The following is a 72,089-nucleotide window of genomic DNA, read 5'->3' as shown; positions in this document are numbered from 1 at the left end:
TTGAAAACCGTTTTGAGCATATATTATTGAAAAGCCACTTTGGTAAAGAATCACCCATTTACATCAGTTCAAAATACATAGGAGAGAGAGGGGGGAGAAGAAAGAATTGATTTCTTTACAATGTGATTTATGCTTCGTATTACACACTAACTCTAAACCAAACTTACTTCCCAAAAATGAGTTTATTTACATGGTTCGTACTTTAATCGTCGTTGGAACGATTTAGGTACGTTTCAAAACCCTGTTAATGACGTTCACTCGAATCGCCGTTGGAACAACTCAAGCGTTTGAAGACGTGGAATAAAGAATTTTAACCCGAAAACATGGTTAGGCATACAAGTCAATTTATTTTGTACAAATCATTTAAGAAAACAATTCAAAACTCTATTATTCACAATGAAAACGATTTTAATTACAAGATTCGCTTAATCCGTCGTTGGAACGGATTAAGGTTTTAAAACGTGATGATTTTAAGAAATGATTTAAAGAGGTCAAGAAAACATTATTTACACTTTTAAGAATATCTAGAAAACTTTAAATTTAAATAAACAAATTAAACTCTCTTTTTGTGATTTTATTTTTCCCTTTTTACTCAATTAACCCTTAACATTATCATAATCACAACAATAAACCAACTAAACCAAAATTTACCCAATCAAATGCATTTGAAAGAATATACATATAAGTAGGAAAATATAGAAATATATATAAATATATATGAATACCAAAATAAGTAATAATATCCATTAAAATACAATAGAGAAAATATTATACAAAAATAAGCAAAAATGGTGATGTAAATGTTAATAGGTATAATGAATTCTTATTCTAATAAAAAACATAAAAAAAATGGATAAGGTTTATAGATAAGAAATCAGTATTTAGTCCCCCCCCAAAATGATATATGATGAATAGATATAAAAAATAATGCCAAAGATTCCCCAAAACACTCAAATATGTCTAGTTTAAGTGAAATGAAAAAGAAAAATCTATATATATATACATATACTTTATTAAGTCCAAATAATGAAAAATAATTTATAAACACATTAAATAACAATATGTACCAAGTATTTAAAAATAACTTGAAAGTAAGTATTACATAAATATACATATATATATAAAGGATCAAAAGCTTAAAAGTTGAGAAAGAGGGACCAAAACAGCATTTTTTACATTCCGCAGATTTACCGACAGAAAATCCGTCGGTAAACAGCAATCAGTGACAGAAAAAGGAAAATTACAGAACTGCTCCATCTGTTTCCAGATTTATTCAAAAGCTTTAAATTAAGTCTAATTCAATCGTTTTGGATTTCCGAACTACCCAAAAATGGATCATAGTCAATAACGGAAATTCCTAAAACGACGTTTTTATTTTAAAACGTTATTCGGAAATATCTTTTCAAAAATTTATAATTACAACGTTTTTAATACCCGAACTACCTTTTAATCGGATCACGGTTCGTATTGGGATATCAAAACGAGGTTTTTTTTATTTTAAAACAAAACCGAATTTTACTTAACACGAGATAAAAAAAATAAATAAAGACGAGAAATTAAATAAAACGTGATAAATAAATAAAATTAGGACATAAAAATAAATAAACCAAAGAAATAAATTAAATAAAATAAAACGAGTCTAGTCCTCGGATAATACCTCAAGTTCGGTATTGACGGTTGAAGTCGGTTGATTCCACGAATCGTGCTTTTCCGGTGTTTTTGTGTTTTTGGTAAAATTTTAACTTTTAGGAAATTTGGAATTTTTAGGAAAAAAAATGTTTTTTCCCAAAAAAAAAGATTTTCTCTCTCTAAAAATGTTTAGAGTGAGAAGCTCCTCCCAAAAGTCCTCCTCCTAAAGCATTGGGATCCGTGCCTTAAATAGACAACGGATCCCGGAATCTTTTGGGCGACGCCCAACTAAGGTTGGGCGTCGCCCAAAAGAGGTTGGGCTATCACCCAACCTGGTTGGGCGGACGCCCAACCTATGTTGGGCGAACGCCCAACATGTGGTGGGCGAACGCCCAACAATTGTTGGGCGTACGCCCAACTGACGTTGGGCGTTCGCCCAACAATCGTTGGGCGTCCGCCCGACGTCGTTGGGCGTGCGCCCGACGTCGTTGGGCGTGCGCCCGACGTCGTTGGGCGTGCGCCCGACGTCGTTGGGCGTGCGCCCGACGAACGTCGGGCGTTGCCCGACGATCGTCGGGCGCTCGCCCAACGGCTGTCGGGCGCTCGCCCAACGACTATCGGGGGAGCGTGCCCGATGGCCGTCGGGCGTCCCGCGGGCGCTGAGCGCACGCCCTGCGCTGCCAGGCGTGCGTCCGACTGCCGTTGGACACGCGTCGGCTGCCGCTAGACGTTCGCACCACGTCGTGGAGCGTCCACGAGCCGTCTACTCGACGACTGCGACCCGTTGACTCACCGCTTTGCTATTATACATTTTTCTCTTTTCCTTTCAAAATTTTGTCGGAATCAACCGCTTCGATTGCTTTGTTAAAGGTTTTCGTCACAGGTCCTCCGACTCGGTGTCTACAGTTGCCCCTACTTTCCTATTTTGACAGTGATGTGTGTGTTTTGAAAACGTCTTTTGCTAACGCAACACATGCAATGTAAAACATATAAAAGTAAGAGACACGTAAAGAGTAGGAGGAAGAATACCTGACCTTTGCGCTGCGCATTCCGGCGTCATTCTCGATTCTTTCCGTCCTTGCCTTTGAATGGGCTGCCGGTGGATGTTCTTCTTACGGACCCTAGCCTAAGTGGACTGCGGGTAAAAGTGGTTCAAAAGCTACCCTAGTCTATGACTGTGGGTAAAATGGCTCAAAAGCGACCCCGGTCTACTACCGGGGGTCAAATGGCTTGAGAGCAACCCTAGTACACGACCGCGGGTGAAAATGGCTCAAAAGCAACCCTAGTCTACGACTGTGGGTAAAATGGCTCAAAAGCGACCCCGGTCTACTACCGTGGGTCAAATGGCTCAAAAGCAACCCTGGTCCACGACAGCGGGTGAAAATTGCTCAAAAGCAACCCTAGTCTACGACTGTGGGTAAAATTGCTCTTTCCAGCTACCCTAGTTTCTAAATCAACCGCAGGTAAAATTGCTCTTTCTAGCTACCCTAGTCTCTAAATCAACCGCATGTAAAATTGCTCTTTCTAGCTATCCTAGTTTCTAAATCAACCGCAGGTAAAATTGCTCTTTCCAGCTACCCTAGTCTCTACATCAACCGCAGGTAAAATTTCTCTTTCCAGCTACCCTAGTCTTTATCTCGACCGCAGGTAAAATTGCTTTTTCTAGCGACCCTAGTCTTTATCTCGACCGCAGGTAAAGTTGCTTTTTCTAGCGACCCTAGTCTTTATCTCGACCGCATGTACTCTTTCGTTTTGCATATTTCAAAATCAATCGTTCAACCCTAATCTATACATCGATCGTGGGTGTCCTCTCGTTTAGCATATCTTTAAATCAACCGTTCAACCCTAATCTATACATTGATCGCGGGCGTCCTCTCGTTTTGCATACCTCAAAATCCATCGTTCTACCCTAATCTCTACATCGATCGCAGGCGTTTTCTTGTATCGTAGATCTCCAAATCGAACATTCGACCCTAATCTATGCATCGATCGCAGGCGTCCTTTCGTTTGCACATCTCCAAACCAACCGTTCGACCCTAATCTCTACATCGATTGCAGGCGTCCTTTGTTGATGATAGCTGGGCTTTATCACTCGTCCGAGAGTTTTTGACCGCAATCGCTTTGATATTTGGGCTTTATCACTCGTCCGAGAGTTTTTGACCGCAGTCGCTTCGATATTTGGGCTTTACCACTCGTCCGAGAGTTTATGACCGCAGTCGCTTTGATATTTGGGCTTTATCACTCGTCCGAGAGTTTGTGATCGTAGTCGCTTTGATATTTGGGCTTTATCACTCGTCCGAGAGTTTATGACCGCAGTCGCTTTGATATTCGGGCTTTATCACTCGCCCGAGAGTTTGTGACCGCAGTCGCTTCTTTTTACCAGGATCGTCTGCGTTTGACTGGAGTCGATGATGCCGTAGACCGAAGTCCGTAGCAGGGCCTGTGCCCATTGATGATACCGTAGACCGCAGTCCGTAGCGGGGCCTGTGCCCATTGATCGAATTTTAATTTACCTATCGGAGCCTGCCTAAACTCACACGGATTTCTTGGAGCTATCCGCGTATTTCTGCATGCGGCTTGACTTGAGTCACGCCCATTACCTGGTGAATATTTTTATGGTATGACCTAGTGTAGTGATATGTATGCACATGATTATGAATGAATATTTTTCTCTCTTTTTCTCTTCTTCTTTTTTTTTATACATTGCTTCCCTCCATTCTATTGATCGAAGATTACAGGAGAACGTGGCGGTTGGGCAAGGGGAGCGGCTACTGGATGCTGATGCTCAGATCGGACGTCGTTGTCGGGATAGGGAGAATGAGTGCTCCAACTGGGAGGAGCGAGGCCGAGCAGCCGAGCAGCCGAGGAGAGGAGTCGTGTGGATATAGAAGCCCAGCGAGCTGCTGAGGGGAGTTTGCGGATTGCGGTGGAGAGTCGCCGAGTTGCCGGGGAGCGGGAACCTTACTTTGGAGGCTTTGATTCGTTTGAGGGCTTTTGGGACTTTGGGATTCCTTCTCATTGATAGTCCCGTCATTATTTTGGTTTACAAATCTATTAGTACTACCGTGACGTACGGCGGGTATATGTGAAAAAGATATTTGGGTAGGCTTTTTATTTGGTGGTGGGGAAAAGAAATGTATAACTCATGACTTACAATACCATGCATGCAGTCGATCATAATAATTCCAATCATTCTCTTCAAATATATTCATGCCTTTATTTATTTACAAACAACAGAAATACTTAGCCGCTTATACATTATTTTTATAATTGCTCAAGATATAACTACCGTTACCAAGACCTGCCTTTTTTCGGTTTTCAGATCCTAGCAATTTTTCATCTCTCCTTTTACTATCCCGGAATTTTCAAATGGGTGCCTTTCGGGTTTTCACCCATTGGGATGTCCCTTATTGTTGCATAGGCCGCCCTTTGCGGGTTTTCGACCTATCGGGAATTTTTCTTTTCTTTTTTTTTTTTTTTTTTTTACGAAAAGTATTTCTTAAGCCTATCCAGATTGGTAGGTTCGGAGAACTCCATGCCGTCCACGGTGGTAAGCTTCACCGCCCCTTTGCTTAGTATCTTCTTCACGAAGAACGGCCATTCCCAGTTTGGCCTAAACTTGCCCCTCGGGTCGGTGTGCGTCACACGGATCTGTTTTAGCACCATATCCCCTTCTTTGATAGGGCTGGCCTTGACCTTTTTGTTGAAGGCTCGGGCCATCCTTCGCTGATATAACTGCACATGGTAAAGGGCCTCCATCCTTTTCTCGTCCACCAACGCTAACTGTTCATACCGCTTCTTCACCCATTCCGTCTCGGGAATCTCTACTTCTACTGCGATTCTCAACGATCGCTTTTCAACTTCAATCGGGAGAACGGCTTCCGCCCCGTATACCAAGGAGAACGGCGTTGCCCCAGTTGACGTTCTAACTATCGTGCGATAAGCCCATAAAGCGAGCGGAAGCTGTTCATGCCAGTTCCGATGTGATTCTACTGTCTTTGCGAGAATCCTTTTAAGGTTCTTATTAGCTGCCTCGACTGCGCCATTAGCTTGCGGGCGATATGGAGAAGACCTATGATGTTTAATACCGTACTCTCGGAAGAGACTTCTCACTTCTCCTTGAAACTGGACTCCATTATCCGTGATCATATGATGAGGCACTCCGAATCTGGTGATCAAGTGCTTTTCAATGAACTTCCTCATCTGTTTAGACCCCAACTTGCCAAACGACTCTGCCTCTACCCACTTGGTGAAGTAATCAATGGCGACTGCAATAAATTTGTGCCCATTCGAAGCATTGGGCCTCACCTCCCCGATGATATCAATGCCCCAAGCCGCAAATGGCCAAATAGGTGCTAACACATGCAATTCCATGGCTGGTAGATGACTATAATCCCCGTGGATTTGACAATCGTGGCATTTCTTCGCATATTCGTTACAATCTCTTTCCATGGTGAGCCAGTAGAAGCCTTGCCTTATGATTTTCTTTGCTAACACTGCTCCTCCTATACGGGCTCCGCAAATTCCCGAGTGTACTGATTCCATTGCCTCGCGGGCTTCTCCCGCATCCAAGCGCCTCAGTTGTAACCCATCGGTGTGCCTCTTGTAAAGCAAGTCGTTGTGGATGACGAACTGCTGAGCTAACCTTCTAATCACGGCTTGATCCCTCAGTTCCGACTCTTCCGGGTATGTTCCACTCTTCATGAAGTTTACGATATCGAAATACCACGGCTTTTCATCTGCCCCCAATAGCATTACATCTTCGTAGCATGGTTTGTGAGATCTCTTCAATACCAACGGCTTCGAGGCAAGGTTCCGGGGATTGTTCCAAACTGACACCAAAGTGGCCAAAGCATCTGCTGCCTGGTTTTGTGCTCGAGGAATATGATAAAAAATGATATTCATTGAATCTTTGTGCCAACCCTTCTAGTTGGTCTGGGTATGGACGTAACCTTTCTTCCCTCACTTCCCAGTTTCCTTGTGCCTGTTCGATGATCAGCTTTGAGTCGCCCCAGATTTCCACATACGATGCTCCCAATGTCGTTAGCGACTCTAACCCGTAGATGCACGCTTTATACTCGGCCATATTGTTAGTAAGAGGGAAGGATAGCTTCTTTGCCATCGGGATCCTTTCTCCTTCCAGCGAAATGAGTAACACTCCTACCCCGGCTCCATTCGAGTTAACTGCCCCATCAAAGAACATTTTCCATGGTATAACTTCTATTGCGTTCAAGTGCTCATCGGGGAAATCATAGTTTATCTCTTCCTCTCCTGCGTTCAGGGGTTGGTTAGCCAGGAATTCTGCTACGGCTCTCCCCTTGATAACCTTCTTCGTTACATATTCGATATCAAATTTGGACAAAAGCAACAACCATCAGGCTAGCTTCCCTGTTAGAGACGAAGTTCGGTACAGATACTGTTGAAACACCTTTCCACATAATTTTGATTTGACAAAATTGTTTAAGTATAATATACATATTCTAAACACACTAAGGTTAAATGCTTTGATTTATTCTACTAATGTGTTTGTTCAATGTTGAGTATAAATGTTATAAGTCATAAGGATTGGAAGGCCCAAGCCCAATACGGAAACCAAGGCTCAAGTTAAACAACTCAGTACACTCGGCCCGCGTATGTCAAGACGCTGCCGTTTTTGTTCAAAACGCAACTCAGCAATCGGAAGGATCTAGAAGACCTTCGGGAACAAATTCAAGATGAAGCTGCTGAGTAGTCTCGACAAAGCGTACAAGACAGCAGCTGGCAAAGGAAAACTTCCAGACAAAGTGTTTCCTCTTTTGGCAAAGTTCAGACGACACAGTATGTTGTCCAGTTGACTTTACCATAAAAGGAGAGACCATCTGCTGTGCTGACCGAAGACAGAAGATACACGATTATGATTGGCCGAGAGCTCTGTGCAAGTCAGGATGACAACGGCATATAGCCGTTTCCCTCCAACGGTTATTTCGAAATTCGAAATGACCGAATGACCAGACGTCTCTATAAATAGTGCCATCACAAGCTTCACAACATACAGAACTTGATCAAGCCATTACGCTGACCAAATCTCTACAAGTTCTGCAAGCAAGAAGCAAAGCAAATTTCTTACACTAGAAAGTCTATTCATTTGTGTAAAAGTCTAGAGTGATTGTTTTTCAATCATCTAAGGTGTTCTAGCAATTGTTGTTTAGGACAAAATCTTTATCATTTCTAGAAGTAGAAAGGAGAGGCTGAGTACTTGGTTTTAAGTACTCAGCGGAGAGATTAGGATTGAGTAGAAGTATAGAGGAAGGTACTCTTGTCATACTCAATTGCTGATATTGTAAAAGGTTTGAGGCTCTACCTTTAAAGAGCTCAGTAGAGGATTTGAAATCTCGGAAGTGTTCCGGGGACAGGACGTAGGCTTAGAAGAAGCCGAACCTGGATAAATCTGCTGAGTGAAGTTTTCTTAGACCTTAACTCCTTATTTATATTGCTTGCTTAAAACAAACTAAAACTGACCAAGTAAAAGAGGTCAAGCTGAGTTGTGCGCTACAAACGAGCAGGTTCAGGAATAGACTCTAAGTGCTATTTCCTGACCTAAGCAACGAAGCTGTCCTAGTCACTAGTTGACTAAGCCAGTGTCTTGCTGAGTGTTAAGTGCCGCTGTTTTATAAACTTTTCTTAAAGAAAAGAAATCTGCCCAAATTATTTTAAAAAGGTAAAATAGTTCCTAACCCCCCCTTGGAACTATATTTGCAACCTTACAAGGGACCAACAGATACTTCACGGGATCCATCCGGGAAATAATGATCACTTTATAAGATTGGAAATAGTGCCGTAATTTCTTTGTTAGCCATACTACTGCCACGCACGTCTTTTCGATCATGTTATACTTAAGCTCGTATTCCAGGAACTTCTTACTCAGATAATACACCGCGTGCTCCACACCGGTGTCCCCTTCCGGGGCCAGCATTGCCCCAATAGATCGCTCCTCGATCGCTACATAGAGGAGAAGCGGTTTTCCAAGTTTAGGCTGTCTCAGAACTGGTGGATTAGACAAATAGTTCCGGACACTCTCTAATGCTTACTGGCACTTATCATTCCAAACCGTGGGTTGATATTTCCGTAGCAGCTTAAAGATCGGCTCGCAGATCGCAGTGAGTCGTGCTATGAACCGACTGATATACTGAACCTGTCCCAGAAATCCTCTCACTTCTTTCTCATTCTTTGGTGCCGGCATTTCCCGTATGGCTTTCACTTTGTCGGGATCTACCTCAATTCCCTTGTTACTGATCACATAGCCTAAGATTTTCCCCGATGAAACGCTAAAGAAGCACTTCTTCGGGTTTAACCTTAGCTTGAATTCTGCAATTCGGGCCAAAAACTTCTCAAGTGCAGCGAAATTCCCCTCTCTCGTCTCCGACTTGACCATCATGTCATCCACCTAAACTTCCACCTCCTTGTGTATCATATCCTGGAACATTGTCGTGGCCATTCGTTGATAAGTTGCCCCGGCATTCTTTAAACCAAACGGCATTACCCTATAGCAGTAGGTTCCCCACTCAGTTGTGAATGAGGTTTTTGCCTTGTGCTTTTCTGCCATTTGAACCTGCATGTAGCCCATGAAGCCGTCAACATTTGTGTGCAGGACGCTCGATGCTGTACTGTCGATTAATACGTCGATGTGAGGCAATGTGAATTCATCTTTGGGGCACGCCTTGTTGAGATCCCTATAATCGACGCACATTCTCACTTTACCGTCCTTCTTCGCGATTGGCACTACATTTGCGACCCCAGGGGATAGTCGATTACTTCGATGAACCCCGCTTCTAACTGTTTCTTCACTTCCTCTCTGATCTTATCTGCCCATTCCGGCCTCATGCGTCGGAGTTTCTGTTTCACGGGCTTAGTATCGGAGTACGTTGGAATACGGTGAGTTATGATTGATCGATCGATTCCTGGCATGTCTTCGTATGTCCAAGCAAACACTATTTCGTATTTTTTTTTAATTATTCTCTCAAATTCTTTCCTCTCTTCAGTAGTTAATTCTTGAGCAATTTGTATAAGTTTAGGATTTTCATCCGTGCCAAGATTTAAAGTTGACATTTCTATTGCATTGATTTCAAATGTAGGCATGTTATATGAATGAGAATGCATGGAATGATCAGAATCAACATTAAGCACGTAAGCAAAATCAGAATTCATTTCATTGATAGTATTGGTGAGTACATCATCAGATTCAAACAAAGCGGTAATCTAGTTGTCATCAACAAGGTTCTCGGGTTTCTCATAAGTCTTGGAGGTACTGGGTTCATCCACCGCTCCCACAGTGGCCTCAATAGTGATCACCTGCTCCTCGGCATTAAGATCTAACATCATGATCTCCTCGATGAAACAGTTTGCTTCTCTTTTGCCCCAGTCGGTAACATCATTGAAGATCTCAAAACCTGGCAGAATCTTTCCTTTGGTGCTAGCAGTCATTTCCAGCTCATCATCTGACTCATCCCAGATGTTGATCGGCACTCTCTGATTGATATCCTCCTCATCGGAGGAACTTCCCCAAATATTCACGACCATCAGATCCATTATGTGAGGGACGTTCGGATTTACATAGGAAGGGTCCGACGATCCATACCGGGTCCAGCCTATCAGTTCTTCATAGTCCCTAAGGAACACTCCATTCATCCTTCTAGCGATGAGTGGGATAGCACCCCTTCGGATACACATGAGTTGCTCCTGATCGCTCAAGGTGACCCGACATGAGGCATACTTGAACCTCCATCTCCTAGCATAATCCACGAATGCTTCCTCGGGAAATTGCTTGATCCTTTCTAAATCTTCCAGCGACCCAGTCCACGGGATGTACATCTCATATCTCTTCACGAAAGCCTCCATGAGGGACCCCCAATCCCCTTTTGCCTTTGTCGAGAGCATTCGGTGCCACATCAAAGCTTCTCCTACGAGTGTCTTTGGAAAATGCTGAACCAACTCACTTCGATAGAGTCCTGCATCAAACATGTAGGCACGGAAACAGTTTATGTGGTCGATGGGGTTCTCATCTCCTTTGTACTTAGCCATGGTTAACACCGCCTCAAGTGTCTCCTCATCGGGTAACATTGGCACTTCCTCTGGGTATCCCCCTGCGGTGTACTTCTTGATGAATCTCTTAGTCATTTCAGCCCAATTCACTTTAACGTTCATCGGAAGAGACATATACCACACTAGTGACTCTCCCGTCAACGAGTTGAAAAACAAACTCGTGATTTCGTCCTCTTTGAAGCCCAACGGACCCATAGCGGATAGGTAAAAATGCAAGTGCTCCATGGGGTCCTTACCTTCATTATACTTGCCGACAGTCGGAAACGGACGTTTGATAGGCCCAATTTGCATCGCGCTATGTTCCCCTGCCTGTGTTTTATCCCTTCGATACTTCATCAAAAACAAGCTTGACATCAGTGACCAATCATGCTTAGTCGAGTTAGGTAGCGATTGAAACCACTTCAAAGGTTCGCCCACCAGCGAGAGATAGAACCATGGAGCGACTTCTTCCACTTTGTATGGCTCCCCAAACATAGTGCACACGTATCCATACAAATGAGCTTCGGGGTCTTCTGCCCCACTAAACAATTTCAACACAAGCATGATCCTCCGAGATGATACTTCCTCGGTTTCCTCAGTTTTAGTTCTATCGTCCACCACTTCTTCCGTTGGTTCTTCTTCCAAAACAGACACGTATAAACCATTTCCCACATTCCTTTTCTCATTGGAGTCCAACAGCTCCTCCTTAAATTCGCAGAATGACTCCACCACAAAGCTCTCTTCCAACCCAGATCCAATGGCGCTCACCCTATGACTAGACGATGGATTGCACCTAAGGGGAGGGTTTAATGACGATGGGTCGGCTATTTTCGTTTTATCAATCAGATCCTGGATCTCATGCTTTAGCCTCTCACAATTTTCAATGGTGTGCCCGTAGTTACTATGGAACTCGCAATACCCCCTGGTTATCATTCGTGGTGTGGGTCCTGTCTTGTTCTTGGGAGTAAGGGCTTTCAGCAACTCCTTTTTCTGCAATCGTTCGAAAACTTTTGCATAGGTCAGATCAAATTGGGCGAACTGCCTTTTCCCGATAGCGTTAAGTTCAAGCACTTTCACTGCGGTAGGTTCTATATTAGTACTTGGCCCTCCGACACTATACCCCGACTTCGTACATTTAGTATAAGCTCTTTTCAGCTCTCCATCCCCCTCAACTGTCAAAGCATAGCCATACATCTGATTAAAATCGGTGAAAGGCATACACCGCAGCTCATTCCTAACATACGGCAAAGTATTACCGATTACCGCCCGGATCTGGTCCTGCTCCGACAGCTTCTGTTCCATAATTGTCGCTTAGCTCTCCACCTACTCACAAAGTCGAACAAAGACTCCCCAGCCTGCTGCTTGGTGCTCTCTAGCTCCCTCAAAGTGACCTCAAACATAGTGTTGAAGCTATATTGGGCGATGAATGACTTCACTAACTCCTTCCAATCCCTCTTTGTCACCAGCGGCAACGCATAAAACCACACGAGGGCACCCCCCCTCCAGATAAGCACTGAACAGCCCCAAGATCTGTTCCTCGGTCAGAATTATGTGCTCCATTGCTGCCACATATTGATTCACATGGGCGGTAGGATCCCCAGTTCCATCAAACTTCTTCATGTCAGGAAGCCGGAACTTCAAAGGCAAAGCCGTTGCCGACGAATAGTTTTTTAGATTATAAAAGTCTTGACCTCCAGAGCTTACCCCACGTAGATCATGCACTTCCTGAGTGATGTGCTGCTTCCATTCCTCTTCCCTTTTCTTTCTCTTCCCCAAACTGCTGGTTACGCAATCCTGATAGTTATCTCCAAAACGAGGACCCGTGCTCACAATGTTCTCAGCTGGTTTACTGCCACTCTTGTTACTCTTAATTGCAAGCTCGTCCAGCTGGACTAAAATTGCGGTTAACTGATCGTTGAGGTTGTTTACAACTCTTTCTAACCCTTATATTCTCTCATCTGGCGTAGACATACTGACCGAAGACTGAGCTGATTCGGACAATGATGATTCGGACGTCACAACTACTGATTCGGAACTGACGATCCGTAACTGATCAAACTGCCTGACTAGCCGGTTATTCTTACGAAACCACAACCGCTTGATGCTGATGTCTGTGTAAGCAACACTCGTTTCAATATGTATGCATAATTTATATGCATGAGTCGTGGTGTGTGCGTTTATTTATTTATGGATATATAAGATAAGAAGAACAAACGTCAGTCTAATTACATGTATCACAACATCTCTCTTCCACCCTTATTCCTCCACGCACTCGATGGTCCAAGTCTCTTTCCTAGGATTTTGGTTTTGGGCTCATATTACGGTCCAGGGGACGCGTGATGCCGTCGATTATTACGGAAAAGTAAATCATCCATCAGACAATACAGTTCGTTTTGACGTATCAACGTTCAGTGACTAAGATATCGACCAAGTTGGATTGTCCTTTCGGAATAACTCATCTTTTGTCCTTTTGCGAGACGCATTAGTTCGGGTTTTGACTCCCTTTGAGCGCATCTCGGTTTTTAGACGTGGTACGAGCTATTCTTTTGGTTCAACCGTTCGTTATTGACAATGACTCGTTCCCTTTTATTCGCGTGAGTTCGTGTCTCGATTTTTGGATTACAACGGGATCTTTTGGATCTATCGAGAGACGTAACCACGTGTTTATTTAGTGATGGAATCACTTTTGAATTTAAGGAACGGACTCATCACGTAACATGTTTGTTTCTAGCGTTAAGAACCCGTTTGCTCTTTTTGGCTACGTGAAAAGACGGCGAGTCTTATTTCAGTGCACGGTACTCTTTCGGCTAACAACTCTTTATTCCAATCTATGGGATATATCACCTTAGCGTGGTTATAGAAAATCAACGTTTCGTTGAATCGCATGTCTATTCGAAGTGGGGATATTACCGTCCTTTTCACTTTGGCATGAACTGAACAAACACGCAGGTCGGGCCATATTTCTTGTAGTTTTGGTAATGGTCGAAATGATCGAGCCATTAGTCAAATCCACAGTCTCGTCCACATGGCGCAATTATGCGGTTTGGTTTAATTCGGCTTTGTGATTTTTAAGCGGCGTATATACCAGTTCGAGACATGTATTTAAAGACATTGGTTCATTTTCTTTAACTACCCTCGGGATGGATATATATCGTAGATACAGAATGACTTTGGTCGTTTGTCTATCTTTGCTTTTCTTTTATTTTCTTAGTCACTTTTGCGGACACGTCCATTTCTCTTAAGAACGACACAAGGCATAACGTAAGAGCTCGTCTTTTATTCAGAAGGGACGGGCCACATTTGCGAAACTCTTTACGTTACAACGGGGTCATTCGAAACAGAAACGTTCTTTGTTTTCGTTTTGTCATAATCTCGCTTTATCCCAACCTATTTAAAGAATGTGAATAACGGCTACTGTTAATATAATATTTTGAATCGAGATATAACTATCCTTAATACCAAACCGATTCATACTAATACGTGCTTACGTCATAACGCATTTCCTGAACATGTGCCTTCTTCGGGACACGGAAAGGGACCAGGCGGGTCTCACAAGTTCATTCATACGAGATGACTAAGTCGTCTTTAGTTCGAATCGTTTCGATGTTTTGGGGTAGTTTGTATATCGGTTTAAGAGTATATATTAACGCATCGTTTCTTTTTCTTTGCATATTTTAGGATTAGACACGTATCATGGCAATTTGAAAACACGAACTGATTCATTTATCACCTCAAAAATGGTAATGGGTAATCCTATGGCAACTTCTAAGGCTACTATATGCTGACACGGCTGATCGCGGGACCTCACAGGACCGCACAAATTCGCTCCTAACGAATGGATGGGGACCCTTTGGCGCCTTACTGTAAGGGGGAACTTACACTAGCCTCTTTCGAGCGACGAATGGACTCTCGCTAGAGGTTTCGCGGAAATTACCCAAAAGGTTTGCAATAATGCTTATGAATGCATACGAAAAGAAATAATACGATCCGTCCCCGTTAAGGGCTTAATACACGCCTTCCGGAATCAAATTTCTCGCTTCCCCAGCAGAGTCGCCACTTGTTAGACGAGGTGCCGCGGCCTAATCTCCCGGGAGGACCGGGGGGTGGACACCTCATGGCGATGTAAGCGATGATTGGTGCCGAAAGCAACCAATCGTGGAATCAAGCTGCTCGGCAGGACCGAAGCTCGGAGTATGGAAGAGTCGCCACCCACGAATGGGAAAATGAACACCGATCCCTTGCGGGAGACCGGTGAGGGTTCGGGAAACTTAGGTACGAGCCGAGAAGGCTAGCTCCTTTCCGGAGAAAGGCTACTAGGCACCCCGACATCGCCCGGTTATGAACCATCGGCCTCCTACTCAGCGTGTTAGGCGATAACGGACTAATCGCATATTTCTTTAAGTTTAAAATTCATTTGAAACCTTTTCTTTCTCGTTTTGAAAACCGTTTTGAGCATATATTATTGAAAAGCCACTTTGGTAAAGAATCACCCATTTACATCAGTTCAAAATACATAGGAGAGAGAGGGGGGAGAAGAAAGAATTGATTTGTTTACAATGTGATTTATGCTTCGTATTACACACTAACTCTAAACCAAACTCACTTCCCAAAAATGAGTTTATTTACATGGTTCGTACCTTAATCGCCGTTGGAACGATTTAGGTACGTTTCAAAACCCCGTTAATGACGTTCACTCGAATCGCCGTTGGAATGACTCAAGCGTTTGAAGACGTGGAATAAAGAATTTTAACCCGAAAACATGGTTAGGCATACAAGTCAATTTATTTTGTACAAATCATTTAAGAAAACAATTCAAAACTCTATTATTCACAATGAAAACGATTTTAATTACAAGATTCGCTTAATCCATCGTTGGAACGGATTAAGGTTTTAAAACGTGATGATTTTAAGAAATGGTTTAAAGAGGTCAAGAAAACATTATTTACACTTTTAAGAATATCTAGAAAACTTTAAATTTAAATAAGCAAATTAAACTCTCTTTTTGTGATTTTATTTTTCCCTTTTTACTCAATTAACCCTTAACATTATCATAATCACAACAATAAACCAACTAAACCAAAATTTACCCAATCAAATGCATTTGAAAGAATATACATATAAGTAGGAAAATAGAGGAATATATATAAATATATATGAATACCAAAATAAGTAATAATATCCATTAAAATACAATAGAGAAAATATTATACAAAAATAAGCAAAAATGGTGATGTAAATGTTAATAAGTATAATGAATTCTTATTCTAATAAAAAACATAAAAAAATGGATAAGGTTTATAGATAAGAAATCAGTATTTAGTCCCCCCCAAAATGATATATGATGAATAGATATAGAAAATAATCCCAAAGATTCCCCAAAACACTCAAATATGTCTAGTTTAAGTGAAATGAAAAAGAAAAATCTATATATATATATACATATACTTTATTAAGTCCAAATAATGAAAAATAATTTATAAACACATTAAATAACAATATGTACCAAGTATTTAAAAATAACTTGAAAGTAAGCATTACATAAATATACATATATATATAAAGGATCAAAAGCTTAAAAGTTGAGAAAGAGGGACCAAAACAGCATTTTTTACATTCCAGCAGATTTAACGACAGAAAATCCGTCGGTAAACAGCAATCAGTGACAAAAAAAGGAAAATTACAGAACTGCTCCAAATGTTTCCAGATTTATTCAAAAGCTTTAAATTAAGTCTAATTCAATCGTTTTGGATTTCCGAACTACCCAAAAATGGATCATAGTCAATAACGGAAATTCCTAAAACGACGTTTTTATTTTAAAATGTTATTCGGAAATATCTTTTCAAAAATTTATAATTACAACGTTTTTAATACCCGAACTACATTTTAATCGGATCACGGTTCGTATTGGGATATCAAAACGAGGTTTTTTTTTATTTTAAAACAAAACCGAATTTTACTTAACACGAGATAAAAAAATAAATAAAGACGAGAAATTAAATAAAACGTGATAAATAAATGAATAACTAAATAAATAAAATTAGGACATAAAAATAAATAAACCAAAGAAATAAATTAAATAAAATAAAACGAGTCTAGTCCTCGAATAATACCTCAAGTTCGGTATTGAAGGTTGAAGTCGGTTGATTCCACGAATCGTGCTTTTCCGGTGTTTTTGTGTTTTTGGTAAAATTAACTTTTAGGAATTTGGAATTTTTAGGAAAAAAAATGTTTTTTCCCAAAAAAAAAAGATTTTGTCTCTCTAAAAATGTTTAGAGTGAGAAGCTCCTCCCAAAAGTCCTCCTCCTAATGCATTGGGATCCGTGCCTTAAATAGGCAACGGATCCCGGAATCTTTTGGGCGACGCCCAACTAAGGTTGGGCGTCGCCCAAAAGAGGTTGGGCGGATGCCCAACCTATGTTGGGCGAACGCCCAACTTTTGTTGCGCGAACGCCCAACAATTGTTGGGCGTACGCCCAACTGACGTTGGGCGTTCGCCCAACAATCGTTGGGCGTCCGCCCAACATCGTTGGGTGTGCGCCCAGCGAACGTTGGACGTTTGCCCGACGATCGTCGGGCGCTCGCCCAACGACTGTCGGGGGAGCGTGCCCGACGGTCGTCGGGCATCCCACGGGCGCTGAATGCACGCCCTGCGCTGCCAGGCGTGCGTTCGACTGCCGTTGGACACACGTCGGCTGCCGCTAGGCGTTCGTACCACGTCGTGGAGCGTCCACGAGCCGTCTACTCGACGACTGCGACCCGTTGACTCACCGCTTTGCTATTATACATTTTTCTCTTTTCCTTTCAAAATTTTTCCAGAATCAACCGCTTCGACTGCTTTGTTAAAGGTTTTTATCACAGGTCCTCTGACTCGGTGTCTACAGCTGTCTTACATCTCTCTCGGCCGTGCTGACCAAAACTGAGTTAAGTAATTTAAAGAATTGATAAAGTCAGCATAATTAAGCGAAAAAGCTACATTAGTTCCTAACCCCCCCTTGGAACTAATTACACGGGACCAACAGTCCTTACAACGACTACATGGTATAGTTATTGTTGATTTAAATTACAATGAAGCGGAAAAAGCACAGGCTGAATATCAACAACAATTTCACGCTTACCAGTCAAGCATTTTAATCCCATATGGAGAAATCATAACAGCCTGCTCTTCACTCATGGAAAAAATTATTGAAGCTTTGCATCTTATGTCGCGTATTCGTCCCATAGTGGATAGGATAAATGCTTTATTTTAAACCACCTACTAGAATGCTTTTATGTTTAGCTTATTATTTTGGTTAACTACTTAATATAAAGCTTAACCGCCTTTTATATAGTATGTCTTTTTCATATGCAATTTATATATATAAATATATTTTTTGGCTTTTATACCTTTCTTCACAAATATCGCTTTTAGCTCCCGCAAATGTCGTCAATCTCCAATTCCTCACTCGAAGATGGAACGTTAAGCGATGTTCCTATCCAAATCAACTTTGGTATTTTTTCACCTCATCGTGAGTTTGAACTCTGTATTCTTTTAGTACTTTTTAGATTAAATCGTTATAATCTGGCAGAGGATTACAACAACAAACGGTCCTTAAACGACACACGTTTCAAAGCTAGCCCATCTAAAAGGATTTGTTTAACAGAGAGGTTTTTATCGTACAACTACAAATACATGCTTAATGAATTCTTCCCCCATACTCGATGTAGCGACATCTTCAGCATATGCTTTTCAACACCAGCCAATATCTGTCTCGATCGAAATTGATCCTTCCATCTACCATCTATACACAAGTACAGATTACATTAAATGTTAGTTCTCCATACTGTTATTAAGATTGCCTATTTCTTGGCCCTTACACCCTACAAAAAACTAATACATCTTTATCTTTATTAAAATTCAGATATAGAGATATCAAATATGGGGACTGCTTCATGCCTATGTCCTTTTTGTGGTGCTCCTTTTTGTAGGGAAGAAGCAATAAAATCCACAGCAACACGCCCAGTTCCAGATTTCAACAGATGCTGTAAAAAGGATTAATTAAATTAAGCCCTCGACTTCCCCCTCCCCCGTACATTGAATCACTTTTAAATAATTTCTCGAATTCAAAATATGCAAAATTTATGGACAATATACGTATCTACAATTCCATGTTTTCGTTTACCTTAATTGGAGCTAAGGTAGATAATGCCATTAATAAAACAAATGGACCATATGTTTTTAGAGTATGCGGCCAGAATCACCATTTGATTGGTTCTCTACTCCCATCTCCAGATGAAACCCCTAAGTTTGCTCAGTTATACGTTTACGATTGTGCCCATGAATTACAACACAGGCTTGCCCATTTTTCTAATCCAACATTTGAAACAGCGATTGATGCAAACATAGTTGGTAATCTAATAAAAATGTTTGACGAACATAATGCTCTAGCGAAGGCATTTCGCATGGTTCGTGGCCGATATCGTGAAAATGAAATAACACCATTAAAACTGCATTTGCTTTCAAGACGAGGGACATATACAAAACAATATGAACTTCCGTTAGTGAGTGAAATTGCAAGTTTAGTAGTTGGTGACTTCGAACATTATGATATAACAAGAGACCTAATTGTTGAGACAAAAAGCAATAACTTAATAAGAATACACATTCTGCATCCCAGTTTGATGGCCTTATAATATCCACTTTTGTTTCCCCGTGGAGAAGATGGATACATGGAGAATATACCGTATTCTGATTCACCTTCAGGAAAAAAATTAAAAAGAAACTTTATGACTATGTGTGAATATTATGCTTATGAATTATATACTAGCAATGTTGGAAAGAGTACACTACTAAAATCAGGTCATTTATTTCAACATTACATAGTTGATGCGTAATCTTGCGTTGAACAAGCACGTCTAGATTTCCAACGACGTAATCAAACAACTTTACGTTCTGAAATATATTCTAGACTTAAAGACGCTTTTTTTCAAGGTGACCATGATGGTGCTGAAATTGGTAAAAAATAATTCTACCCTCAACATATACTGGAGGTCCTCGCTATATGTTAGAACATTACCAGGATGCTATGGCCATATGTCGTTTTTATGGAAATCCCAATTTCTTCATAACATTCACGTGTAACACGTTATGGGCTGAAATATCTGAGACTCTAAATTAACACCCAATCAAAAAAACTGAAAACAGACCAGATATTATTTCGCGTTTTTAAAATGAAAGTTGATAGTCTTATCAACGACTTAAAGAATAAACATTTTTTTGGGAAAACAAATGCTATTCTGTATACCGTTGAATTTCAAAAAAGAGGCCTCCCGCATATACATTGTCTGATTTGGCTTAATCGCGAGCATACAAAATTAACGCCATAAGAAATTGATTCCTTCATAAGTGCGGAAATACCTTGCCCAAAAGCAGACCCAGTCGGTTTCAAATTGGTTACAAAGTACATGATTCACGGTCCTTGCTGTGTCCTCAACCCTAAGTGTCCTTGCATGAAAAATAACAAATGTTCCAAATATTTTCCAAACAATTTGTGCCCCATACTTCTATTGACGATCATGGATTCATTACTTACAAGAGACGAGACAACGGTGTGCACTTTGAAAAAAATGGTTTGCGCTTAGATAATAGATATGTTGTTCCCCACAATCGAGATTTAATAGTCAGATACCAAGCCCATTTAAACATAGAGGCATGCTGTTATTCAACTATGGTTAAATATCTATTCAAATACATCACAAAAGGAACTGACCGAGTACGTGCAGTGATTGAAAAACAACAATGTAATACGGCAAACACAAATGAGGAGACTAACGCTATAAGAGATGAAATACGAAACTATTTAGATTGTCGCTACATGTCCCCATCTGAAGCATGTTGGCGCTTATTCAAATTTCCTATTCATCATAGAGAACCTTTGAGTGAAAGGTTGACCATTCATTTGCCACATCAAAATGTAGTCCTTTATCATGAGAACAATAGTTTGAATAATATACTTAATGCCTCTCAAGCACATAAAACAATGCTAACCGAATGGATGACTACGAATAATCGTAATGTGCGTGCCCATGCCTTGACCTATGTGCAATTTCCTACACAGTGGGTTTGGGATCAAAAAAATAAAGAATGGCTAGAACGAAAGAAAGGCATGTCTTTGGGTAGAATTGCATACGTACACCCAAGCTCAGGAGAACTATATTACTTACGCATGTTGCTAAATTTCGTTAAAGGAGTTCGGAGCTTCGAAGACATTAGAACCATAAATGGTGTGGTCCATCGAACTTTCCAAGCAACTTGCAATTCATACGGCTTATTAGGAAACGACAAAGAGTGGCATGATGCGCTTAAGGAGGTGACTATAACAGGTTCCTCGCAACAATTGCGCAATCTCTTTGTTGTTATTATAATTTTCTGCCATGTTACAGAGCCAAACAAACTGCTCGAAGCCTTTTTGCCAAGTTTTTCAGAAGACATTCAACATGATATTCACAAAAAAACTAAATCTCCCTCCAATGTTTCATGTTGCTGCCCATGTAAAAAACTTTGTTCTAATAGAGCTTGAGAAAATTTTCAACCGCAACGGTTTCTCACTTGCAGACTACAACTTACCCATGCCTTCTGTTGGGGTTTAGTGTCCTATAGTCAATTGTTGCGGGATACAAACTTATTGTAAATGAATTGTTCTTTATATCATTTGTTTTAATGAGATATATGTTTTATAACTATATAAAGGCAATCCCTTTTAAGCACTGAATAAAGTCTAATAAAAGGAAATCCGTAAGTTTGTTTAAAGTGATTATAAAGTGTTCATACAAGCATGAAGTGAGACAAAACTTTATAATAAACTAATAAACTTAAAACCACCCCAAGTTAAGTAATATGTTTAGGATTGATATATCACGGTTGAGACTTATATGTAACAATGTCTTCTGTCCGACAGAAAGCTGATCTCACAAGCTTCATATATATAGATATCTGGACAGTTACGTAGATCCGGTGAAACGTTGTTCATTAGGATTGGGGATCCGATTTGAGATAACAGGATGGGTAGATTCATCCTTGTCAACTATTCATCTCATTGGTATTACTAGGTATAACTAATCCTCAGACTCAAAAGAATGTTAATTGGTCATCCTGAATTACTGAATGTGAGACTTTGATCCTGCGGTCCCACGATCCTTAACAGGGATGACTCTGGGGTGTGAACTGCAAAGGTTGGGTGTCACAGGAAGTAATGTCAGGGTAGTTATACATTGGATTGAGCATTTATCACTCCCGATTAATGGGAGATACATCCAAGGATCGCTTATGGAAGACTCGACTCTAAACCCTTGCAAGGTGATAGCTTAAGAGTAGAAATACAGATTTCACTTAACCTATCTTTTTGAGTTGACTCGGCCAAGAACAAGTAAAACAAACGTCTCGCTATATATGACTTGACATTACCCATAGTCATAAGATTCAGTTCAAGGATGTAGTTGATAAAGGATCATATTATACCGTAACTAATACGGAAGGGTTAACGACAGAATCAACCTGTCTTCTTAACGGACTCTGGGGGAATGATTACAGACTTGCCAATAACATACTCAGTACATCATTCCGTTATGCAAGGATTAAATATAATTCTTGAAGAAATTAATTTAATAGTTGCATACGGCCAGAAGTAGTAAGAACCTAATGGATCACACATAAGACTTGGAACCAAAAGAGAGATGGATATGATTAATAGATGGAAGCCCAATTGAGCCCAGTAAGGCCCAAATATATGGAGGGGGGCGAAATTTGTATATAGAGATAAGGAATTGATTTTATTCCATTAATCCTAATTTGATTAGGATTATGAATTAAATTAATTAAGAGATAATTAAATTAGGAGTTTTAATTGGATTAATATACTCCTATTATTATCCAATTAGGTTATTTATTATTATCCTAAATATATTAGATATATAGTGAGATAATAATTAGGAATCCTTTTCCGAATTGGATTCCTATTAAGTAACCTATTCCTATCTAACTAGGGTTTAGATTCAAGCAACTATATATACCCCCTCCCATGTGAATTTCGACCAAGCCTCTAACCTCCCCCTATAGTGATTTTCGAAATTGCTATTCAGTGAGTGAAAAAGAATTCCCATCCCCTAGTTCGTGGACAAGAATTCATACGGCATTCCATCGATTGATTAATCTTATTCATCCCTCTTTCTCTTTGATCTTGTGTTGGTTAATTAGAGGCAATCTATTTTGGTTGCATCTCATAAGGGTTGATTTCATCTTAACCTCTCCGTGTTAAACTTTGTGGTTGGAATCTCGGAGAAGAATTGTGGGCGCTTCTTTAACAACGGTAGATTGTTCATCGAAAGGTATTCCTTCTTATCCCTCTTTATATGAAATAACGATTAACAGATCCTATGGTTAAAAGGAAATAGGCTAAAAAATTTATATTTCCGCTGCTATACCTTAGCCCTAATTTCCTTCAGTGGTATCAGAGCCATCGTTAAATCCGTTATTTCATATATGAAAATATAAAAGTTTTCAATAGGATTGAATAAATATTTATGGTTAGGATTAATTGACAAATAGTTTTGATTAATTAATTCTAAAGATAAATAAAGTTTTGATTAATTGTTAATTAAAACTGATTATGCTTATGTTCCTAATTATTTCGGTTGATAATCGTTATAACAAAATCCATTAGTTTTATAGTTAGGTTGATAAAATTAGTTTTATTAATTCTAAATGATAAAACGGAAATCTATTGTAGTTTTTTTTCCTATTTCTGAAAATCGTTTTAAAATTGTTTTAGAACTGATATATATACATATATATATATATATATATATATATATATATATATATTTAATAAAAAAATATATATAACGACAGCAGCTCGAGTCGCGCCTCACGACGCGACTGGCCGCTGTCGCGCGGCTGCTGCCTCGCGGCAGCAGCCGCGTGCGGCGCAGGGGCACCGATGCCGCAAGGCAGCGGCGTCCCGCGTGCCCTAAGGGCTGCTGCCAATCGGCAGCAGCCCGCTCTCGGGCCCGGCCCGATACCCACTTGATTTTAAATGGTTTAAAATCGTTTTGTATTAAATGTATATATATGTTTCAGAAATTAATAGTTTTCTGTTTTGATTATCGAATAAAAATTCATTTAAATGTTTGTTTTTACCAATATGTAAATCAAAGTGTTAAATGAATTGAAATCAAAATAATTGGAACGTGCATAATCAACGTTTTATATGGTTATATTAATCTAAGGATTAATATAAAGATACAAAATGATTAGAAGTAAAATTGGATGAAAGTTAATTTGATGAGTTAATGTGATTAACCTAAATATTACATAAGCCGGTTATGTAATCAACCAATTAAATTTATTTAATTGAGTCTATGCATGTTTGGAGTTATGGACATATTTGGACCCTCTTTTAGTCTTTTGGTATTTTTGAAATAGGGCCTGCGCGTCCTGCCTTTCTACTATCTATTGTAATTTCTCCTCTCATCTGATTCCCTTCAATTCAATTGAAGTTTTCTTATAGTAGTATAGAAATTAATATGTAATTTCAAGGCGCCATGGAGAAGACGGAGGACCTAAAGAGAAATATGTAATAGTTAGTATTTCCTTAGGTTTGGCCTTTTATTCCGTCTCTGGCTCGACGGAATAATTTAGATGATATGTCCATAACGCCAATGTATGTGAATGTATGTATGTCTGATGTATGCTAAAGCAAATCAAGACTAAGTTAGATTATGAGACTTAAATAAAATCCCTCATTAAAAAGTTAAGTAAATAAGCAAGTTATTAAAATCGGTTGCCCCTCCCTAATATTATAATTCAGCCGGCAGTACTGGGGGCCTTTGGGTTGTTGAGCAAACTCAAGCTCGGGGTCTTATGGTAACACCTGAATTATCGAAAGTTATTCTTTCATGAATATGGGGTAATACTTAAATTAGATTATGATAATTGGATGAGCAAACTCATGTTGTCATAAACTAATGGGCAATATGGTTGAGATTAATGTGAATAGCATATTAGTTACTAATGTGGTTAGTAACCCAATAACCTAGGAGTCACATTCAAGATGTGATTGATTACATGAATCTACCTAACAAATGAGACTAGCTTGTTGAGCAAACTCAAGGCGAAATCTCATGAGTTAGGATCCTAGCTCACTAAAGGATTTGTGAAATTCTTCGAATTAATATGGAGGGTTATTAATTTGGCAAAATAGTGGGAGCAATCTAAAATAAACTAAAAGGCCTATAATTTTAGATTGATATACTTTAAAGCAAATGAATAACATACGTTTACTCTTTCTCACTCTCAGTTTAATTAAACACTCTTAAAATCATGACTAACACCAATCTGCAAAATACATTTCCCGATAACAAGTTGAATAGTTCAAACTTCACCGACTGGTATCACAACCTCAAAATTGTTTTGAAGTTCGATAAAATAGGGTATGTATTTGATACATCGATACCCCCTATCCCTGAGGATGATGCTCCCATCGAGGAAATCGATGCTTACCAGAAGCACAAGGCTGATGACGATCATGCCGGATGCATCATACTTGCATCGATGACATCGGAATTACAAAGGCAACTATGCCGGTTCCATCATCATGCACCTAAAGGAACTGTTTGGGAAACAGACCAGGTGCGAATGCTACGAGATATCAAAGTTGCTATATCATTGCAAGATGCAAGAGGGCACATCTGTAATGATACATTGTGTCAAGATGAGTGGCTACATTACCAAACTTTCTAGTATTGGATTCGCGATGGATAACGAACTAAGTGTAGACTTAATTCTTCAATCCCTCCCAAAGAGTTATTCATAGTTCATCATGAACTATCAGATGAATGACTTGCAAACCTTTCTTGAAGAGCTTGCAAATATGCTCAAGTCAGTTGAGCCCAATATTAAGAAAGACAAGGCTATACCGGCTCTTGTCATAGAGGGATCAAAGAAGAGGAAAGGGAATTCTCCCAATCCTAAACATCCCAAGAAAGGTAAGAAATCCATGCCCACTAAAGTTAAGGGAAAGGAAGTGAAGAAGCCCAAAAGAAAGTGCCACTATTGTGGTGACGTGGGGCATTGGAAGAGAAATTGTTCTTTGTACCGAGCTACCCTCCAGAAGGGAAAAGCCGGTACTCCAACATATGGTATGTTCTATAAAGGATAAACATTGCAATTTTTATAGAGATTCGATTTTCTATTTCTCAGGAATATCACAAAATGGGATTTATGTGTTGACTTCTGTTTTCGCAATTGATACCAAAAGACATAAGCTAGATAATTCAACTTACTTGTGGCATTGTAATATAAACAAGAGACGCATGCTAAAGCTACATTCAGATGGGCTTATAGATCCAATTGATCCTGAATCATTAGAAACATGCGAATTATGTTTAAAAGGTAAAATGACAAAGACACCCTTTAGCAATAAAGGTGAGCGTGTATCAGACACTCTAGGACTCATTCATTCAGATGTATGTGGTCCTATGTCAGTCCAAGCAAGAGGAGGATTCAGATACTTCATTAGCTTCATAGATGACCATACTCGATATGGCTATATCTACTTGATGAGGCGCAAATCAGAAGCCTTTGACAAGTTCAAATGCTTCAAGAATGAAGTGGAAAATCAATTAGGAAAGAAAATAAAGACGCTTCGATCTGATCGAGGTGGCGAATATCTTTCTGATGATTTTCTGAATTATCTAACTGAATGTGGGATATGCTCACAATGGACACCTCCCTATACACCACAACACAATGGTGTATTCGAGAGGAGAAACCGTACCCTATTAGATATGGTACGATCCATGATGAGCATGGCCTTACTTCCAAAGACGTTTTGGGGCTATGCCTTAGAAACTGCCCTCTTCACCCTGAACCGAGTACCAACTAAATCCGCTAGTTCCACACTATATGAATTGTTCGTTGGTAGGAAACCCGTGTTCTCATTTATGAGAGTATGGGGTTGTTCAGCGTATGTCAAACGCATAGCGTCCGACAAACTAGATTCTAAATCTGATAAATGTTTCTTCATTGGATATCCCAGGGAAACCATAGGGTATTACTTCTATCATCCAGATGATCAGAAAGTAATAGTATCCAAACACGCAACCTTCTTAGAAAAAGAGTTTCTCGAAGAAACACAAAAGGGAAGCGTGATTGAACTCGATGAAGTTCAAGAGGAAGAAACAACGACTGAAACAACAGAAGCGGTTGAGGTACCCGAAGAAGTCCCATTAGATGAGACTCCAGTGGCACCTATTTGTAGATCACGAAGAGTTCGTGAACTCCCAGTTAGATATGGTTTTCTAGTGGGAGATGATGATGAGGTTCCCGTGTTAGACGACGAACCCGAAAACTACGAAGAGGCTCTTACTAGTCTAGATTCTAAAGCATGGCTTGAGGCCATGGATTCTGAAATGGATTCCATGTATACTAACCAAGTTTGGACTTTGGTTGATCCACCCGAAGGGATAAAACCCATTGGGTGCAGGTGGATCTTCAAAAAGAAGACTGACATGGATGGAAAGGTTAGCACCTACAAGGCTAGGTTGGTAGCGAAGGGATATCGTCAGAAACAAGGTGTTGATTATGACGAAACCTTCTCTCCTGTTGCTATGTCCAAATCAATCAGAATCATGCTTGCAATTGCCGCTCATTTTGATTATGAGATTTGGCAAATGGATGTGAAAACAGCTTTCCTGAACGGAAACCTGCTTGAGGATGTATATATGATGCAGCCTGAAGGTTTCATATCGAAGGATGCAAATAAAGTTTGCAAACTTCAGAGATCCATTTATGGACTCAAGCAAGCGTCTAGAAGCTGGAATAAGCGTTTTGACAAAACCATAAAACAATTTGGTTTCGAACAAAATTGCGAAGAAGCTTGCATTTACAAGAAAGCAAGTGGGAGCTCTATAGCATTTCTCATACTATATGTGGACGATATATTATTAATGGGAAATGACATTGCTCTACTACAGTCAGTGAAAGTATGGTTATCTGGTAACTTCTCAATGAAAGACCTTGGTGAAGCAGCCTATATACTTGGTATAAAGATCTACAGAGATAGATCACGTAGACTGCTTGGTCTTTCACAGGCTACATACATTGAAAAGGTGCTAAATCGGTTTAGCATGCTTGAATCGAAACGAGGTAACTTACCCATTTTACATGGAGTAAAGTTAAACAATCATCAATGTCCTAAAACCGATGATGATAAAAGACGCATGGTTGTAGTCCCGTACGCCAGCGCAATCGGTTCGATTATGTATGCTATGCTATGCACTAGACCTGACGTAGCATTCGCGTTATCTGTAACGAGTCGTTACCAAGGGAATCCGGGAGACGAGCATTGGATTGCCGTCAAGAACATTCTTAAGTACTTGAGAAGGACTAAAGATATGTTCCTAGTGTACGGAGAAGGAGATCTGAAAATATAAGGATTTTCAGACGCTAGTCATCTCACAGATGAGAATGATTTTAAATCCCAATCAGGATACCTGTTTATCCTAAATGGGGGCACGGTCAGTTGGAAAAGTTCCAAGCAGGGAAGCGTAGCTTTCTCTACGACCGAGTCAGAGTACATCGCTGCTGCGGAAGCGGCAAAGGAAGCAGTTTGGATTAGAAAGTTCATTACAGAACTAGGTGTGGTGCCTGACATTGTCAATCCCATTACTCTGTACTGTGATAACAATGGAGCCATTGCGCAAGCAAAGGAACCACGGTCTCATAATGCATCCAAGCACTACCTAAAGCGATACCACATCATAAGAGAGATTGTGGCTAGAGGAGATGTGAGAATAGAAAGAGTACCTACAGAGGACAACGTTGCAGATCCGTTGACAAAGCCTTTAACCCAGAAAGTACCTGATCGTCATTTAAATTCTACTGGGATAAGTTTTAGAAACAATTAGCTTTAGTCCAAGTGGGAGTATGTTGGGGTTTAGTGTCCTATAGTCAATTGTTGCGGGATACAAACTTATTGTAAATGAATTGTTCTTTATATCATTTGTTTTAATGAGATATATGTTTTATAACTATATAAAGGCAATCCCTTTTAAGCACTGGATAAAGTCTAATAAAAGGAAATCCGTAAGTTTGTTTAAAGTGATTATAAAGTGTTCATACAAGCATGAAGTGAGACAAAACTTTATAATAAACTAATAAACTTAAAACCACCCCAAGTCAAGTGATATGTTTAGGATTGATATATCACGGTTGAGACTTGTATGTAATAATGTCTTCTGTCCGACAGAAAGCTGATCTCACAAGCTTCATATATATAGATATCTGGACAGTTACATAGATCCGGTGAAACGGTGTTCATTAGGATTGGGGATCCGATTTGAGATAACAGGATGGGTAGATTCATCCTTATCAACTGTTCATCTCATTGGTATTACTAGGTATAACTAATCCTCAGACTCAAAAGAATATTAATTGGTCATCCTGAATTACTGAATGTGAGTCTTTGATCCTGCGGTCCCACGATCCTTAACAGAGATGACTCTAGGGTGTGAATTGCAAAGGTTGGGTGTCACAGGAAGTAATGTCAGGGTAGTTATACATTGGATTGAGCATTTATCACTCCCGATTAATGGGAGATACATCCAAGGATCGCTTGTGGAAGACTCGACTCTAAACCCTTGCAAGGTGATAGCTTAAGAGTAGAAATACAGATTTCACTTAACCTATCTTTTTGAGTTGACTCGGCCAAGAACAAGTAAAACGAACGTCTCGCTATATGTGACTTGACATTACCCATAGTCATAAGATTCAGTTCAAGGATGTAGTTGATAAAGGATCGTATTATACCGTAACTAATACGGAAGGGTTAACGACAGAATCAACCTGTCTTCTTAACGGACTCTGGGGGAATGATTACAGACTTGCCAATAACATACTCAGTACATCATTCCGTTATGCAAGGATTAAATATAATTCTTGAAGAAATTAATTTAATAGTTGCATACGGCCAGAAGTAGTAAGAACCTAATGGATCACACATAAGACTTGGAACCAAAAGAGAGATGGATATGATTAATAGATGGAAGCCCAATTGAGCCCAGTAAGGCCCAAATATATGGAGGGGGGCGAAATTTGTATATAGAGATAAGGAATTGATTTTATTCCATTAATCCTAATTTGATTAGGATTATGAATTAAATTAATTAAGAGATAATTAAATTAGGAGTTTTAATTGGATTAATATACTCTTATTATTATCCAATTAGGTTATTTATTATTATCCTAAATATATTAGATATATACTGAGATAATAATTAGGAATCCTTTTCCGAATTGGATTCCTATTAAGTAACCTATTCCTATCTAACCAGGGTTTAGATTCAAGCAACTATATATACCCCCTCCCATGTGAATTTCGACCAAGCCTCTAACCTCCCCTTATAGTGATTTTCGAAATTGCTATTCAGTGAGAGAAAAAGAATTCCCATCCCCTAGTTCGTGGACAAGAATTCATACGGCATTCCATCGATTGATTAATCTTCTTCATTCCTCTTTCTCTTTGATCTTGTGTTGGTTAATTAGAGGCAATCTATTTTGGTTGTATCTCATAAGGGTTGATTTCATATTAACCTCTCCATGTTAAACTTTGTGGTTGGAATCACGAAGAAGAATTGTGGGCGCTTCTTTAACAACGGTAGATTGTTCATCGAAAGGTATTCCTTCTTATCCCTCTTTATATGAAATAACGATTAACGGATCCTATGGTTAAAAGGAAATAGGCTAAAAAATTTATATTTCCGCTGCTATACCTTAGCCCTAATTTCCTTCACCTTCAACATCAAATGACACAATGTCTACCAATCATTTAATTCAGGAAGAGTTGGCTTATAATGTGTTGCAATTGAACTTAAAATACCAGTCCATGGTTAGTTCTCTGAATAGAAAACAAATGCATGTTTACGATGCTGTAATTGAAACTGTTTTGCATAACCTACCTAAATTGTTTTTTATTTATGGCCATGGGGAACAAGAAAGACCTATGTATACAAGACCATCATATCACGCCTACGATCAGAAGGTAAAATAGTGTTAGTCGTTGCATCTTCTGGAATCGCTGCCCTCCTCCTACCCGGTGGACGTACTACTCATTCACGCTTTAAAATTCCCCTCTAACTGTCATCCTGCTCCACATGCAATATTAAAAAGGGAACAAATCTTGCTTATTTAATCAAAGAATGTTCTCTTATCATTTGGGATGAGGCCCCGATGTGCCACCGCTTTTGTTTTGAGTCTTTAGACAGGTCATTACGTGACATATTACAACAACCCGGTGCTCAAGTAAATGATCTGCCTTTCGGTGGGAAACCTATTGTTTTGGGTGGGGACTTCCGACAAATTTTAAATGTTATACCAAATGGCTCGAAAGAGGACATACTTGACGCATCTATAACATATTCATATTTATGGTAGCATTTTAATATTTTCACTTTAGAAACAAACATGAGGTTAAATAAAACCAACAATATTTTTGAACATGAACATTATGAGTCCTTTGGCCAGTGGTTATTGGCTTTGGGGGACGGACAAGTCAGATGCCTTCCAAACAGTGCAATAGACATAGAAATCAATTGGATTACCTTGCCCAAAAAAAATTATTTCCTAGTTAGTCGGTGATCCAATCTCGAATGTTGTTTCAGAAACATACAACGATTTTGAAAATAAATCTACATTACCTATCTATTTACAAGAAAGGGCAATAGTAACACCGAGGAATAAAACTTCGAAACAAATAAATGACTATATGTTACAATTGGTACCAGGTACTGCACGCACGTTTTATAGTTGTGACTCACTGTGCAAAACAACAATCAATTTAGAAGAACTTGAGACTTTATATCCTATTGAATTTTTAAATTCAATCAACCCTCACGGTTTCCCACATCATGAACTTTCTTTAAAAATAAACACTCCGATAATGCTAATGCGGAATCTCAATCCAGCAATTGGTCTTTGTAATGGAACTAGATTATTTATTGTACAACTAGGTGATCGAGTTATAGAGGCAAGTAACTTGACAGGATCTTTTGTTGGGAATAGAGTTTACATACCGCGTATAACACTAAATCACTCTGGGAGAAAATTCCCTTTTGTTTTACAACGCAGACAATTCCCGGTAAAACTTTGTTATAGCATGACAATTAATAAAAGTCAAGGGCAAACTTTGAAATGTATAGGTTGTTTTTGAATGAACCTGTATTCACTCATGGGCAATTATATGTTGCTCTATCTCGGGTAACCAACAGTGAAAATGTTAAAGTGGTTGTTCATCATACCTCGTATGAAACTATTGGACGTACTCCAGACATTGACAATGTAAATGTATCATGTTTAACAAAAAATGTAGTATACAATGAAATATTTAGATCTTTGTTTTAATCATAAACTTTATTGTACATTTACACTAACTAACCAAGTAAATGGTAGCCCTTTTCATTGTCCTTTATTAAGTGAATATGTAGTTTTTTTAGTGTTCTTTATTAAGCGAAACATTAACAATGATATTGATCAAATTGTTATTATTTGTTTATTGTATAAAATGCTTCCAAATTGAATCATTTCCTGAATTGGTACTTCACTTTATGTTTTCTATTTCCAGCAAAGACAATGGCGTTTACCCCATTGAAAGACATCGGTAGGGATAGTAAGAACATCCGTATCCAAGTTCGTGTAGCAAGAAGCTGGGATTTCATCAATCCAATGAAAGCTGGACAAATATTCAGCTTTGAATTGCTCCTAATTGACAAAGACGTAAGGTTCTTAACTCTAGCAATATAAATTATATATGTTTAACAATGCTCTGCCTTTTTTTAAGGCACTACAATTCAAGCAACCATTCCAAATGAGATTTTTGATAAGTTTAGGAAGTAGTTAGTTGAAGGTTCTGTCTATCATATATCTGGGTTTACAATAGCATCAGCACAAGCTACTTATCGTGTTTCAACTCACTCTTTTCGTCTTCGGTTTCCTTACAATACATATATTAAAAAAGATGAAGATGTAGCTACCGAAATTCCATATGACACGTTCAACTTCCTTACTTTTGATGAAGTAAATGAACGCAGTGGGTTGATTAACTATGTCATTGGTGAGTTTGTAACATTAACATATCGCGCCTCTTGCTCCAAGTTGGTAAATATGGTCTCACACGTTGTTAATTTTGGGTCTTAACATTTTTAAATTTATCACCTTATATTAGACGTGTACGACTTAGTTACAAAGATTGGGAACCTCGAAAATATTCGCGCACTTGATCAGATCAAGGATAAACGAGATGTGTTTCTACAGAACTCGAGGTATGTCTTTTACATTCAAACTTATCACAAAGTTTAATGTTTTTACTTTTTCCCTCACTCTATAAATATTTCATTTTTAATAACAGTGGCGTCGAAATGCAAGTTATTTTATGGCAACAAGCATCGACCACATTCCCTGAAGATCACATACTATCTCTGGCTCATGGTAAAACAGTTGCCATTGCAGTTTTATCAATGATAGCTAAACCTTTTAATAGTATGTATTTTATATTTATTTTGCAAATGTGGTACACCTTGATGATTATTAAAAAATAAATAAATGCCATGCAGACAACACTGCACTAAATAGTTCGGCTGCCACTAAAGTCTACGTCAACCCGGTCATTCCTGAAATAAGTTCATTTACTTCAAGGTTAGTGCATTAAATTATAACTTTATGGGCCTACTACATTATCTTAAGCATTTTTTCACCATTTTCTTACTATTTATCGTATGTTCCAGTCTTAGGAAACCATATCATGTCTTGCATAAGACTACTCCGGCCTCCTCCTAAATAGTTAACATTGAAGCTGAGAAGGAATCAAACAGGTGAACAATTTCAGAATTGTTGGAAGTTGATATACATACAGACAAGGCATGAATTTTAAGACTTTCAACACATGCTATATTGTGCTCCTTGCAAATGAAATTATTTAACCATTTTTTAGGGGATAAAATTCATATGCAAGGCTAAAATTAAAGAAGTTGATTTGAGCGAAGGTTGGTGGTACCACGCATGTCCACGATGTAAAAGTAGCATCCAAAATTTTGAAGACAAGCTTTGGTGCAAGAACTGTGCATTCATTGAAGAGCTCCCCCAACCATGGTACAATACTTAACTATTTTCCAGTTATACCTTTGTTCACTATTATGTCTATGCTTAAGATTATAACACACTAGCCATTTACATAATTTCAGGTGTAGAGTCTGATTGATTGTTGAAGATGCCACGGGTTCTGCAAGTTTTGTGGTTTTTGGACACATGGTTGCAGATTTAATTGGGATACCAGCTATCTCATTGTCCAATAGTTTCAAGGAAAGGCATGAAATTCCTCCTGCTATGACAAAGATTTATGGGATTGAACATGTCTTTCAGGTCTAAATAAGCAACATAGTTGATGATCCGTCCAACAGAACATTTAAAGTTGTGTATATTTTCACAGACACCTTACTCACTCCCAAAAAAGAAATACTAAGCCCTGATTCGAAGCAATCAACTCATTTAATGTCACCTATTAGTCGCCATATCAATACACCGTCTGCTAAACAAGTTCTGGATTTCGAAGTGCACCCCCAGTGATGGAAAACAAATCTGGAGAAAGAACAACTAAGAAACGTCGCACTGAGTAAGTATTGTTCATTTATCATAAAAAAATGTTATTGCAAATTTTAGCTTGCTAAATTAACTATATTTTCCAACTTTGGTTTGTATACAGGAGCACTTCTTCATCGTCGAAATAACATCTTGGCATTCCTTTAAACTTCTTGGAATCATTTGCTTTTCCTATGCTGATAATATTACTACTCATATTTATGTAATGTCATATTTACAACTCAAACATTATTATCCCTCTTAACCTATGCTATCATTGCACATTTGCACTTTGTAGTTTATTCGTTCGTAATGTTTTTGTATTGTATTATTATTAACTACTAATCCTCGCACTTTATAGTTCATCAGTTATTCACCAAGCTTCAAAATGAGCAAGAGAAGACAAACCATCAGCTTTCCTCTTACTCCCAATGCTCAGTAGAACAGATCGGCGAAGCTGTTCGTCTTCTGAATTTAAACAAGGCTGAGATGGACACTGACCAGATGAAGCAAAATGAGATTCTCCAGTATACACATCAAATCTTCACCCATATGCGTCACTCCAACATTCAGCGTCAGTTCTATGACTCAACTTTGCTCAAGATGTTTCATCAAGCTTATGCTGCGCTGACTGATACACTCACTTGGTTGGGTAGATCTCAAGCCTACGCACTGAGCATCCTCAGCGCTGCTGAAATTGGTGTGCCTCAAGAGGTATTCGATGATGGTGTTGCTATCTTTGACGGCATAAATGAAACCACTTTCAAGCTTAAGGAATTCTCAGCTCAAATATCTGAAGCCGCTCAAAACAGCACCTTCAGGCCTCCTCCTCCTCCCGATGCTGCCAAAACGGGGGAGAAAGAACAAACAGGAAGAACTCAGCATGAGGCTGCCGGAAGTAGTCAGCTTAAGGGAAAGGGAAAACTGATCCATAAGAAAAAATAGCTTAGTTTGGATAGCTAGTTTCTAAGTCTTTTCATCCCTGTTATGTATAATGCTGACTACTTATTAATACTTGCTTGCATCAAATTTTTCAACTTGATTAAATTCTTATGCGATGCTGAGCTATTATGTTTTGCATACATCAACTGTGTTTATCATTCTTAATGACTTCTGATTGTATGCTGTTAACACTGTTTTGTATGATTAAAACATTGTCTTATAAAACTCATTGAACAACAAAATACTCAGCGCTCTCTGATAGCAAAATCTTCCGCTTAAAACTGAGTTAGTAGAATATGTTTCATGAGCTAACCTTATTTGAAAACTGACCCAGGACTTACTCGATTATACCTTAAAATGTTTAGAGTAAAACTGTGTCTGTAGCTCAACCCTTACGGGGGAGTTTATTAAGTTATAAAAGGTCAACTATCATGGGGGAGCTCAAAACTGAGTTCTTCACTGAATAGTTTTGCCAACATCAAAATGGGGGAGTTTGTTGAAACACCTTTCCATATGATTTTGATTTGACAAAATTATTTAAGTATATGATTAAAAATATTCTAAACACACTAAGTTTAAATGCTTTGATTTATTACACTAATGTGTTTGTTCAATGTTGAGTTAAATTGTTTATAAGACATAAAGACTAAAAGGCTAAAGGCCCAAAGGAAAGCCAAAGGCTCAAGACAACTCGGCCCGCGTAAACAAAAACGCTGTCGTTGTGAACAAAACGCAGCTCAGCATGAAGAAGGATCTGGAAGACCTTCTCTATCTACTTCGGAATGAAGCTGCTGAGTTGGATGACAAAGAGTATAAGACAGCAACTGAGCAAGGAACAACTTCAAGACAAAGTATTTCTACTTTGGGTAAAGTTCAGAAGACACAGAAAGCTGTCTGGAAGACTTTGCCATAAAAGGAGAAACATTCTGACTGCCTGTCTAAAAGCTGCTCAGCACTGACCGAAGACAGAAGATACAATAATCTGATTGGCCAACGGCACTGAGTATGTACTGAGTGACAACGACATCAAGCCGTTTCCCTCCAAAGGTTATTTCGAAATTTGAAATAACTGATACCTCAAGTGTCACTATAAATAGGCCTTTCAGTTGCTTCATTCAATGCAGATCTTCACCAAGCCATTACGCTGACCAAATTTCTACTTGAAGAATCTGTGTGAAAAAGCAAAGCAAATACTTACACCAATTTCCATATTACTGTGTAAAAGTCTAGAGTGATTATCCAATCATCTAAAGTGTCTTAGCAATTGTTGTTTAGGACAAACTTATTATCATTTCTAGAATTAGAAAGGAGAGGCTGAGTACTCGGTTATAGTACTCAGCAATAGAATAGGAGTGAGTAGAGGTATAGAGGAAGGTACTCTTGTTATACTCAGCTTCTTGTTGTAAAAGGTTTGATGCTCTACCGTTAAAGAGCTCAGTAGAGAATTCGAAAGCTCGAAAAATGTTCCGGGGACAAGACGTAGGCATAGAGGCCAAACCTGGATAGATATGCTGAGTAACATCGTTCTAACCTTAAACTCCTTAAATATATATTGCTTGCTTAAACAAAACCGACCAAGTAAAGAGGTCACGCTGAGTTGTGTGCATTGAGTATCTGAGTTCAGGAATAGACTCAAGTGCTATCTCCTGACTCAAAGAAAGAAGCTGACTTAGTCATCAGTTGACTAAGCTAGTGTCTTATTTCACTCAGCGCGCTGTGTAATTCCTTTTTTAGAGAAAAAGAAGTCAGCCTTAACGTACTAAAATTTGAAATAGTTCCTATCCCCCCCTTGGAACTAATTCATTATAAGGGACCAACAAGTGGTATCAGAGCTTAAAAGCTCACTGTGAAAGGTTTAACTACCTTGAGCTGATCCCCACTATGGCTGAAAACAGCACCCGGTTTCTCCCAGGAAACCAGACAACTCAGATCTTACCTGAGGGGTTGTCCATTACTCGGCCTCCCCTATTCTTCGGGTCTAACTACACCTTCTGGAAGAATAGGATGAAAAACTTTATTCAGGCAACAAATATGAGTGCATGGCTTTCAATAGTCCAAGGCCCATTTGTTCCTATTGAAGTTGTGGCTGGCCAAACAGTTGTCAAAGCTGAGGCCAAATGGACAGAAGATGATCTCAAGAAGCTACAAAATCACGCTTTGGCTATAAACATGCTTCACTGTGCGCTTGATGCTGCAGAATATAACAAGATTTCAGGTTGTGAGTCAGCGCAAGAGATCTGGAAGAAGCTGGAGGTCACCTACGAAGGAACCAACAAAGTGAAGGAGTCCAAGGTGAACCAGCAGATGAGACTATACGAGCTGTTCGAAATGAACGATGATGAAGGAATCTCTAACATGAATGCAAGGTTTACAAACATCATCAACGAGCTCAAGAGACTTGGGAAGATCTTCACTGAGGAAGAACAAGTCAAGAAGATTCTTAGGAGTCTTCCTAAAAACTGGCAAGCAAAGAAGACCGCTGTTGAGGAAGCTCAAGACTTAACCACCTATAAGTATGATGAACTCATCGGCTCACTGCTGACCCATGAGATCTCGATGAAGAATTTCGAGGTGAAGGAAAAGTCTGAAGACAAGAAGCAAAAGTCTCTTGTCATAAAAGCTGACTCCACTAATGGAAGCTCAACAGACGATGAAGAGATGGCTATGTTTACCAGGAAGATGAAATGGCTGTTCAAAAAGAATGACAAATATTCTAAGAAGCCTTATAAAAAGTTTGATAAGTGCAAAGCTGACTCCAGCGACAGCAAGTACAAGAAGGACAGCTCAAAGCCCATAACTTGCTTTGAATGTCATCAAACTGGGCATATCAAGTCAAGCTGTCCCTCGCTGAGGAAAGAAAGAAAGAACGGAAAGAAGGCAATGGTGGCAACCTAGAGTGATAGTGATGATTCATCATCATCTGAAGCTGATGCCACTGAGTCAGCGAAGATTTGTTTCATGGCTGACGAACTTGCTGAGCTATGTGTTTCTGAGCATGCTGACCCTTCCATTGCATCTGACGATGAGGAACATTCAACTGAGGTAATATCACTACCCTTGCTTAGAAATGAAATGGTTAATGCCCTGAGTGACCTCTACACACTTGTCAAAAAGTGTAATAAAAAGGTTAGAGCACTCAGCAGGCGATGTGACGAGGTTGAGGAGGTCAAACTGAGTGACCTTCGATATCTTCTTCAGGACAACTCAGATTTGCATAGTAACATTGGAATTATGCAAAAGCTTGTCTCTGAGGTCCAATCAGATTCTAAGAAACTGAGAAAGGACGTCACATCTATTCAGAACCAACTAAAGGTTCCAAACAAAAGAAATATTCCTCTGAATACTCAGTACCGAAGTACTGATCAGCAGAGATGGAATCCTCAGCGAAATGTCCAGTGTGGCTTCTGTGGGAAGAAAGACACACCACAAAGGTGTGCTGGCACGCTCAGCACTGGGGTGCTGACCAGTCAGTGAGACATCCTAAACGGAAAGTCAGCTGTGACTTCTATGGAAAGAATGGCCATACTGTCCAAGTATGTCGCCATAAAATAAAATATGATGTTTTACCTGTTGAACCTAACAAGCAAGGACCCAAAAAGAATTGGGTACCTAAAAGTAACTAGTTACATTGCAGGTAAGCCTGAGGTGTGCTGAGAAGTAAAAAATGTGGTATATTGACAGCGCATGCTCGAGGCATATGACTGGTGATGAAACTCAGTTCATCACATTTGAGCGTAAACGAGGAGGAAGCGTAAGTTTTGGAGACAACAAAAAGGGTAAGATAGTAGGGTCAGGAACCATTGGAGGTAATTCTACTATTGAGTCTGTCTCCCTAGTCAGCGGACTCAAATATAACTTACTCAGCGTAGCTCAGCTATGTGACAATTGGAGAAAAGTTATATTTGATGACACTGGATGTAAAATATTCGAGGGTAAGACTAATGAGTTAATTTTAACTGCCCCTCGCATTGATAATGTCTTCATGCTGAACTTAGAGAAAAAGTTTTCAAAAACTGTATGCTTAGTATCAAAGGAAGAAAATTCCTGGCTATGGCATAAGAGACTTGGTCATGTAAGCATGGACCTCCTGGCCAAATTAGCAAGAAAGCAATTGGTTGAGGGACTGCCAGAACTTAAATTTGAAAAAGATCAACTATGCCACGCTTGCCAAGCTGGAAAACAAACCAAACAATCTTTTCATAGCAAAAATATTGTCTCAACTAAGCGTCCGTTAGAGTTACTACACTTGGATCTCTTCGGTCCAGTCCAGCCGCTGAGTCTGGGTGGAAGAAGATTTTCCTTGGTCATTTAGATGACTTTTCTCGGTACACTTGGATCATCTTGCTGAGTAGCAAGGATGAGACCTTTGAGACATTTTCAAATTTGGTTAGAAAACTTGAAAATGATAAAGACCTAAAGCTGGCTCACATCCGAAGTGATAATGGTGGAGAATTCAAGAACCAACAGTTTGTTGAATTTTGTGAAACCAACGGCATTGACCATAATTTTTCTGCTCCTAGAACGCCTCAACAAAATGGGGTTGTAGAAAGGAAGAACAGAACCTTGGTTGAAATAGCCAGGACAATGCTGAGTGAGCATAGGCTTCCAAAGTACTTTTGGGGAGAAGCTGTCAACACAGCGTGCTATATTCTTAATAGGCTCTTGTTAGACCTATACTAAAGAAAACTCCATACGAACTTTGGAAAGGACGAAAGCCCAATATTGGATACTTTCGTGCTTTTGGCTGTAAATGTTTTATTTTGAACACCAAAGATAGCTTAGCTAAGTTTGACTCAAACAGCAAAGGATATAGAGTTTTCAATAAACGAACTCAAGTTTTAGAAGAGTCAGTACATGTTGAGTTCGACGAAACTAACCCTGCAGGAAGATATCAGCCGCTGACCGAGGATGATCCACACTCAGTACCCGCTGATCAAGATGCACCCGTTGAGTCATTCCCTCAAGGGCTGACCAAAGGTAAAAGTGAACCTCAAATTATTTTCACTGACCAATCTACACCCGCAGAGATTGTTGAAACACAGACAGCACAAGATATCAATCTACCAAAGGAGATAAGGATACCAAGAGGACACTCAGAGAGTGCTATTCTTGATGCCGCTGAGAATACCCTGATGACAAGAAATCAACTCAGGAGATACCTCAGCAATGTAGCCTTTGTCTCAGTTCAGGAACCAAAGAACTTCGCTGATGCTGAGCACAATGAATTCTGGATGAGCGCAATGCAAGAGGAACTTGATCAATTTAGAAGAAACGGTGTATGGGAGTTAGTGCCACATCCAAGGAGTCAGAAGACCATTGGAACAAGATGGGTCTTCCACAACAAGCTGGATGAACAAGGAAATGTAGTCAGGAACAAAGCAAGACTTGTAGCTCAGGGCTACAGTCAGCAAGAAGGTATTGACTACGGTGAGACCTTTGCCCCAGTGGCAAGGCTAGAGGCTATTAGAATTTTATGCGCTTATGCAAGTTATATAAACTTTAAACTGTTTCAAATGGATGTTAAGAGTGCATTCCTTAATGGAGTTATAAACGAGGAAGTTTATGTTAATCAGCCTCCAGGGTTTGAGGATCCTAAATTCCCAAACCACGTTTATAAACTCAAAAAGGCTTTGTACGGCCTCAAGCAAGCACCACGTGCTTGGTATGAGAGGCTGACCAGTTTCCTGCTGACTAGAAATTATGTCAGAGGCAAAGCTGATACAACCTTATTCATTAAGAGAAAGGGTAAAGACACCCTGCTGGCTCAAATATATGTTGATGATATTATTTTCGGTGCTACTAATGAGTCAATGTGCAAGGAATTTAGCAAGCAAATGCAGACTGAGTTTGAAATGTCAATGATGGTAGAACTCAACTTCTTCCTTGGACTTCAAATCAAACAAGGGAAAAATGGCATCTTCATCAGTCAAGCTAAATATGCCAAGGAGATATTGAAGAAATATGATCTTGAAAATTGCAAGCCAATATCTACTCTTATGGGCACTGACACTGTCCTTTGTGCTGACGAGAATGGTAAGTCGATAGACAGCAAATTGTATCGAGGTATGATAGGCCCTCTACTTTACTTAACAGCGAGTAGACCGGACATTCAGTTCTCAGTATGCTACTGTGCTAGATATCAATCTAACCCTAAGGAATCTCATTACATAGCTGTAAAAAGAATCCTTAGATATTTGCAAAGCTCATTGAACTCAGGTTTATGGTATCCCAACACTCATGATTTTACACTCGTTGGATACACTAACGCTGACTATGGACGAGACAAGCTTGAACGAAAAAGCACCTCTAGAGGATGCCACTTCCTAGGAAGCTGTCTTGTATCCTGGTTCAGCAAGAAGCAGGCGTCAGTAGCCTTGTCTACCACTGAGGCTGAGTACATTGCTGCTGGACACTATGTTGCTCAAGTCCTATGGATTAAGCAACAGCTTGAAGACTATGGTGTTCAAACAAAGACAATTGAGGTCAAATGTGACAACAAAAGTGCAATTGATCTATCAAAGAACCCAATTCAGCACAGCAGGATGAAGCATGTCAGTATCAAACATCACTTCATTAGAGACCATGTACTCAAAGGTGAGATAAAGCTGACCTATGTCCCAAAGGATGAGCAGCTTGTGGATATCTTCACAAAGCCACTGGCTCGTGAGCAGTTCAGCATACTGAGAGAAGCTATTAGTATGTTTAATCCTCTTCAGTAAATTCCAGTTCTAAATATAGATTCATGCTGAGTAAATTGACATGCTGAATGATCTATGCTATTATTTGCTGAGTGAATAGATGTATGCTGAGTGTTTAATGCTAATTGAATGAATATCACATACTGAGCAAATATGCGCACTGAGTAGTTATCTCAAACTAAGCAACCAATTATTTAAACCATCCGTTTGTATAAAACTGACTACTCAGAATATAGAACGATTAGGATTCTCGCACCGAGTAAATTGATCCGTTGCATTGAATGCAAAAGCACGCGTATAGCCACCTAGGATGACGTATGCGCCGAATGTGTCATAAATGCCAAGATTCTTATCGGTTGAATATCCCAAGGGAAAAACTGACACATGGATTCGATAAGATCCACCACTCACCTCTATAAATAATGGGCAAATCCCCACTTTTATCTCTTTACGCTCACAGAATTCTCTGGCATAAATATTTTCTCTCTCAAATACTTCATATCTTCTCTCCGAAAAATGACGAATGATTCTGTAAACATCTCCGATGCCGGTCACCAATCTGTTGGAAACCCTAACTCTCCTACCCAGCATGATCAAACCAAAGCTACCACACCGAGCAAGAAAACCCATACTGAGCAAGGTACCTCCTCCAAAGGAAAGAAACCTAAGCAACGAACCTACACCAAGGTCTATGAAAACGTCAGGGAGTACAAGATGGACTATTCAAGGTGGTTCTCGAAAGAGTTTGTGGAAAAAGAGCAACCATTTTGTGAGTGGATTTCGAAGAATGGGTGGACCGAGCTGTTTTCGATCAGCTACAATACCTACCCTGATTTGGTGAGGGAATTCTACCACAACCTTCGTGTTGCTGATGATAACCATGACTATTTGGCCACCAAGGTGAAGGACAAAACCATCTTCATAAATCCCAAATACTTAGCCAACCTTCTGAAGCTTAAGAATGAAGGAGCCATTCTTAGAAAGTCTGGAGATCAGGACGTTACTGGGTACTCTACTACGTTCTGTAAACCAACTGGCCATGCTGGTGAAATCTCTAGCACTTCGATGGGGCAGCACCAAAAGATGGCGCACTACCTGCTGACCAATTACATCTACCCTAAGATAAATTGCACCAACTCAGCGACAAACTTCGAGCAATGCTTCATATGGCATATGCTGACCTACAAGCCCATCAATATGCCAGTATTCTTGATAGCCGGTTTTCAAAGGAGCACTGGAACTCTAAGGCTGGGCTCACTCATTACCAAAATCCTCCTTGACCACCGAGTAGACCTCACGGGGGAAATTAAGGGCCGAGGATCAGAAATAACTACTGCTGCTCTGTTCGCCCTAAAGTTTGATCAGCCAATCAAGAAAGCAAAAGGTGCTGCTGACCCAAAAGGTGATGCTGACCCAAAAGGTGCTGCTGACCCAAACACTGAGGGGACAGTGATCAAAAAGGGCAAAAGAACTAAGGCCCCTGCTAACAGGAAGAGGAAAGCTATGCATGGCACCTCTAAGGAAGTTGTTCCCACTCCTAAGAAGATAAAGATTGTGTCCAAAGGAACGACTGCACAAGCTGAGCCCAAGTCAGCTGAGAAAAGATCTAGGCAAGATGAGCCTGAGGCAGATGAAAGGGAAAATGTTGATAAAGAACCTCTGAGTAAGAAGCAGAAGAACTCTTCAGAGTTAAATCCAATCGATGCCATTCCTGCTGGGTTCTTTGTTCCCGACGACTCTCACTATACTCAGAGTTAAGTTGTTGCCGCTGAGCAACAAAACGATGAAGTTGAATTGGATGATCAGTTCATTGAACAGTTGGAAGAAGAGTTAGATGAGGAAGATCAGGATGATGAGCAAGAAGAAGAAGGAGAAGAGAGTGGTCAGGATGACACTGAGGAGACAGCTAGTGAAGAAGATGTTGAGCCAACTCACACTAAGTTGACTGCAGAAGAAGCTGAGCAAACTGAACAGCAGGATGCTGATCAAGGAGTAAATTCTCCATCTCATTCAATTCAATCAATTCACTCTGATCCCACTCATCCAAGGACTCAAGGAAAAAGAATAAGACTTGTCAAGGCACACCCAACAACTGTGCTTGACGTCATGGATAACTTAACACAGAAAAGACCAACCACTGATCCATCGACTATAAAGCTGAAATTTTTCAAGAAATCTTCCACAACTCTGCCAGAGCACACTGAAAAGCAAGCCTCTGTTTCTCTTCCACAGGAACAAGCCGACTTAGATGCTTCTGTGAACCCAACCAACACCGAGAAAATTCTAAATACAGATGCTGAACCTAGCCCTCTGCCGGCTAAGGAAATTCCTGCTTCAGTCAGCACTGAACCTATCCAACATTCAACAGAAAGTCAGCTTCAGCCTGACTCTGAACCTGCATCCAATGCTGCTGTTCAATCACCTCTCCATCCTCAAGAACAAGTGCAGGATGACACACCTAGACCAGTCAATGACCCCACTGGCACTACAAATGATACATTGACTCGGCTCAGGCCTTGATCCAAGACCTTCATCAAACTTCTAACACTGCTGCTGGGTCTGCCGATAATGAATCCACTCAGCATCCACAAGTCACTCACCTTCTCAATGAGGTTCGAGGCCTAAAAGACTTGCTGAGTGTAATGATCAATACTCAAGCCCAACAACCAAAGCAGGCGTCCATAACAAAGCTGGCTGAACTCCAGCTGACTATGGTTCAACATATCAACTCCCTACAGGGACAATTTCAAACCTTGTCAGCTGCGAACTCTGGGTATGCAACTTCTGCCGAAGTTCATCAGTTATTCACCAAGCTTCAAACTGAGCAAGAGAAGACAAACCATCAGCTTTCCTCTTACTCCCAATGCTCAGTAGAATAGATCGGCGAAGCTGTTCGTCTTCTGAATTTAAACAAGGCTGAGATGGACACTAACCAGATGAAGAAAAATGAGATTCTCCAGTATACACATCAAATCTTCACCCATGTGCGTCACTCCAACATTCAGCGTCAGTTCTATGACTCAACTTTGCTCAAGATGTTTCATCAAGCTTATGTTGCGCTGACTGTTACACTCACTTGGATGGGTAAATCTCAAGCCTACGCACTGAGCATCCTCAGCGCTGCTGAAATTGGTGTGCCTCAAGAGGTATTCGACGATGGTGTTGCTATCTTTGACGGTATAAATGAAAGCACTTTCAAGCTTAAGGAATTCTCAGCTCAAATATCTGAAGCCGCTCAAAACAGCACCTTCAGGCCTCCCCCTCCTCCCGATGCTGCCAAAACGGGGGAGAAAGAACAAACAGGAAGAACTCAGCATGAGGCTGCCGGAAGTAGTCAGCTTAAGGGAAAGGGAAAACTGATACATAAGAAAAAATAGCTTAGTCTGGATAGCTAGTTTCTAAGTCTTTTCATCCCTGTTATGTATAATGCTGACTACTTATTAATACTTACTTGCATCAAATTTTTCAACTTGATTAAATTCTTATGCGATGCTGAGCTATTATGTTTTGCATACATCAACTGTGTTTATCATTCTTAATGACTTCTGATTGTATGCTGTTAACACTGTTTTGTATGATTAAAACATTGTCTTATAAAACTCATTGAACAACAAAATACTCAGCGCTCTCTGATAGCAAAATCTTCCGCTTAAAACTGAGTTAGTAGAATATGTTTCATGAGCTGACCTTATTTGAAAACTGACCCAGGACTTACTCGATTAAACCTTAAAATGTTTAGAGTAAAACTGTGTCTGTAGCTCACCCCTTACGGGGGAGTTTATTAAGTTATAAAAGGTCAACTATCATGGGGGAGCTCAAAACTGAGTTCTTCACTGAATAGTTTTGCCAACATCAAAATGGGGGAGTTTGTTGAAACACCTTTCCATATGATTTTGATTTGACAAAATTATTTAAGTATATGATTAAAAATATTCTAAACACACTAAGTTTAAATGCTTTGATTTATTACACTAATGTGTTTGTCCAATGTTGAGTTAAATTGTTTATAAGACATAAAAACTAAAAGGCTAAAGGCCTAAAGGAAAGCCAAAGGCTCAAAAATGTTGTCGTTGTGAACAAAACGCAGCTCAGCATGAAGAAGGATCTGGAAGACCTTCTCTATCTACTTCGGAACGAAGCTGCTGAGTTGGATGACAAAGAGTACAAGACAGCAGCTGAGCAAGGAGCAACTTCAAGACAAAGTATTTCTACTTTGGGTAAAGTTCAGAAGACATAGAAAGCTATCTGGAAGACTTTGCCATAAAAGGAGAAACATTCTGAGTGTCTGTCTAAAAGCTGCTCAGCACTGACCGAAGATAGAAGATACAATAATCTGATTGGCCAACGGCACTGAGTATGTACTGAGTGACAATGACATCAAGCCGTTTCCCTCCAACGGTTATTTCGAAATTTGAAATAACCGATACCTCAAGTGTCACTATAAATAGGCCTTTCAGTTGCTTCATTCGATGCAGATCTTCACCAAGCCATTACGCTGACCAAATTTCTACTTGAAGAATCTGTGTGAAAAAGCAAAGCAAATACTTACACCAATTTCCATATTACTGTGTAAAAGTCTAGAGTGATTATCCAATCATCTAAAGTGTCTTAACAATTGTTGTTTAGGACAAACTTATTATCATTTCTAGAATTAGAAAGGAGAGGCTGAGTACTCGGTTATAGTACTCAGCAATAGAATATGAGTGAGTAGAGGTATAGAGGAAGGTACTCTTGTTATACTCAGCTTCTTGTTGTAAAAGGTTTGATGCTCTACCGTTAAAGAGCCCAGTAGAGAATTCGAAAGCTCAGAACGTGTTCCGAGGACAGGACGTAGGCATAAAGGCCGAACCTGGATAGATCTGCTGAGTAACATCGTTCTAACCTTAAACTCCTTTAATATATATTGCTTGCTTAAACAAAACTGACCAAGTAAAGAGGTCACGCTGAGTTGTGTGCATTGAGTATCTGAGTTCAGGAATAGACTCAAGTGCTATCTCCTGACTCAAAGAAAGAAGCTGACTTAGTCACCAGTTGACTAAGCTAGTGTCTTATTTCACTCAGTGCGCTGTGTAATTCCTTTTTTAGAGAAAAAGAAGTCAGCCTTAACGTACTAAAATTTGAAATAGTTCCTATCCCCCCCTTGGAACTAATTCGTTACGTTATAAGGGACCAACAATCTACACGCTCCAGCCTTGTTAGTCAACTTCATCTCCACACTTTGTTGCCAAGCAAGATTTGCCCAATTGGGCTACTTATTGCCTCATCCAAGCCAATCGATTCTTTCTTCTCCATATATTGGTTGAATTTGTTGCTCAAACTTTTCTTTAATTGCAAGTTAGTTCCTTTCTCCAACTATAAAGATCTTATTGGATTGAGGTTTTTTTATCGTATAATCCTAATTTCTCAAATATTAAGTCATTGCTTTATTTATTTTTATATAACTATAAATTTTAATTAGCGGTGTAGAACTTGTTTCACTAAAAAAATGATGATTTTTTCAAACATTATAAAATTAAGAGTAGAACTATGTATAATCGTAAATATGAACTTTTTATTTCTTATAAACTTTATGGATAAATGAAATAAAATACGATTGGAAAAAATTATCAAAATTCATGTTACTTATCTGTTTAAAGATATTATATTAAATAATAATAATAAAAATGAGAATGAGAATAAAAATTTAAGAGATCAATTTTTTCCTATATAACTCATAAAACAACTATAGAAATGTTGGTGTAAATATACTATACGAATTTTATTAAGAAATATATTAATTAAATTTGAAAATTATATGATTAAGTTTTTTAGTTAATATGTAACTAAGTACAATTTTATATTTTCATATACTCTTAAATGATGATAATATATAAAAATAAATAGAACCACTAAAAAATTTACGTTTAAAATATATATAAAACTTATTAATTTGCACGGATGATAATTGGTAGGTAATGTACCGTAACTTTACTGTTTTATAGTTTAAATAATCGCCATGTCCATTTTATTACTATACACAATCCTAATTTCATTTTTGTCCCATATAATTGACGTATACTCGCATGTACCTTTATCTTTTTAAATATAAATTAAATAATAAATAAATAAATTATAAACTATAAAACATACATACACTTATTATTGCATGGAGATATGTCTGATGAGTTCTCCCCCTCCAGGGGAATCCGTCAAGGTGATCCTATGAGCCCTTTCCTTTTTGTAATTGCTATGGAAAGGTTGTCTCACCTGATCCAATAGGCTATGAGCAAGGGGATTCTACATCCTGTGGCCATCAACAAGTTCTGCCCTCCTATCACCCATCTGTTCTTTGCTGATGATATTATGTTATTTGTGGAGGGGAATGAGGAGCAGATTGGTGTGGTTATGGAGATTCTTAATTATTTCTGCGCCGCTTCTGGCCAGAGAATCAATGTCCATAAGTCTCGAATGCTTTGCTCCAAGAACATGGATATAAGTGTATGCAAGAGACTTAGTGATGTCTCTGGTATTCCTCTTACTCTTTCCTTGGGAAAGTATCTTGGGGTCCCGCTCCATAGCGACAGAGTTTCTAAAGCCTCTTTTAAAGAGACTTTGGATAGAGCTAATGGATTGTGCGCTAGTTGGAAAGCTAATTCTCTGTCCATGGCAGGCCGCCTCACCTTAATCCAGTCGGTCAACTGTGCGACTCCCAATCATATCATGCAAGCTTGTAGGCTGCCTGAGCCTGTTCTCAATGAGCTAGATAAAATCAACCGGCGTTTCCTTTAGGGAGAGTCTGGAGGAGGGAAGAAGATTCATCTTGTCCCTTGGAAGGAGGTCTGCCAGCCTAAAAGCGTTGGGGGTCTTGGTATCAGACAAGCTAAAGATAACAACAAAGTCTTGCTTATGAAGCTTCTCTGGAGAATGTGGCAATGCCCCTCCTCTCTTTGGGTTCGTCTTCTTTGTGGTAAGTACCGAAGAGATAAAAATTTTGGAGGCCCTAAGGAGAGAGTTGCCAACTGTTCCTTCCTCTGGAAAGGGCTTAGTGCTGTGTTTGCCGAGTTCTGCTCAGGGGTTGGCCTTGAGGTGGGTAATGGCAAGTCCATCAGTTTCTGGAATGATATCTGGGTTGGAGATAAACCGCTTTTAGAAGTTTGTAGCCTCCCCCGCCTATTTCTTTCCACAATTGGAGGATTGCTGATGTGGTTGACTCTGAGGGGGACTGGATTTGGTCGAAATTTGAAACCTTCCTTAGTCTGGATACTCTCCTTAGAATTAGGGGAGTGAAGATTAGCAATCATGAGGATGACAAGGATAGGCATTGCTGGGCTCTGTCCAGAAATGGAGTTTATTCGTGTAAATTAGCCTTTGAAGCTTTTACCCTCAACAGGTCCGACTCTCTCTCTTTTTCTTGGAAGGCTATTTGGGCCCTTAAAGTCCCTTACCGTATTAGGAGCTTCCTGTGGTTGGGAGTTAAGGACAGGTTGCTTACGAATTCGGATAGGCACAGACGACATTTGGTGGACTCGTGAGCTTGCAGTAGATGCAAAGGCCATGAGGAAACTGTTTGCCATGCTCTTAGGGACTGCTCTAAGAGTAAAGAGGTTTGGAAGGAGATTCTCCCTCCCCACATTCTTCCTTCCTTCCTTTCCCATGCTGCGCGTGACTGGTTCTCTGATGGGGTTTGTGGGAAGCTTTTGACTAACTTGGAGCATGGTGACATCTTCTTTGCGATCATCTGTCACCAAATTTGGAAGTGGAGGAACGAGGAGCTTTTTGGTGATAAAAAGGTGTTTATTCCTAACTTACCTGAGTTCTTCTCGAAAAAACTCTCTGTTATTACTGAGAGCTATAAAGGGGATTCCCTTGCTAGATCCACCCAGAGAAGAGATGTCCACCTTGTCAGTTGGAGCAGGCCTAATGATGGGGTGGTTAAATTGAATACGGATGGTTCCTGCCTCAATAATGAAAAGATTGCTACCGGTGGGGTTCTCAGAGATTCGGGGGGCGCCTGGCTGTCTGGGTTCACCCAGAATCTGGGGATGGGCTCCTCTTTTTCTGCTGAGCTTTGGGGTATTCTCTCTGGTATCAAGCTTGCCAAAAATCTGGGTGTAAGGAGGTTAGCTGTGGAGTCTGATAACTTGGAAGCCATCAACATGATTTCTGAGAATCATGTTATTTGTCTCAGTAGCCGTAATCTTATTAAAGCTATCAAACGGATTTTCTCGTCCTTTGAGTCCTTAAAGTTCAGCCACATCTTCCGAGAGCAAAACAGGGTTGCGGATCACTTGGCGGCAGCTAGGCATGAGGGGATGCTTGGTGTTTCTACCCTTTCTGTTCCTCCTACCTTTCTTTCTTCTCTTCTGTTAGAGGATAGGATTGGGGTTAGCTTTCCTAGACTGATCCCTGGTTAGGTGTTTTGTTGTTTTGTTTTCCTTTCCTGTTTCTACCAAAAAAAATTATTATTGCATAAATTTAACAAAATCATTCACAAATTTAATAAAAAAAAGTTCAAATACTTAAAGCTCTCATTAATATAAATACACAATTCAACAATTTTACAAACCATCAAATATTTAATATACAAATTCTTTAATTTTCCTTTGATTTTTGGCCTAATGCATACCCAGCCCCCTAAAGTTGTCTGTTTTGTTCATTTAACCCCCTCACCTTACGGGACAACCCTTTAACCCCCTAAACTCCATAAAAATGGTATTTCTCACCCCTTAACTTGTCCAAATTTGTCATTTTACCCCTTCTCAACTCATCGAATATCCTATTTACCCCCTTAACTCCATAAAAGTGGTATTTCTCACCACTTATGATCCTATTTACCCTCTTAATTTCATAAAAATGGTATTTCTTATCCCTTTATAGTAGTAAAAAAAGTTGAATGGAGAAAGAACGAATAAAAAATACAAATAACAAGAACATTAATATAAACAAGTTAAATACATTATATGTAGGGATAATGTACCGAAATGGGCCTATGATTTTTGGGGAAGTATCAATTTAGGTTCCACTTTTATGGAAAACATAAATATAGGTTTAACGTTTAAAAAAAGTTATCAATTTAGGCTTCGATAATGGATTGTAAGGGGTGAAAAATACCACTTTTATGGAGTTAAGGGGGTAAATAGAACATTCTATGAGTCGGAGGATAAATGGACAAGTTAAGGGGGTGGGAAATACCATTTTTATGGAGTTTATGGGGTTAAAGGGTTGTCCCATAAGGTGAGGGGGTTAAATGAACAAAACGGACAACTTTAGGGGGCTGGGTATGCATTAGGCCTTGATTTTTTTAGTACACATTTATTAACTTTAAAAGGAATAAAAAATAGAAATTAGTACAGTAAAACCTCGATAAATGCATATTTTTGGGACCGGAAAAAAATATTCATTAAGCGAGATTATTTATTTATCGATAAATGAATAAATTATTCATTTATCGATAAATCAATATTTATTATTTAATAGATAATTTTTCATTGTAAAAGGCATACATTGTATGTAGTAAGAAAAATCAAAAGACATCAATTAAAGTATTACTTGAATCTAGAGACGTTTAATTTTTTTAGTGAAACTTAATGCATTTAAAACTAAGTTCATGTACATAGCAAATGAAAACGTTTAGTATTTAGCTATAAAAGGTAGAAGATATATTCCAAGTATATATTCTTTTCTCCCCCAATGACTTCTCATCATTTGAAAGGTAGAAGATATATATATATATATTGTATGTAATTCAATAATTATTAATTTATATTTTCATTAGGCCCTTAAGGATTTAAATATTTTTATTACTTAATGCATTTAGCGAGGTTATTACTTTAGTCCATTGGCCCAAGTCGGGACCGAAAGAATTTATTATATAAACGAGGTTATTACTTTATCGAACATTCATTTATCGAGGTTTAACTGTAAATGCACAGTGGATAATGAGTATTCCCAATCTCATTTTGCACCAATTATATATATTTTTAGAATTTTCATTCTCACCTTAAACTGTTTTATATTGAGTTTAAATAGTTTCATTAGGATCAGAAAATACAAGATAACTCTATAACGATTTCCTCTGTTGGTTTGTTTTGTGTAGGTTTAGGTAAGAATTCCATGTTGTATGAAATAAACGGACAATAAAAAGAAAATGGCCTAATGCTCCCCTAGCTCACTTAACTTGTCCAAATTGGTCATTTTACCCATCAAACTTATCGAATGTTCTATTTACACCCTTAACTCCATAAAAGTGATATTTCTCACCCCTCAACTTGTCCATTTACCCCTCAACTCATAGAATGTCCTATTTATTCCCTTAACTCCACAAAAGTGGTATTTCTCACCCATTGCAATCCGTTATCGAGACCTAAATTGATACATTTTTTTAAACGTTAAACTTATATTGGTACTATTTTATACATGGAACCTAAATTGATACTTTTTCAAAAACCATAAACCTATTTTGGTACCTTATCCTTACATATAACGTCTTTAACTTGTTTATATTAATATTCTTGTTATTTGTATCTTTTATTCATTCATTCTCTTTTTAATTTTTTGGCTAGTTAAATTTTGATCAGCTAATTATTGTAATACAATATTATTGTAATAAACACATGAAGGATCAATATAATGATCAAATTTTTTTTAAAAAAGTTGATATTAATTTTTTTTCAAACTTATTTGAATAAATCCTATTAATTTTGCACTATAAAGAGATAAGAAATACTACTTTTATGGAGTTAAAGGGGTAAATATGATCATAAGAGGTGAGAAATACCACTTTTATGGAGTTAATGGATAAATAAGATATTCGATGAGTTGGAGATGGGTAAAATAACAAATTTGGACAAGTTAATGAGGTAAAAAATATCATTTTTATAGAGTTAAGGGGGTAAATAAGACATTCGATTAGTTGGAGAGATAAAATGATCAATTTGGACAAGTTAAAGGGCTGAAGGAGCATTAGTCCAAAGCACTTATTTTTGTTTTAATAAATTAGGAGGAATTATTTTATATTAGTTAAAACAATAAAAAAATAGGGTAATTAATTTATTAGTCCCTATATTTTGACAAAACACACTGTTTAGTCCCTGTATTTTCAAAAACACATGGTAAGGTCCCTAACTTTTTTCTCAGTGAACTGTTTAGTCCTTCTGTCTGTTTGTTAGATTTTTTAACGTTTATGACTTCGGAAATGACTAAATTATCCTTTACTATTTACCCTCAAACTTTAGAAGAGGAAATCCAATTTAGAAAAAGAAGTCGTTTGTATGGAGAACAAGAAAAAGAACAGACCCAATGCTTACGATTTTGAACGATTAAGAAGAAAATCAAGAAGAAGAACACTCAAAGTTGATTTCAGATGCATTAGAGTTTAAAGGAAAGGAAAATAAAGGAAAAAAATAACACAAATCCAAATTGACTAACAAAATTTTCATGAGAGTCTAACGGCAGGGACGAAACAGTTCACTGAGAAAAACATTAGGGACTAAACAGTTCATCGAGAAAAAGGTTAGGGACTTTATCATGTGTTTTTGAAAATACAGAGACTAAACAGTGTGTTTTGTCAAAATATAGAGACTAATAAATTAATTACCCAAAAAAATATGTACAATATTTTTTTTTGTTACAATATATAACTTAATATTTCACGGCGACTTATTATTTTCTAATTTATATTTTTAAAAAATTCACATAAATACATTTATTTTAATTCAAAAGAAACCACATCCATTTGTAACCAAAAAAAAGAAACCATATCCATTCCCAATATTTTCTAATATTATTTATTTTTTAAAATTAAATTAGTATAATAAACATAATTAATTTAATATATTTAATTTGTTCATTTTTTTTCAATTGTATATTTTTTTTAATGCATTACAAAATAAGTTAATTAATTAAAAATAAATAAAATAAAATATTATATGAATAGTAGTGATAGTGAGAGTGTATTTTTGATTAAGAGTGTTTTGAAGAAAAAGTTGTAAGAAATTGGTGATGTGGAATGGTAGGGATGCTCTTAGTTAGATGACAAGATTGGCCAAGGCCAATACCTATGTCACCAAATTGCCAACAACCTCAATATACGAATATTACATATCCCCTCTCTCTCTCTCTCTCTCTCTCTCTCTTCCTTCTTCCTGTTTTCTTCTGCTTTCTCACCGATCTCTCCCTCTTTTTAGCTCGCTACTGTTTTCCAATTTCTCACCATTTATGCATGCATTTCTAAATGTCCACTTCTCTTCAAATTTTGAATTAGTTAATTAATTGGGGCTTTGCTTATACCGCATCAGACATTATCGTACATGCATTACTTTCTCAATTGAATTATTGGATTTTGCATCTGCCTCTAAAAATACGTTTTTGGTTGTCCAAGGATTTTGATATAAGAAAACTGTCATAAACTTCAAATTTCTGTTTTATTTATTTAAGTTGCGTTAATGATGCTTTTGTTGCTCCGCTGAGGTTGATATTTGGGTGAGTTTGAATCGGTACTTATAAGCTAATGGATGGATTCATAGTTCGATTGATTGGGAATGCTTGAACTTTGTTTTGGTTTAATTAAGTATGAGAAGTACTGTTTTTGAGTTTTGGCGCATGCTTGGCTGGATTAATGACTACTTTCAATCGAAGCAAGTCATTCAACAAGAAGGTCTTGGGGGTAGTTAGCCCGAGAAATTTGAGTTGTGGTAGTCCAAGAGCTAACAGATCAAGCCCAGTCTCACGCTGGTATATGTTGCTTGTTGTGGTTGGGTCTATTGTTTCATTTTTCATAGCCATTGGAGGGGGTTGCATTTATGTGCTGCCAACCCTAACACAAGCCTTTCAGGGTTCTGCCATGTCAAAATTTAATGATTCAATTGGATATTGTAATGTTTTTGATGGAATATGGGTAGTGGATGATGGTTACCCTTTATACAATGCTTCAGAATGTCCTTTTGCTGAACGAGGTTTCAATTGTTTGGGAAATGGCAGAAAAGATGGAGATTATCTTAAATGGAGGTGGAAACCCGATAACTGTAGTATTCCAAGGCTCGATGTTCATACTATATTGGAAAGGTTTCGGAACAAGAGGGTTGTGTTTGTTGGCGATTCCATGAGTAGAACACAGTGGGAATCATTAATCTGTTTGCTCATGGAAGGGGTAAAGGATAAGAAAAGTGTTTATGAAGTCAATGGAAATAGGATAACTAAACAAATCAGATTCTTAGGTGTGAGGTTCAGCACCTTTAATTTAACAATTGAGTTCTTTCGATCAGTTTTCTTGGTGCGACATGGTCGGATGCCTAGACTTGCACCTAAGCGGGTTAAATCAGTGCTCAGATTGGACAAGTTGGATGATATTAGCAGTCAGTGGATTGATTCAGATGTTCTCATATTCAACACAGGACAATGGTGGGTGCCTGGAAAGCTTTTTGAAACGTAAGTTTTACTCTTCAAATTGTAATGTGCTGTTTTGATTTCTTTCTTTTCTTTTATGTTTATGAACAATTTTGATAGACACATAGAGCCCTCGCCTCATATCTGATGTTCTTACTCATTCTACATTGGATTTAATTGATCTCATTAGCTTATTACTTGTATTGTATTGGTTTATGCGGTTGCAGTATTTCATAATTTATGTATTTATTGTCAATTCTTGACTTACAAGAGCTCTAGCATAGCTTCTTGTTATTGCATAGATATCATATTTGTTTTATTTAATATGGCTTTAGTTAATATCATATTTCCTCGCTAGAGATAATAAAAACTATTTTTGGAACCTTAACTATCAGATCAAGCTTTTGGATAAGATGGTTCTTTGAAATGATACCAGAGTCTCTTAGACCATGAGGTATAGAGTTCGAATCCTAACGAAACCCATTTGTTAGTGAAATTTTAGCACAAGATAAAATGGTTCCTTGCTTGTACACCCTTCAACCCGAAGGGCACTCGCGTAGATTGTGTTAGAGATAATAAAGACTATTCTTGAAACCTCACCTATCAGCTTCAGCTTCTGAGTTAAATGGTTCTTTGACAATTTTTCATTCTGTGGGCCTCCTCATATAATGTACTTATTTCCCTCTCTAATAGCAGGCGTTCTCTATCTTCCTTTCTAAATTTGTAAAATCTATGTCAAAGTGGGAAAGGAAGCGGAAGTATCTTTTGATGGATGAGATATATCTCACAAAAGGCACCCACCAGTTTTTTCCAAATCAATGTAAAATAGTATTTTAGTTTTTGAGCATGGTAGGTAGTGACTATTTTCTCATATCAACGCTGCTACCTACTTGGTTATGCAACTCATATTGAGTCATTTTCCCTGCCTCTTTTTCTTGAATTCTGATAACATTCATTGAACAATACAACTTTCCTGGAAACTGTAAGCACTGAAGTATTTGCATTGAGTAGTTGAAGTTTCCTTCATTATGATTAGAAATTTTGGCACTGTTAATATGCCAGTTCACTTGTGGTAAAATTTTGTTATAGAGAAAAATATTATGATTTACTTCCAAGTAACTGAGCTTCAGGCCTATCAAAATTGATTTTAGGAGTATAGTTTTGGAAATGGAATTGCCAATCATTGTTTTGATTCTTGTTGATTTGCAAAAGGCCGCTGGAATGATTATGATAGAGAATATGCTAATAGGTATAAGGGTAATATGGGAATTAAGGGACACATGATTCGGAGCCCAGTGAGAGTTATAGGAGAGAGAGTGCTTTAGTTAGTAACTTAGTATATATAGAAGTGTAGAGGGAAAAGGAAAGGATTCAGAAGAATTATGTTAGTAAACACTTTTGATTGTTTGGCTCTGTTCTTTAAGCAGAGAGCGAAGTTTATTTCTTGTTGGAGTTTGAGACCTTTCTCAGCTCAATTTATTTTTCTATTTCTGTTGATTTCAGTGTTCAATCAATACAATTATATTTTCGTATTTGTCGTGTGTTCTGTTTTTGTTTCTATCAACATTGTATTTTCCAAGAAAGAGCTGGTTCAATTCTCTCTAGATCTGAGATCTTACTGTGGAGCATTCTTTACAAGAGAGAAAATTACACTGAGCAGTTGGGAAGTCCTGAAGCCCCATTAGTGTCTCCTCTCCTAAATAATCCCATCTACTTTTTTTTTCCCCATTGACGACTTTTAAGACCACTGAATTTAGAAACCATTAACTTAGAAATGCTTTGAAATGCTGTCTTTATATTTTATAGTTTCATGTTCAATTATCATCTCTGCCTTTACGACTACGTGGAGTGCTAGATTTTTCATGATTGGAATTGGATGATATATTTATTGGATCCTAACCTCCGTACTGAAATAATTTAGCATACTTAGGAGACCTCTTATTACTGGATTATGACATGAAGAGAATACACTTTTTCCTCGCAATTTTCTGTAATTACTCTTGAAGTAACATACCCATCAATCACATACATGTTACATATAAGTTTTTTGTATTTGCAGATAATTGCATGTTTCTGAATTAACAGGCTTTTCGCCCAATATCTTCTTAAGCTTGCTTCTTGCTCTTAGGCATGGCGTCAGAATCATGGCTGATTTAGTGATTGCTGTATTGCAGAAATTAGTTTTAGGAGAACAACGTTCACAACAATTGCAGTCTGAGTGTGTGGTGTGTGTTATTTGTGGTTTAGCAAGCTGTTTTTAATGAACTAATTTTATGAGAATGGGCATGGCCAGTTGACTGAAAAGAAAATTCAAAATGGTTGCAATAACCTTTTGATAATTTTTAGTTATAGTTAAAACATGCTATACTTAGACTGCTTTATTTTAAAGAATTTTCAACTAGAACTTCTGTATGTCTAGGTCTGTGTAAACTATTAAGTGCGTTTGATTAATGTTATATAATGGTGGTAATAGTCATTAATTCGTAACAGCCATTTAAATGGTGATGATGGAGAGGGCATTTTTTATGCTATATGATCTAGCAGCAATTTCAAATACCATTGCTTGTGAGGTTTTCGTGAACCTATGTTCTTGATGAGTTAATAAATCCAACCAGTTATACTACTGAAGGAGCCAGCTCTTAAAATTGTCCATGAGATCTGTCACTTGTGAATGTTGCATGATCTATTGATAGTGTTGTCCATACATCGCGGAATTTCCTTAGGGCTTTTTCCTTTTTGTCTGGGTTTGATGATATAGAAAATGCTTTAATCGAAGAGTTTCTGTTGTTGCAGAATTTCTGGTCTCATTTTAGTATTAGATCTTTATTTATCTTGTGAAATGAAAATTTTTAAATTACTTTTCACTCTCTCTCTCTTTTTTATTAAGGAACTTTAAGAGCATTCTCGTCCCCTGATTCTTTTGTTCCTCAGAAAAAGTAAACTAGTTTTGGAGCTAGTTTGCGACAGCATTATGTGCCCCCATAGCTGTCAAGAAGCTGCCTCTCCTGGATGGCTTTTGATTGGAGCGAATGTCACTGGTGAATTCCTGATGGAATTATGGTTTGAGAAACCTGAACCTGAATAGCAGTTTTTGATCCTTCTGAAAGATCCTTTCCCTTTTTTTGTTCTCTTTTTGCTTTTTAAGGAAATAGTTATTAGCTGGAGCTTTTTTTTTATAATAAAAAAGAGGATAATATTTAATACAAGATAGAAATGCAATCTGTAGATATGTGCTATTTTTAGGTTGGTTATTGTAGGTCTACAACGAGTGCATCCAAAATGCTCCTTGAGTGCTAGATATTTTATATTGACTATATTTCAATAGGAACATTCTGTTCTCTGGCCAATTCTGGAACCCACATAGACAAAATATAAATGCTATTTCTTACCAAATAAGATGCATTTTTCTTGCTACACAGACCTTACTAAGCAGTTCATTTATGTCAAGGAACCATTTGAACTAAAAGCTTAAGCGTAAGTTAAGGCATTATAATAGCTTTTATATTAATCCCTGACACACCCCACACCCCCGCATGCGAAGGTCCCTGGTTTCCCTTTATGGAGAAAAATAATGCTATCTAATTGGCTTGACTGTAAATAGCTGTTTCCTTGATATTATTTTCATCTCACAGGTATGATCTGCACAACTTTTACATGTAAGTAAATTGTATTATGGACAGGGGCTGCTATTTCCAGGTTGGGAACTCAGTGAAACTTGGAATGTCAATTCCTACAGCCTACAAGATTGCTGTGGACACTTGGGCATTATGGGTGCAGAATACGATTGACACAAACAGAACACGTGTCTTCTTCAGAACTTTTGAGCCATATCACTGGAGGTACCTCTTTAATGCTGACAGTGACTTTTTTAAGAGCATGTATAGCTTCCCAATACAGTAATTGCTGTAAAATATCTGTGTATAGGTGAAAAATCATTTTTTGTTGAAGCCCATCCAACCTGTTCTTACTGAATTGTTATAAAAAAGATAGACTCTATTTCACTTCCAGAAATTTTCTTGTCTACATGAGCTATGCATTTGTCATGGGTTAAGGTATCAAGTTGTCCTCGACGTTTTCGGAAGAATCTGATGAACCACTAATGTTTTTGTTTTTCGAATGTTGCCCTTAACGTTTTTGCTTTAGCTCGATTTTCCCTTTTTCAAGGCATCTCGTCAGAAGACTGTTGATAATTACTTGCAAATTTGGGTTCATCAGCAACTTCCATCGGGATTTACTTAAAAGGGTTAAATAAATCTGGGGCAAAAATGATGAAGCTGACATTGAAAAAAAGGAGAATGTTAGGGGTTAATCTGATCCCCAAAAACGTAGGAGGGTAAATTTGTGCCTTATCTCCAATTGTCATTTAACTGCTTCTGAAACTGACTTTTTCTTTTCAAAGTTTGTCCTAGCATGTTTACAATATATACTTTTCCTACATTCCTGGATTTCACTGTGATTTGTCCATTGCTCAATATGACTAACTAAGGTTCTTTTCATCTGCATCAGTGATAAATCACACAAGTTCTGCAATGTGACTAGACATCCAATGTCAGAAACTGGTGGGAGGGACCGAAACCTATTTTCAGATACAGTCCTTGAGGTGGTAAAAAATATGAAGGTTCCTGTAACTGCACTTCAGATAACATCCATGTCTGCTTTCAGGAGTGATGCACATGTTGGCATGTGGAATGACAACTTACCTGTACCTGACTGTAGCCACTGGTGTTTACCTGGAGTTCCTGATATGTGGAATGAAATTTTGCTCTCTTTCCTGTTTTACCAGCCATAGACTCACTCTTTCACAATCATGATGTGAGTGCAATTTTTTTTGCCATTTTCTTCCTTTAGCCTTGCTTGACTGCATTTCCACATTCTGTAGTGTATATATTTTCAGCAAAAGTAATAAGTTTAGTCCTTATACTGGCACAATTTGTCACTTTGGTCCTTATACTTCAATTATTGTACAATTGGCCCAAGCACTTAAATTTTTATAAAATCTGACCCTTGAAAGATGGTTATCTTAGCAGTATATTACACGCTTTTGCATGTACTCAAATAATTTTTTCCAATTAAGTAACAGCGTGTGTAATACAATTGGAAGTAGAGGGGCCAAAGTCACAAATTGTGTAAAGTACAAAGGGTTAAAAACTTCTGCCATATGTTTGATTACCCACCCAACCCAATACTATTCCTTTATCCTTTAAAATGGGAGTTAGGCATATCTATCTGTCTGGTTGCACCGATAAAATCACTCGTGACCAAAAATAGTACCAATCCCTTTTTCTTTTCTGATTGTCTCAGTGATCATCTGTGCTTGTTACCTAAAATAGCTCAAGCAATAGTGTTTTATACTTGTATAAACTCATTATTTGTTCAGTTATTTCTCTCTCAAACTCACTCATCCTCACTAATACCTTTCTCTAGATACCACTAGGCCGGCTTGAGCACAGGAATAGACCTGGAGCAGTAGCTCTCTACTTTCTCCTTTTCAACAAGCTTTTTCTTTATTTAGTTGGTTTCTCAAACAAACCTGGTCAAAATTCTAATGGCATTGCATTGGTGATATGGATATTATCAACAAAAGAAGCCTGATGCCTCAACATGAAACAATACATTAATAACTGTTGATTGCTATCATTTGCTCTTTTGAATTGGTTGCTCAATATTCATTTGTGGTAATTTGTAATTAACTATTTAATGAGCTCTCTTTTGTAGGGTGCAGATTCAGAACACACATTGCATATACACCAGAAGAGTGGAATATTTGGTTTGGATTTCATCGCCATCATCATCACACATTATTTTATGCCAATTGCTGCAACTCTGTCAACAAGTTAGGCCTCCTTTTCTGAAACTAAACAAGGGCTCAGTTGCCGGCCAGGGCATTTGTATTGTTTTGTAACAGAAATCATTTTTTCATTCTTTATGTAACTGTTCTTTGGTGCGTGTATGTAATAATTTTGTCCATTTATATATTTCTTGTTAACAAAGTACTATATTTGAATATTTGATCATGGTGGAAGGAAAATAGAAGAAATTAGATTATCATATTTTCTGTTTATTCTGAATTCATTTTGAATATCTCGCTAAGAAGGTTTGGACTGCAGTTCTTCAATGGGAAAAAAAAGTTAATATTTTGTCATTTTGGTAGTCCATTGTTGATGATGCATTTGGTCTTTCATACACAGTAGCATATTACATGTATCTTAAGACAATTGGAGAAAATAGTTTGACCACGTTTTTATCATAAATGTCTGCTAAAAGTTAGGTTTTATCAAAATAAATATATAAGGACCTAATTAAAATTGAAGTACAGTGGCCAAATCAATAAATTACACCAAGAATAAGGGCTCAATTTTAACTTTTGCTTTCTATCATGTAACAAGTACAAAAGATGCGAAAATGCACCAGGTGAAACTAGGAAGAACTCAAATGATTCATGTCCTGCAAATTGAAGATTCTTCTGAACTTGAATTGAAGAAAAACAGTAATTAATCTCGATTTCTAACATGGTTTTGAATGAAACTACAACCTTCAGAATATTGGATAAGAAGAAAATGATAATTCTGCATAAGTTGTATTGGATTGAGACAGGTAAAATACCCAGATAGAATCAGAAGGGAAGCAACTAGAATTGATAGTTACAAATTGAAGACCAAACGGTTAACCTAGAAACCAAGTCAGATTCATACAAATCAACCTTAAGAACATCACGTTCTTTTCTTGAATAAAGCACAAAAATACTAGAAGTGCTTTTGAATGCAATCAATGACAACTCCTCGAAATCTTAGCATGAGAGTCAAGTCAGTTGAAGCTTAGAAGCATGCAATTGCAAATATTACAAATAGGATTAGGAACGAACATCAATCCATATTCTCTGCCTCTCAACAGCAGCATTCAATACCTTTCTCAGATTCAAATGGCTCCTATTCACAATTATGACTACAACTTCCCATATTTTCCTCTTCCACCCCACAATCCTCTATCTCCTCCAAAAGTTGCACCACCTTCCTGGAAGCCTCCACCATCTCCCAAAGTAGCACCACCTCATAATATCCCATCTCCTCCAAATGTTGCTCCGCCCAATTATCCATTCCGTCCTCCACCATCTCCAGGAGCGGCACCACCACCTCACTTTACTCCATCCCCTCCACAAGTACCTCCACCACATCACCCAATTACACCATCTCCACCATTTCCAGTGCCTGGTTCGCCACCTACTCATCCACCATCCCCATCAAATCACCCGGTCTCTCCCCCACCACCACCTCATTTTGTTCCACCCCCACCTCCGACGCCAGGACATCATTCAACTGTTATAATTGTTGTCTTCGTCTCACTTGGTGGTCTATTCTTTCTTGCATTTCTTTCTGTTGCGCTCTGCTGTTTCATTAAGAAGAAAAAGAAACGAATGGTTCAAAAAACTGAAGTTGTAGATTTTGATGAACACATAAAAGTTCAGGAAGCAATCATTGCAGGACCTCATGGTGAGAAAACCAAAGTACTAACCATTGAAGAAGATATTCATATTGAGGAGAAGATCATGGAACATGAAAAAGTGGGCAAAGGTTCACACATTGAAGCTTCACATGATCACTCCCAGGTTTCTGATTTGGCCGCATCTTCGTCTCATTCCACTCAGCACTAATTCGAGCACAAAGTCTGATTGTAACGGTTAAAAAACAAAAAAAGATTGCATTCATTCAACATTTTCAGAAAACAAATAAGCGAGGCTTAAGCAATGTTTACAATTGTACATTCTATACCCAACCAAAATAAGGGTTTTCTTTCATATGTCAAAATTCAGTTTGGAGATTATATCATATATGTTTACCTTCGAAAAACCAAGATGTTAACTAATGTGAACAAATAGTTATTTCCACAATGAACAGATAGACATGGAATAACTGGACAATAAAAGCACGACCTTAGACATTTTGACCATAGAATCATCCTTAATAGTAGGCGCATTATATATTAAGATATTTTCTTGAGCTAGTTAATGATAAATTGATACTCCCTCCTTTCCATTGTACTTATTAATTTGTGTGAATCACCCAAGAATGATTTATATAATGGAAGGGAGGGAGTAATATTTTAGGGTATAAGCATGTGATCAAGAAGTAACCACAAGAATGGTAGCCTAATCTGTTTTGTCAACAAGCAATCAAAATTGAAGAAAGTTGATTTCAAGACGGATAATATAAATTTTTGACTGAGAGTAGTCCGAACTTCCCTTTTGTTGTCATTCACAGTATGGAATGTATCTTGATCAATTGACCAATTGTGAGAATCGTAAGTGCAAACAAATTATTAGATCAATCGCTATAGGGACACAAAATGTTAACTACTCCTAGACAAAGAATTTTCCAAGTCTATACAGCAGAATAAATAATGTAAGTGGTCTGATTTTGTACAATTTTATGTTATTAAAGAATGATGATATATTGATAACATGCATTTCCCAGGTGATCCAACTGAGTGTCATATATAAATCCATGAGTCAAGTCTTATAGCTTTTTGCTTCAGCATAATAATACAACAACAACATCAAAGCCTTAGTCCCGAAATGATTCGGGGTCGGCTAACATGAATCATCATATAAAACCGTGAAATCAAGTCGTGTCAGCGACACAAATTCGCTCCCTCCACTCCGCCCTATCCACTACCATATTTTCCTCAATTCCCAGTAGACTCATATCATTCTCGATCACCCTACTCCAAGTTTGCTTAGGTCTTCCCCTACCCCTCACCACTACATCCCTTTGCCACTCTTCGGTCCTCCTAACCGGTGCATCAAGCGCTCTACGTCTCACATGGCCAAACCACCTTAGTCGGTTTTCTCTCATTTTATTTTCAATAGATGTAACCCTACTTTTGTCCTAATTATTTCATTAGTCACCCGATCCTTTCTCGTATGCCCACACATCCATCTCAACATACGCATCTCCGCCACCGACATCTTATGGATGTGACACTGTTTCACTGCCCAACACTCTGTACCATATAACAATGCTGGTCTGATTGCCGTGCGGTAGAATTTTCCCTTCAATCTATTAGGCATGCCGGGGTCACAAAGGAAACCCGTAGCACTATTCCACTTCGACCAACCAGATTTAATCCTATGAGCAACATCTTCATCTACTTCTCCATCCGTTTGGATAATAGATCCTAAATACCGGAAGCAATCCGAGGCCTGAACAACTCTCCCATCTAGGGTGATTGTCCCTGCCTCCCTACTCCTATGGCCGCTAAACTTACACTCCAAATATTCTGTCTTACTTCAGCTCAACTTAAAGCCTCTAGATTCTAGAGTTTGTCTCCATAGTTCCAACTTCCTCTCCACTCCTTCTTTCGTCTCATCAACCAACACAATATCATCTGCAAACAACATGCACCATGGTATACCATCTTGAAGTGAACTTGTTAGTTCATCCATAACGATGGCAAAAAGAAATGGGCTTAGTGCGGAACCTTGATGCACTCCAATCGTAATAGGGAACTCTTCAGTCTTCCCAACACTAGTACGTACACTCGTGCATGCTCCCTCATACATGTCCTTTATGATGTCAATATATTTCCGCAAAATGTCTTTCCTTATCAAGGCCCACTAAAGTACTTCCCTTGGTACCTTATCATATGCTTTCTCCAAGTCAATGAAAACCAAGTCTTTCTTCTTATTTCGATAGTGCTCCATTAATTGTCTCATTAGATGGATGGCTTCCATAGTTGATCTTCCCGACATAAAGCCAAACTAGTTTTCCGAGATCTTCACCGTCCTCCTTAGCCTTTGTTCGATCACTCGCTTCCAAAGTTTCATAGTGTGACTCATTAATTTGATTCCTCGATAGTTTGCACAATCTTGGACATCACCTTTGTTCTTATACAAAGGGATTAAGATACTTTTCCTCCATTTTGATGGCATCTTATTGTTTCTCCAAATTTTGTTGAATAACGTCGTCAACCATTCGATTCCTCTTTCTCCCAAACATCTCCAAATCTCAATAGGGATGCCATCAGGTCCTACTGCTTTCCTCAACCTCATCTTATTTAATGCCATTTTGACTTCACCCTTTTGAATTCTCCGTGGGCATTCATGATTTATCATATCGTGAGGGATACTTATATCTCCAACATCTTGTCTGCGATCTCCATTAAATAAGTCATCAAAATAGGACCTCCATCGTTCCTTGATATCCTTATCTCCAACTAGGACTTTTTGGTCCACATCCTTCACACATTTAACTTTTCCGAGATCTCGCGTCTTCCTATCTCTCATCCGAGCAATTCTATATATGTCTCTTTCCTCTTCTTTCGTATCCAATCTTGTATACAAATCCCGATTCACCTTTGCTCTAGCATCTCGTATGACCTTCTTTACTTCCCTTTTAGCCTCTTTGTATTTTTCGTAGTTCTCATCACTCCTACATTTCCCCAATATTTTATAGGATTCTCGCTTACTCTTTACTGCTTGTCGTACTTCTTCCGTCCACCAAGATGTGTCCTTACCCGGTGGCATGCTACCTTTAGATTCCCCGAGAACTTCCTTCGCTACTTCCCTTATACTATGCTCCATCTTAGTCCATATCGAATCTATATCTAAATCCATATTACAAGTCCAAATATCTTTTTTGGTCATCTTATCCACAAATTTTGGTTGATTCTCCCCTTGCAATTTCCACCACTTAATATTAGTCTCCACTTGTGGTGTTCGTTTTCTTATACATTTCCTACTTCGAAAATCAAGCACCACTACTCTATGTTGGGTTGTCGTACTCTCACCAGGGACCACCTTACAGTCAATATAACTCGTTCTCCAAGCACTCCTTACTAAGAAGAAGTCAATTTGGCTCGCATTACCGACACTCCTATAAGTCACTAAGTGGGATGTTCTCTTCATAAACCATGTGTTCATGATACTCAAGTCATAGGCTGATGCGAATTCCAGAATATCATTTCCTGCTTCATTCTTATCTCCAAAACCATACCCTCCATGAACACTCTCATCCCCTATCACTAGCTTAACACTCATAATTCTATCGCTCTTCCTAGACACCGCTACTACATCATCAATATACTCCCGATCAATAAGAATACCTACTCCATTTCTACCCTTATCCTTTCCTGAGTACCAAAGCTTATAACCCCAATGAGCTATCTCTCTAGCCTTGGTTCCAACCCACTTGGTTTCTTGTAGACACATTATATTTATTCTCCTCCTCTTCATAACATCTACAATTTCGACTAATCTTCCTGTCAAAGAACCTATGTTCCATGTCCCAAAGCGTAATACTACCCTTACCCCTACCATTACCGTGGACTAACTTATTTACCCGCAACCCTTGCATATTTGACACCACCCCCGGGTCCTAGGGTGGCGCGCCGCTTCGGGGCGACGACCTAGCAACCCTTGCACATTCATCACTACACCCGGGTCTAGGATATTTATACTGTGGTTCAATAATGGAAAAAAGAAATCCCGCAATAGCTAAACTGCGGATACTCACTCTTAAAATAAGTGGAGCCATTGAAAAAGCATAGTTTAAATTTATGAGGAATCATATGTTGCAGAAGTAGCAGTACTTACAATTAGCTTTCCTCTTGAAAATCATCAGGAAAAGTCGGCACTTTGGACATGCTAAGCAACTGTATGCACATCATTTCTGCCAGTGGATGTGGCTGGCCCTGGTAGAATTTATGAACCATTCCTCCAATTGTTATCCAACTACAACCCGGACATTTCACCAAACCCAGTTCTCTCATCTTTGTTCTGATGCTTACCATACCTGGCCAAATGCTATGATATTCATAAATATAACATAAAGCTATATAATTGCTAGAGTTTGTTGGTTCCATTTCAAAGAGATGGTGGGCTGCTATTTCCCCAATCATGACATTCTTGTGCATCACACAACCAGCTAATAGGGCACCCCAAACACTTGCTGTTACCTGTAATTTCATATTCTGCACCAGACGAAGTGCTTTCTCGAGATGTCCACAGCGACCCAAAAGGTCCACCATACAAGCATAGTGCTCTATGCTAGGTTCAAACCCATGATCTAACCATATTGAATGGAAAATATGGCGGCCTTGATCTATTAAACCTGAGTGACTACAACTAGCTAAAACTGCAGTTATGGCGACAGGGTTAGGCTTACATCCTCGATTCCTCATCTTCTTAAAGATACCTAATGCTTTCTCTCCTTCCCCATGTACTCCATAACTAGATATCATTGTAGTCCATGTCACCACATTCGGATTCGGCATATTCTGAAAAACCTTCTCTGAACTACCCAAGCATCCACACTTTGCATACATATCAATCAGTGAATTCGCAACTGCAACATCTCCATCAAACACAATACTCTTAACAATTAGTGCATGAATTTCTGATCCTTTCATTAGGTCACCTGCTCCTCCACAAGCATTTAAAATACTAGGAACAGTGAAAACATCGATGATAACCCCTCCTGCGACCATTTTCCTACACATAATAAAAGCCTCTGCATAGAAACCCGCCCTCCCAAACCCCGAAATCATCAAATTCCAAACGGCAGAATCCTTCCACAACATGTTAGAGAAAACTCTGTGTGCATCAATCAGTTCCCCACGTTTCAAATAGAAGTCCAAGACAGAGGTACCCACAACAACGTATCCATCAAACCCAAGTCTAATCACCCAATTATGAAGAATGCACCCGAGGTAAACATTTCCCACGCCTAAAGATGCCTTAAACAAAGGAGGCAAGGTATAGTGATCCGGCTGAAAACCCATCTTCATAAACTTATAAAAAGCAGAAATAGCTTCAGAGTAAAGAGAGTTATGGACATGGGAGAAAATAAAAATATTCCAGGAATGCATGTTTCTGTCACACATTCTGTCGAATAGTTTGCGAGCATGATGGAGATCCCCAGATTTGGTGTAGGCGAGAAGGAGATCGGTTTGGAGGGTTAGATTGGAAAGGTAGTTATTGACAAGGATTTGGGCGTGGGTTTGCTTGGGTATAGATGATGCAGAGTGACGAGCATAATTTCTGAGTAGAAAAGAAAGGGTGTGGATACTATTATACATTATTTGAATTTCTTGAATGGGTTATGGCGGGAAGATTGTCTTTGCTTATATCTCCCTACTCTTCTTTTGTCTTTCTCCCCTTTTCCACTGTTCCGGAGATAGGATAGGGTGGGTGATACTTTGATTAGAGAAGGAAGGAAGAAGAAAATATGTATTCTAGCATAAAAACCCATTTGCAAATACATTGATGTTTATACAAATGTTCATCTAAAACTAAGATTTTATTTGGATGGAGTTTAACTTGTTTAGGTAACCTAGAATGAAGTAAGTGACCGTATGAAATAACTTGTTGTGTTTGGATATAATGTAAGGTTAGTGATAGTTTAGTAATAGTTGTATATAAAATTACTTTTATATGCTTTTATTTTTATAAAATAAAAGAAAATACAAGAAGTAATTTTGGAAGAAAAAGATTTGCATCATGATTCCCCTCCAATTTGGGGTGTAAGAAAAATCACATAAAATTCGTTATCATCTACATTTCAATTACATTTCAAAACAAACAAAGTTATTTGTTTACACTTACTCTCCCTTGTTTTAAAATATCATCGTCCAAAGACAAAAGTAATTAAAAAGCAACTATAATCAACCCTTTATTCTATTTCATTTGGAAATGTTTTCATGATATCAAAGGGGAACTTTCATGTAACATCTTCAGGAGTTGTGATTCACCATTGAATCAGGGTCTTAGTAACTGTATGGTTTCCCCTTTTCCCCATTTTCCTATTCGGAGTTGGAGTATGATGGTGACTACAACTTGTGAGGACACCTTTTTCTTCAATTGGCAAACATGGAACATTGGATGGATATAAGAACTTGTAGGTAATTTCACCTTATAAGTTGCATGTCCAATTCTATCCTCAACCTGGTATAGACTAAATACAGAGATGATAAGTTTTGGTTGGATCGTTGCACTCTACTTTGTTGTTGGTAAGGTTGCAGCTTCACAAACACCCATTCCCCAATGTTCAACTCTCTATCTGTTCTATGAGAATCAGCTTGCTCTTTCATTTTGTGGACCCTTTGAAACTGGCACTTCATAGCTTATAAACTCATCTCCATATCTTTCGAAAATTGGTCCACTGACTCAATAGAAGAATCCCTAAGGAAGTACTGAATATGGTGGAATACTATATACAATTTCAAAAGGGCCATCTCTGTTGATGTATGATAGTTAGTATTGTACCACCATTCTGTTAAAGGAATCCATTAGACATACATTTGCCATATGTCTCCAAACACTCATTCACCACTTCTATTTGGCCATCTTTTCATGGGTGATAGACAATAGACTTTAGCAATCTTGCTCCCTATAATTGAATAACTCTACCCAAAAAGAACTAAGAAATATTGGGTCTATATCACTAACAATCGAAAGAGAATCATGTAGCTTAAAGATATTTTTCGGAAATAATTATGCAACATTTGCAACTGATGAATTCACCTAATGGGGTGGGCGTTCTTGCTCAACATATCTACCACTACCATTATGACTTCTTTCCCATTAGAGTTGGGAAAGCCCTTAATGAAATCTATGCTTACCTCAGTCCAAATATTTTCTAAAATTGGAAGAGGTTGTAAGATTATAGAGGTGTTGATATTTTCGAGTTAATTATATAAGTGATGTACACTTTACTTATATTGGTGTACAATTTCATTTTACACACAAATATACCCCAACTTGGTGTGACCGCCTCCTAAAGTGTAAAAATGACCGGTCAACCATGGTCAACTATCATGTCACCATATTTCAACTCCTCAATTAGAAAATAGGAGGCCCACCTTATGTGAAATTCTCCTCTTACCCCTTTTTATTCCCCTCCAACTTGTAGAGGCATTCCAACTCACATGTAAGTTCATATTCTCTCTCTACCTTTTACACATAAACCCATTCTCTCTCTTGCAAACTCCCCAACTCTTCTCTCTCACATTCAAAATCTATTCCTTTGAACCAAACTCTTAAAATGATTCCTTTAAAATTGCGATAGATGCACAAAAATAAAGGGAATGAATAAAATGGAGGCAGAAGAAGCATATACGAAGAGAAAAAGAAAATGTGCTTGATGGAGTAGAGAAGATTTGAAAACTGCGAACAAAAAAGACTGAAGTAAACATTGAAATCCTAACAGAAATAAGAAGAATGAGGATAAATTACGAGATCTTCTTTGCTTTTACTTCTGCCATGTAAGTTTTTCTTCCATCTTTCTCTACTTTGAGTTTTTCGCCATGTTTGCTCTTACTCTGTATTTCTCTTCCATGTATTTTTTTCCCCTTTCTCTTCTCTCTTACTTGTTTATATGGAACGACTGTAGACAAAAGAATAGAAAAATAACCCATGGAATATTTTGGGTTTTTAAATGCATTGGACTCTCTAGTGCAGTGTTCATTGATGAATTCATAAATCAACTGTTTGATGAATTCAATGAAACCAGGGGCATTGATCATAATTTTTCTGCTCCTAAATCTCCCCAACAAAATGGGGTAGTTGAAAGGAAAAACAGAACTCTGGTTAAAATGGCCAAAACAATGTTGAGCGAAAATAAGCTTCCGAAGTATTTTTTGGAAAAAGCTATTAACACGGTATGCTATATTCTCAATATGGCTCTAGTCAGACCTATTCTGAAGAAAACTCCCTATGAACTAGGGAAATGGAAAAAGCCCAAGATAGGATACTTCTGAGCTTTTGGTTGTAAATGTTTCATACTAAACACTAAGGACAATCTTGCAAATTTTGATTCAAAGATTGATGAAGCCATTTTTCTTGGCTATTCAACAAATAGCAAGGCAAATAAAATCTTCAATAAAAGAACCCATGTACTTGAAGAATCAGTACATGTTAAATTCGATGAAACTAACCTTGCAGAGAAGTCAAGCAATTATCCAAAAGAAGAACCAATCTCAGCACCTACTGAGAACCATTAAACTACTGAGTCAAATCAAGTCGGAACTTCCGAAGTTAAAATTGAACCTGAAATTATTTTTGCTGACGAACCTCTTCTGTAAAAATTATTGAAACACACATAGCTGAAGACAACCCTTTTCCAAGAGAAGTAATGATACCCAGAGGTCATTTTGAAGGAAACATAATTGATTCAATCTAGAACACTGTAAAGACTAGATGCCAACTAAGGCATCTTCTGAGCAATGTTTCATTTGTTTCATTTCTAGAACCCAAGAGTTTCCAAAAGTTGATAATGATGAATATTGGATGATCGCCATGCAAGAAGAACTTGATTAATTTAGAAGGAACGATGTATGGGATTTGGTCCCACATCACAAGAACAAAAAGACAGTCGGAACCAGATGGGTCTTCCGAAACAAGCTAGATGAAGAAAGGAATATGGTCAGAAACAAGGCAAGGCTTGTAGCCCAAGGGTACAACCAACAAGAATGTATAGAGTATGGAGAAACATTTGCTCCAGTAGCAAGGTTAGAAGTTATTCATATATTATGTGCTTATGCCAGTTATATGAACTTTAACTTATTTCAAATGGATGTAAAGAGTGCATTTTTTTAATGGAATAGTCAATGAAGAAGTATATGTAAACCAACCTCTTGGATTTGAAGACTCTAAGTTTCCAAATCATGTTTATAAATTGAACAAGGCTCTGTACGATTTGAAACAAGCACTACGTTGCTTGGTACGTTTAACAAACTTCCGTCTGACAAGA

General features: G+C 38.4%; 3 protein-coding genes across 4 annotated transcripts; 2 read left to right on the top strand and 1 right to left on the bottom strand.

The window, feature by feature from the left end:
• Positions 1 to 54,043: 54,043 nt before the first annotated feature.
• LOC136230823 (protein trichome berefringence-like 7) lies at positions 54,044 to 61,375 on the top strand. Of its 2 annotated transcripts, none has more exons than XM_066020009.1 (4): positions 54,044 to 55,389; positions 59,028 to 59,186; positions 59,854 to 60,159; positions 61,070 to 61,375. In XM_066020009.1, the coding sequence occupies exons 1-3, from the start codon at positions 54,581 to 54,583 to the stop codon at positions 60,134 to 60,136; spliced, it is 1,251 nt and encodes a 416-aa protein (XP_065876081.1). In that variant the 5' UTR covers positions 54,044 to 54,580; the 3' UTR covers positions 60,137 to 60,159; positions 61,070 to 61,375. The 2 variants fall into 2 exon arrangements, with proteins under 2 accessions (XP_065876081.1, XP_065876080.1); XM_066020008.1 differs by having other exon boundaries at positions 61,063 to 61,375.
• An 891-nt stretch (positions 61,376 to 62,266) lies between these two features.
• Positions 62,267 to 62,995, top strand: LOC136228612 (protein TRACHEARY ELEMENT DIFFERENTIATION-RELATED 7). Its single transcript, XM_066017046.1, has one exon. The coding sequence runs from the start codon at positions 62,267 to 62,269 to the stop codon at positions 62,993 to 62,995; it is 729 nt and encodes a 242-aa protein (XP_065873118.1).
• Positions 62,872 to 68,579, bottom strand: LOC136228611 (pentatricopeptide repeat-containing protein At5g04780, mitochondrial-like). The gene is made up of 2 exons (XM_066017045.1): positions 66,935 to 68,579; positions 62,872 to 63,009 (listed from the first exon to the last, which is right to left on the bottom strand). The coding sequence occupies exon 1, from the start codon at positions 68,416 to 68,418 to the stop codon at positions 66,937 to 66,939; it is 1,482 nt and encodes a 493-aa protein (XP_065873117.1). The 5' UTR covers positions 68,419 to 68,579; the 3' UTR covers positions 62,872 to 63,009; positions 66,935 to 66,936.
• Between the last annotated feature and the right edge of the window lie 3,510 nt (positions 68,580 to 72,089).

The sequence above is a fragment of the Euphorbia lathyris genome, chromosome 5, assembly GCF_963576675.1.
Source record: "Euphorbia lathyris chromosome 5, ddEupLath1.1, whole genome shotgun sequence".
Taxonomy (NCBI): Eukaryota; Viridiplantae; Streptophyta; class Magnoliopsida; order Malpighiales; family Euphorbiaceae; genus Euphorbia; species Euphorbia lathyris.
Note: the sequence above shows the minus strand (reverse complement) of the source record. Positions and strands in the feature narration are given on the sequence as shown.

Bases quoted from the DNA above. Each gene is read 5' to 3' on its own strand.
- LOC136230823 (XM_066020009.1), top strand. From the start codon at position 54,581: ATGACTACTTTCAATCGAAGCAAGTCATTCAACAAGAAGGTCTTGGGG. The intron at 55,390-59,027 runs GTAAGTTTTACT...TATTATGGACAG, and splicing joins CCTGGAAAGCTTTTTGAAAC to GGGCTGCTATTTCCAGGTTG. The intron at 59,187-59,853 runs GTACCTCTTTAA...CATCTGCATCAG, and splicing joins TTTGAGCCATATCACTGGAG to TGATAAATCACACAAGTTCT.
- LOC136228611 (XM_066017045.1), bottom strand. From the start codon at position 68,418: ATGTATAATAGTATCCACACCCTTTCTTTTCTACTCAGAAATTATGCT.
- LOC136228612 (XM_066017046.1), top strand. From the start codon at position 62,267: ATGGCTCCTATTCACAATTATGACTACAACTTCCCATATTTTCCTCTT.